A 62789-nucleotide genomic window follows, 5' to 3' on the forward strand; every position below is an offset into this window, starting at 1 on the left:
CGGCGGGGGCGGGGCCGCGGGGGCGAGGGGCGGGGCCGCGGGGGAGGGGGCGGGGCCTCCGTCAGGGAAGGATGGAGGGGTCGGGGGCAGCGGGACGGGAGCTGTGCTGGCGGAGTTTGGCTCCGGGCGAGCTGCTGCGGGAGCGGGGAGCACAGCGAGAGGCAGCAACAGTCACTGAGTCATAGGATCGCAGAATGGTTTGGGTTGGAAGGGACCATGAAGATCATCTCGTTCCACTCCCCTGCCCTGGGCAGGGACACCTTCCACCTCCCACTATCCCAGGTTGCTCAAAGCCCCGTCCAACCTGGCATTGGACATTTACAGGGACGTGGCAGCCACAGCGTCTCTGGGCAACCTGTGCCAGGGCCTCACCACCCTCACAATAAAGAATTTTTTCTTAACATCCAACCTAAACCTACTCTTAGTTTAAAGCCATTCCCCCTTGTCCTATCACTACAGTTCCTGATGAAAAACCCCTCTCCACAGCTTCCTTGTAGTCCCCCTTCAGACACTGGAAAGCTGCTCGCTAAGTCCTTAGTGACTTAGAGAATGCAAGTGATAGGTGTACAAAAACATCTCCTTGTGTTCTCCAGAGACTCCATTTGGGATCAGGAGTGTTGCCAAGCAAAAGGCCAGCAAGCTACTCTCCTGACCATAGTGTTTGCTGCTGGAAAGCTCAGAATTGCCTCACCTTCTCCCATAATGCTGCTGGATGGTAACCCTGAAGTTTCTTCACAGTTCTGTCTTTCATGTGGCGACAGCTTTGATTTGGTAACTGCTGTTCTTCTGCCATTCTGCCTGTATTGTTTCCTGTAAACACACCTTTAATTACTGAACCCCCAACATTCAGCAAATTTTTGGCTGCAGGTAATCTTAGGGCAAATAATGCCTTAGTTAAACCCAGTCAACCCTAATGAAGTTGTAGGAATTCCAGCAATGCAACTGAGGGCAGAACTTGATGCAAAACTAATTATGAAGCCATAGGTAGACTTCCAGACAAGACTGCAACCAGCTCCTCATCACAGCTCTGTAACTTCAGCTGACAAGTGTCCTTGGCTTGAACAATGCCACTTTGAACCCTAAAGGAAAGGTTGAACAACTTTTGAGACCACACCACACCATTAGAGAGTTGCTTGCTTTTAAAGCTCTTTTTTATCTGGATATTTTTTTACATTGGCTTATCAAAGTCAGTGCAGCATCTATCTTGGAGTGAAAGATATCCTGGTTGAGTAACTCTCTAACAGATTTTGCTATGGGTAGTTTCAGGTTCAATTCTGTTCTCTTCACATCATTAGCAGCAACTGAAGCAAATTCAGGTTCAGGGAACCAACTCATCTCTACACTCAAGCTGACAAGAAAATCGGTATCTCATTTGCAGAAGAAAGCATTTTTTGTGTATATTTTTCCTACTTCTATCCTTGAAAATGACCTCTTGCATAAGCCAATGCCAGTCTCGACTTATCTTTACAAAACTTTGGGACTTTACAAAACACACCTCCACTGAGAAGACATATTCACAAACATTTCCTTTTAAAGTATACTTATGGAATGGTTCCTTTCAAAACAGTGTTCTAAATATTTACCCTATTTACTAATCTGACATTTGATAATTATCCTGAACATAATTTGGTGTGGCAATATATGTTTTCAGCATCTAAGAGCAGTATAAAGAATGAACAGTTACCAGTTCAGACAGAGCAGGTTTATATCCACTTCATAATCATTTTGCATTGATATTACAGATTAGAAAGAGAGAACAATATCCATTAAGCAACAGTATTTCGTATTCAGAAATTTTACAGCTTGATTTTATCTCAAAAGAAAACACGTACCCACCACCATCTGAGCTCAAAACAATTCACTCTGAACATTTGTCATAAATCGTAACAGAATCTGTTACAAAGCAGAACACAGAACTTGGGTAGAGGAGGAACTAAGCTCCATTAAGTTTTAATTGCTTGTGACAATGTTGAGTCACTATTTGTAGCTCTGCAGACAGTTACTGGTGAACTTAAGTTGAGCGTGTGAGAGCTGCAGCACACATGTAGTGAGTACCCACACAGGTGTATTTAAGGCAGGATTTCTGCAGCTGTTTCAACCAGCATCGCCTGCCAAAGTGAACTGTAGCATCCATGACCCCTTCTCCAAGTGCAGTGCTACAGGCGGGGATGCATCTGTGTGCTTCCAGCTGTGAAGTGCAGTGAGCTCACCTGCTGCATCAACACTTTTTACTTCCTCTTACTTTCTGCATTCTGCAGTTTAGAAAAGTTACTTTCAGGATTTATACTTTTTCTATACTGAAAATGTTCTGTGTAGGATAGATCTGCATATTCATGCCACAATAACAGCCTCACAAAATTAAAATCATTCTAAAACGAGAGGCGAGGCGCATATTTGTCAAGCAGTAAATACTGAAAATGTTTTGTGGTAAAAATCATTCATTTAAATATTTTTAAAGCCAACTTTCCCCCTCAAGACAGCTTGATACCAGCGACACACGGTGTATTTCCAAAGTTCACTGACTACTCTGGTCCCTGCTAATGCACAACAAATCCTACAGAGCTGGAGTAGAAAGTGACATCTGCCGAGTACAGGCAGTTCCTGAGTTGGTGGCTGTTCCTGCAGGCTGGCATCCCATTCCAAAGGCCAGGACGTGCAGATGGAAGCTGCTTGGCAGCTGACCATCTGGAGTGGCTTGTGGGTACTACTCCAGCCTCTGAGAGGGATAAAGGGATTTGAGCAGCAATAAGTCATGTTTGCTGAGGCCGATGAAGCCCTATAAAAAATCTTTTTCAGAGTGGAGCATACCTGCACCCTATTCTTGCTGTTTTCCCATGGTGTGAATTGGAAATTTCCCCAAGAAGGTTACCAAAATAAAAATCCCTAGAGGGTAGAACAATGCTCTACCATGTTGTCCTACTCCATCTCCACTTCCAAAAGCACCCAGGAGCCACCAACCACTTTCCAAGAACATCAGCAAGGAAAGCCTTCCCATTTCCAGGATATATTCTGAAAGGAAAGACAGTCTGGTAGCCTCTCTCCCTGTCCAGAGATGCAAACACCAAGATACCTTTGGTGCCCAGCATGAAAAATGGAAATTCCAGCTTCCAGCCCCATGCTTTAGGGCAGATAAATGGATATTACCTTCCTCACCACAGTGCTGGTCTGTTCAGAGCCAGCTGAAGCTCACAGAGCCATGGCCATGCCTGCCTAGACAGCTGCAGGCAGCCCTCAAAAGCAAATTACACCAAAATATATATTAAAGCTTTGTGGAAAAGATATTTGAAATGTCTCTCTTTGCAGAGTCAGTGCCTTTGCATTACAAAAGTACCAGATATCAGAGTTGTTTCCAGTGCTTGGAAGAGGAAATAACTTCCTGTTATACGCTGGCACACAAAAGCGTTTTAAATTACAATTGTAACACAGATAAACCTTGCATATGCAAGTCCTGTTTTTCAACCTTTTTTCACCTTCCACAGCCATTTTCACAAATGTAAAACTGAGGGTAAAACACCAACCTAAAGATTAATTTTTCTTGATGCCACTTCAAATGTCTCATCTCTTTTTGCCCTCTTAATGCTTTGTCTCTCTTTGCCCTCCATACAGTCACCCGCCACAGAAATGGCAATTACTGGGGCAGCAAGGAATCACAGTTTGGACAGCCTGCCCTCCTCTACTAGGTAAATCCAGAGCAGAACAGGGAAGAAATTAGCATAAACATCATTGCCACTCTCAGAGAAATATTTCCAATGTAAATGGAGCATCTCACTGGAGACACATAGTTAAAATATTAAAATATGTAGGAAGGGGGAATTGTTTTGGCCACTGAGCATTAAAATTCATCGGGGGGGAAAAGGCAGAAAACATTTAGGCTACAACTGATCCAAATCTTAGGAGTTCGGGAAGACAAATGAAATGTGAAAGGAGTGGAAGGAAAGATGGGGAAATCAGAGAAGATGACTGCAGGGAGTACAGTCCATTACTAGCATTCAGGCAGAAAGGAGGCCATCCAGAGCAAGCAGAGATTTAAATGCCTCAAGGATTTGGAGTGGTTCTAAAATTTAACCTAACAACTACAAAGACAGTATCTGACCTAAATACATCCTTACATTGTCCGGTGCAACAATAACCTCTATAGTTTGAGACCATGAAGGACTGATATAAAAGCAGCACTGACATTTTAATGCTATTTTTAAACCTCATACATTATCAGATTGCTGATTGAGTTATTCTTTTCAAGACATACCAACAGATCTTAGATTCTGTATCATGCCAGCTTTGCATAAACAAGTGAAGTGAGGATCAGACAGTCCAGAGGTCCATCACTCAGGGTATAAGTTCTCATGGTAGACACAAAAAATGTTTTACCCACTTTGTCTTGCAAAGTATGACTGCGATATTTATATTTGCAACAAGGACTCTCTCATCTTCAGTTGACTAAATTGTTTTGGAAGCCTTCCTTGGGAACATAAGCAGTGAAAAATAACAACCTTTACCAGCTGCAATCTGCCAGTCCCAGCCCCAAGTCTTCCCTCACCTCAAAGGATTTCACTCAGAGAAAATAAATAGCAGTGGAACTTGTCATTTCCTCTGAAGTAATTTTGGATTTTATCGTGTTTTTCCTCCAGCTAAACTCAGTGGAGCAGAATTTTAGATTTGGAGGAATAGCTATTTTAAAAATAGATTTCTTCATGCTATAAAATGTAACAATAAAGTATCACTATCAAAAGATTAGAGATTGCTTTTCCTCAGTTGCAGTAGAGAGCCATTTGGGAGCTGGGGCAGCTTGCAGGTTATACCTGGGAACTCGGTGCAGGTCTCAGTCAAGCCATTTCTTTGGTAATTCAGATATTCTCCCACAACAGCTCTCATTTTTAAGTAATACAGAAATTTTTCTGTAAGTCTTTCCTTGCTAGCTCTCTTTCAGATTTATATTTATAAAAAGGAGTGGGTCAACTTAGTATTTTAGTTGTACGATTTCTCTACTTTGCTTTTTCTTGATTTCTTATAGACATTTTGAGACAGTCCAGAGAGGGGTGGGAATTTGAGTCATAGATTTTCAGAAAGTACAAAGTCTCAGTTATTTGTCTTTTTTAATGCCAGATTTGTATCTTTGTTGTGTGTTTCCTAAAGTTTGACTTTTTTCTAACTTTTACAATCTTGGGAAAAAATAGCCAGATGTAATTCTTTTTTACTGCTGGTCAATAAGTGAAGTAGTGCAAGTCAGGAAATGCTTCCATCAAATGTCAGAGGAAAAAAGCAAAATACTATACTTGGTTTCAACTCTACACACTTCCAAAATGCACTACAATAAGGTTTTTAATATCATTCCCATCAATCTCTTTCCTTTTTTTTTTTTTCTAATGTCTGTACAGCAGAATGTACCAGCATTGAGCTTTGATGTGCCAGCATGGGGATGCTTTATGAATCATGAAATAATTATGTTCTCATTTACCATATACAAGTTCCAACAGCCAACAGAAATACTGGGTTAATCAATGTCTTCTGCAAGTTCTCACTGCTCTTCAAGCTTGGGCAATAACTGGAAAAACACATTTTGTACAGAATTACCAGTCACCACAGAACACTTCCACCACTGTCTCCAGGCTAAACAATTTGTCGTTGCACACTTGTGCTTTTGTTCCCCACTGGCAAATGGTACAAACTCCTCTCATATGTCTCTTAGGGCAGCTTTCAGAACATGACAGGAATTTTAAAAAAATAATAATAGTTCTCAACTTGAGTAAAATTACCTTACTTTTAGCTCCTAAAACTGGTGATACAGGTCTCTCTTATCACAAAGAGGAAACGAGGAGTTCAGCGCTGCCAGGAATGCAGCAGGATAAAGAAGATCACTTTCATCTTCCTTCCTGTTCCCACAGGTGGTGATGAACAAGGATCAAGTGCCTGTGGAGGAAACTGTTTCAGCCAACACAGTTCAACCAGGATGCAGGAAAAGTGGCCAGTGCCAGATGGAGACCTTGTCTATATAATTCCCCCTGGAGCAATAGGGAGACCAGTGGCTTCTGATGAGGCAAAACAGCCTGGCAGTACAGCACTGTACTCCTCATTTGCTCACTGCACATGGCTTGATACCTGGCAATTTCTTTCCCTAGAGAAGAAAGCAATGCATCTTTGTTTCCTTAAAATTAGTGGTAAGGATAGAAAATGCAGAGCTTGAACAACCTCTGTATGTCTTAATAAGTTAACATTTTTCACTGTAGTATCAAAACAAGATATAAACTTGTGTCACGTATTATTTTTCCTATCACAAAAAAACCCCCAAAAACTAAACAAAAGGCCAGATTTTGCCTGCATTTTGCAAACACTCATGTTGATCTCTGGAGCACTGCTCATGTGAAAATTGTAAGATGTGACCAAAGTTGGGTATGACACAACCTAGCCATGTCCTGGCCAAAAAGCTGTGTCTGACATCCGCAAACATCACAAAAGTGAAAGCAACTGTGGGCTCTCATTCTCCAGAATGTAAGCTGCTAAATGGGCTTTCTGCAGCAATCAATAGTTTTTAAGGCAATCAGTCTTTAGGTTCACTCCCAATTAAAGATCACAACGAATATAAAATAAATCATTGATCACTGTCAGGAAATACATTAACAAATCCATCTCTGAGCAAGAGCAGTTCAATCATTCCAAGTAGAGCAAATTTAGTAACTGTCAGTGATGTGGAATGACTCCATTCATCAGCTGAGCTTACCCAGTAGTAAAGCATCTTAGTACCCTCTGAGCTACTTATAAAGAGAACAACATGGGATGACCCAGTGGCCATTTCCCAAAACAATGCTTCAAAAAGAAGTTTCACATTGCCACAGGGTAAAATGTAGTGCCTCATCATGATATTCCTGAAAGCAAGGGAATCTGCCCTGAGGCAGATTTAGGCACCTCTACTAAGGCTAACCAGCACTGCAGGAGCAACAGTGAAGGGTTTATGTGCTAAGTTATTTCTGCAGAGATAAACAAATTGTTGTGAAATGTGCTTGCACTGCTGAGATGCTGCAGTGTGCTCAGCATCAGCAGAACCCAGTGACACCAGCTATCTCATTACAGGGTATTTTACTGCAGAAGCTGTATGGGTATAAATCCTGAGTTTTGAGCTGTGACTGCACTATAATTCCATGCCTTTATCTTTCTGTGCAGCACAAGGATATTAACTGTGGAGGAAAAACAAAGAAGCCATTCAGTCCAATACTTTAGCAACAGGGGAACATTTCAGCTATTGCATACCAAATAGGTAACACCAAGATCTGTTAGAACAGAGGGGGTAGAGGAAAATTTTGGAGATCCCCACTGATCCTGAGCAAATGGCATAAGGAAGGTAAAATTCACAAACAAAAATGCAACACAACACACAATAGATGAGAAACAAGATGATCTCTTTTAAAGGTTCACAGCCTAGCTCCTGATGGATGGCTATGCAAGGTCTGCCCAAGGATGTCCATGCTGGCCACAGAGATTTACTCTCTTTGTGAGCTTTCTTTCATTTAGGGAGGCACATCTGACTGTAAACAACAGCAATCAGAGTGTAGTATCATGATTTCACTAGTTCTAGTCCATCTCCTTTATGGTGTAAGGCCATGTAGAAGTTACATGAACAAAAGCTCCTGCGTATACAAGTTCTGTATCCCTCAACAGATCATCCTAAATCTTGTGTGTGAGAAAAAGAGCACAGCAAAGAGTATCAATACTGACAGAAACCTGGATCACCACCAGCCCTCCTTGCTTGCCCCAATGCCTGTAAAACCCTGTTTGTTATTGCCAGGAAGGGAGGGATGAGGAGGGGGTGGAAGAGTTACTATTTTAATATTAAAACTTGATTCTTTGTGTTTTGGCAGAAGTTCTCAGCAACATGTAATCCTCCCTTCAATGAGACCAAAAGGATTAGCATAAAGTGGGGCTTGTAAATAACAGGTCATCAGTATTGACAGGGAAATTATAGGTGTTTGGAGGCACAATAAATACTGGAGGTGAACTCAGCCAATTGCTTTTGAAACTCCTTATTTACTGCTGGGCCCAGCTGCAGGTTGTGATCACCCTTGAAAAATGGGATGAGAATCCCACAGAACATCTGTCCATAGGGTAGAGAGGCAGAGCCATACACCAAACAGAGAAATGCAGTATTGAAGGTAATAGAATAATACAGAGGGTCTGCATTAGGGAAGCAGCGCTTCATTTGGCTCAACACATCATGGAAAATAATTTCCATGAAACTATACAGCAACTGTTTTCAAAATATCCTTGAAAGGCTCCTGGAAATAGTTGTGAGTGCCTGACAAGCCAGCACAGCAAGTGTTCCTCTTTGTGCCAGCAAAACCAGAGGCACAGGAGTGTCTTTTCTCCATCGTTTTTTTGTCTGGGCTCTGTGACAGTGGTTTTTATGTGATAACTGGAGCCTGCCCAGCCAGGAATTTGTGGAGCTTTATGAGGCAGATACTCCATTTTCTTTCAGATATCTGCTCTCTAGCAATTCCTTCAGTGCCAGGGAGAGATCCTTAGGGAAACTCTAATCCAGGTGATCGGGCAGAGAGGGGAAAAGAAAACCAGTTCTACATTTCTCTTCAGGAGCAGAGGTTGCAATGTGCAGCCCCCACGGGCTGTGCCTTGCAGGCAGTCCTGTCTAATCCACAATTAAAGATGCACCTAATGGTCCTTTGCCGTTTCATAGCCAAGCAGGATCACTTGATGTCAGGGTGCCTTCCAAAGGACACTGAACACCCTCTGCCTCCACTCCACACCTTGGCACACTTGCCACTATCTGACAGAGGGACTCTTGCAGTTCCTTTCCATCTGCACACCCTGGGCATGCCAATGGCAGTCAATTTTCCTTGCATGGGCAGATGTGCACCCAGGGTGGGAACTGCCGCTTCAGTGCACAGTTTCCATACTGCTGGAATGCTCAGAGCCACGCTGGGCCATGAAGGGATGCCTGAATAATTTGTTCCTTCTTTTTTTTTTCCTTTTTTTTTTTTTTTTAATTCAGGGAGGAATTTAGAGAATCTTTTTAAATTATTTTTAGTATATGTGTTACATTTTTTATATTCACCTCCTGGCCAGCTCATATGCCCTGGTGGGGGAATGTGCCTTCTCTGTGACTCCTCATGGCAGAGAGTCAGTTTATTAAAAAATGAAATGAGGATTCTTATTAAATGAGAAAAATCATGTCCATCCTGAGAGCTGCTCTTTCTCAAGGCTGAGCTGCTTAGCCCTGTCTTCAGTCTCCTTGCATGAGTTGTTCTTACGTGGTACCCCAGAGGCAGGTCCCAAAGAGCACGGGCTTTTCAGAAGGGACAAAGACATTGAAGCACTTCCAGTGATTATTTTTTTCATTAACAGACTTGGTGTTAAAAGTGCACATTTCTGACTGCAGAAACTTTCCCCGGTCCCGCCACATTATCACTGAGGATGTCTGTGAAAAAATTACTGCTCCTGCCTCACTGCATCCTTCCTACTTGCCTGTGGTGCTGCTGATGCTCAGAAATGCAGCAGGTGTCCTGGATGCTGCCTGCTTTTTCTTATGCAGCTCCTGAAGGGTGATGAGGAATCACACTTCAATACAGTGCATCTGAATTTTAATTGAATTGCAGCCTCTAGCTAAGTGGAAAGACATTAAAATGAAACTTCAGAGTTTCACTTTTTAGTTGATGTTCCACCATACCTCTGAAATAACTGATCAACCCTCTCCATTGCCTCTGTCTTCACCCATGGCTCTGTGAGACCCTGCCAGCAGCCTGGCACAGCTTCCCAGGCAGTCACAGAGACAAGGACCTTGTCCCAGTGACACTTGTTCAAACCTCTGCCTGATGCTGACAGTGCTGGACCACATGTATTTTCTATCCAAACTATATTTTAATGAGAATAGCTGTAAGGGCAACGTTTTATTGGTAACTCTTGTCCTTGGAGCATCTCTGACATCTTGCTGATACATGAGAGGTGCTGGAGGTGGCTGCTGTGGGAGTCAGCAGAGGACCTGGTCCCTCCTCAGCAGCAATTTAATACAATCTCCTTCTGCTCCAGCAACTGCTTCCACTGGTCCAGGCGTGATTTAGTTCTCACCATGAGTGCTGTTGCTTTCAGTTACTCTGTATGTAACATGAACATGGAAAATGTGCAGAGGAGGGTTCTAAAAGTTGCTGTTTTATTTGGAACAACAAAAGAACAAGATAGAAACACAATCAGAAACACAAAGCAGCTATAAACAGACACACCCTTGAAAGAGTGGAGATCCAATAAATATTTTAATATACTGACCTCTGAAATCAAAATGCTAAAAATAGCCTCTAGCTTTTGTTTTTCAGAAAAGAGAGTATCCTGTTGCCAGAAGATTCCTCTGGTATTTGAGAGTAGAGGTCAGCACCACACTTCCTAGCTGATGTGAACCTGCTGTTTGCCAGGAGCAACAGGAGACTTTGGCTTCTGCAAAAGCTAGTTCCCACAAGGTGTAATTGCAGTCTCCACTCCACGTCTGTCCCTGCTCCATCCCAGTCCCCATGATCTACAGTGGGATCCACAGCTCCCTGCTGGAGGAGGAGGAGGAGGAAGGGCTCTGGTAGCTCTGCTCAAGGCCTGGGAGGAACTGTCACATTTCCCTGTGGAAAAAGTCAAGTTTTTTTCACAAAGCTCTGAAACCATCTGCAGAGCAGGAATGTCCCCCTCTGACCAGCCCTTGTTTATGTGACTTGCCCGTGTGAAATTGTGAGTGTGGGTGCAACATCACGGTGCAGCACAGCTGCCCATGTCATATCCTGTGCAATCCTTGGCTGCTGCTCCATGGGGACTGACCTTTCTTTTTCCAGACAGTTTAACTGCCCATCACCATTAGTTAACCCAGTGGACTTCGTTTGCATTTGAAGACTGCATCTGCTGTTTCAGACTTGAAGTGTGGGTTGTATGTGCAAAACTGAGTTGGTCCTTCCAGCTCTATCAATGTCACAGAAAAAGCCCTGTCTTCATGAAACTTGTCCCACCTTCCATTCTCAAACCACCATAGCTCCAGCAATGCTAAATATTTTTTAGCCATTTTTCTGGTTTTCTTGTTTTTTTCAGGGACATTCCTGCTTTAAAGAAAGCCATGACAGTACAATCAATTTTATATTAAAGGGCAAAACTTTCTCAATATGTCTTGCTTTAGCATTGGAAGAGGAACCATTTTTCCACTTTGGCTCTGGGGATACTATCCAGCAAAATCCACAAAAATATTTCATAATTAATTTTTTATATTTTATGAGTTAATTTAGCATGTGTGGAAGAGATGAACAAACAAGGGTCTACACACCAATTCTTTGAAATGCCTGTGATTTAGAATATAAATATCATTGTGCAAAAGATAAATAATAAAAGATAAAAAATAATGCTCCTAAGAAATGAAATGCCACCGAGGATTCTTACATCATGGTAGCACCAGCTGGCTCCATTCCTTGAGGAAGTGGGGAAGGATTTAAGCCCTCCTGCCACTTCCAGCCAGTGGCATTAGGGTAGAAATTGTTCAGCCTGCTGGGACAGAGTTGGGAGGCTGGCCTGAGCTCATTCCTGCACCTCTTGGGTCCTCAGGGAGTCGTGGTGAGCTGCAATGGCAGGACAAGATGGGGATGTGGTCCTGGCTCACACCAGTTCCATGCACAGGGCACAGAGCATCTCAAAGGTCAGGGTGGGAACACCATGAGGGGAAACGGTGACGAGCCAAGTGAGCCCCAGCTCCTCCTGTGAGGCCCAAGATAAAAGAGGCTGAATTTTATAAATCTTTAATAACAGTAGAGCACTGTTTAATTGCAGCAATTAATATTGAATGTAACAAATGCATGAAGCAAAAATGCAAAGGCACTGGTCACCTTAGGGCAAACTGGAACACTTGTGCTAATTGTCCCAAAGGGCTCCCAGCACCTGCTCCATTCAGTGGGACCAGATGATAAAAAGCACTGAATATCAGAAAAGAGATGTTGAAATGCCAGGCAAGGAAATATGGAGAGAGAAAATGGAGGTTGAATATTTGCATGCAGAGGTGATGCCCAGTGTAGAGCAGACACCTGCCTCTACCAGTGACCTCCTTCGAAGGGAGATGTAGGTCTGAGTTCATCATCTGGGATGATTTACACTGAGATCTGGTTACCTGCCACTGCTGGCTAATCATCAAGAACAGACTACACTGAGGCCTCCACCAGGGAGAATGCTAATTCTTGTTGCTGCTACTTCTGTAGTAGCCTCGGCCTGTAAAAAGACACTTAAAAATTCTTTCTACAAAGCTTTTTACTTTCTATGCCACAGCTTCACCTTTTGGGGAAATGCCCTCAAATAGGAATTCCTTGCAGTTTTTTTAAAGAAAATGGGAGGTAAAAGGGCAGTCCAACAAATAGGACAGTTGTGGCCAACCGAAGCAGGGAGAAGGCTATGGAGGTAGATGCAGTCAGAAACACAATATAGTTTGTCATCCTTGAGACTCTGATCTGGAATATGCCTTGACTTCACTGAAACAGGTTGCTGCTCCCTCTGTCCTGCTCATCTCAGGCATGGCTAAGCCAGTAGCCACAGGCATCAACGTGCTGCCTTGCTGCAGCCATCCAGCAGCACTGAGTCGCATTTATACTGCCTTTTTGTATTAATTTTAAGTGCTTCATGTGACTCCTCACATCTGTTCAAAGCATTTGCCCCACTTTGAGGAGGATGGGGCATCACTGGAGCTGGGCTCTGCTGCTTTGGGCATCTGTGTGGGGCTCACGGGACTCTCAGCCTGGGACTGAGATTCATTGGAACGTACAGGGGCCATCACAGAATGTAATTGTGTTTACAAGCACGAATGAAACTCATCAGTTTTGCTCACTATTTCAAGGGCTTTTTGCTTGTTTAATGCTCCATAGCTATTGTCTCTGCTGCAGAAGAGACAACGCTGTTGCTCTGTTCTCAGTCACAGCTATTTATATCTGGTAATAACACTCCTCAGGATACAAGGAAAGGTATGAAACCAATAGTGTAAAATTAGGACAAAGACATAACCTTCAGGGCCTTTCTGCTCGAAAGCTGTCACTAACGTTAGCACCTCACTTTTGTTTTCTCTGCTGGATTCCTCCCTTGCAATCCCTCAGCCAGATGGTCTTTAATTCTGTTTATTTAAGTTTAATTCAAAGCAAAAGGAGTCCATGTCTTTGGGGACATCCGTCCCACATTCAGCAACAGACATGCTGACATCTCTGAGAGCCCAGTGACAACAAACCGTTTAAGAGGCTCTAAATACTGGGGAAATCAGAGCCAGCACCGGTCAGATCACACCCTTTATTGCAGCTCTCCCTGTGTGGCCACTGTGGGTTGGATATGTCTGAGCCTACTTGCTGGGGAGGGATTCCCATGGGAGCAAAGGGAAAAGAGGCCGATGGAAATCCAGACACATCTGAGCACTTGGCAGGTACTTATTGTGCCTTTTTAAATGTTTCCTCTAAGTTTGAAATCACAGCTTGTCTTCTAAGGAGTTTGTTGAGATACTGCTTTGCTGCCCCTTGGATGTTTTTCTCTTAACAATTCCCTAAGGAGAAACTGCCTGACAAAAATAAGTACTTAGTAATTCTTTAGAAATCAGATGTAGATGCTACTCCCTTAAAAATCCACTGCCAAAATAGATGTATTTGTAGCATATATACAGTTCCTTGTGCCAACTTGTATTCAGATGATTTTCTAATTGTTTCCCTTGTTATAAGCCCGTCAGCTAGAGTTTCAGAAACAACATTTGAGGTCCCACTCCTTCAAAAAAGAAGTCTGCACTTAAAAGTGACTCATGTAACCAGATGTGCCCCAGTGTGTTACACACACTGTGCTATTTTTAGTCCTCTCACTTTTCTTCAGTGATTAAAGCTTTTATGATGTAACCCAGCACTTTGAAAGGGCTTCTCCACAGCTGAGTGCTCCATCCCACATTAATGTCTCCCTGATTGCAGGGAGATGCTGCCCCAAACACTCTGGGCAGATGGTTTTGTTTTGAGCACAACCACCACACCGCCTTCTATGGCATTTATTTTGAGAGGTGTCTCCTCTGGATAGGGACTAGCTTTCTGGAATGGCTTTCCAGGTCTTCTTGGGCCTGAAGGAAGCCAGTTCAGGTCAGGGGAACTACAGAGATGTTCACAGACTGCCCTTGTTTTGTGCCTGCTTGTCAGTTGTGCCCCCAGCATCACTCACTGGCCAAACAGCTCTGCAGCTGCTGGGAAAGTGAAGTGCAGATCTTTCTCTTCCTCTTTTTCCTACGTTTTTTCCTTCAGAATAAATGCAAAGGATGACTGAAATTAAACATGGTTTAAAAAAAAAGAATTAATTACCTGATAAGGGTATGAGAAAAATGTCCATTAAAAATTCCACAGTTCTGTGTGCGATTTTCAGAAAGATACATTAAAAAAGAAACCAAATAGCTGTCAATATTTCAAACCTCAGTGGTTGTGACCAAGAACACGGAGGACAGCTGTGCCTGTGTGTGTTCCAGTTCATTCCCTGTGCCCACAAGCAGCATGCCTGAGGCTGGCTCCTGGATCCATCTGCACCTACCTGGTTTCTCCCAGCGCTCAGAGCTGCTGCCTCAGCACCCACAGCAGGAGGGGGTGCACTGGATCTAGATAACAAATATGCCTCGTTCAACAAACATTTGGCTAGAAATGCAGACAGCATAATCAAGATACTCATCTGCTTCAGAAAAGGCTTCTGAGGAGTTAAGTTACACCCTTGCTACGTCACATATCCAGTTATAATTCATCTACCTCCCCCTGGGAATTAGCATAGAAGCTAATCACTATGTAAACTGCAGAATGTGTGGGAAATTGTCTTTTATCAGCTCCAGTGTTACCCCTGGGAATGGGAGGGTTCAGGCACCAGTATGCAAGGTCCTCCCTGCAGCAATGCCTCCTGCATGCCGGGTGTGTGGGGCTTGGGGAAAGCAGCTCGACCCAGGGGTTTTCCTGCTCCAAGCCCCATGGGGTGAGCACCACAGCCCCCTGACATGGCTGTGATCTAAGGCTGTGGGTGGGGAAAAAAGGTGCTAAGGCTGCTGGTGGTACATGAGAGCCTTCTGGCCAGTGGCACAGGGACGTACAAGGGGACCAAACTGGGAGGAAGGCTCCATCCCCCAGGGCTGACCCACTGCTGGTGCACTCTGGGATACACACACACACACAGACACACACAGACACAGACACAGACACAGACACAGACACACACACACCCCCTTCAATTCCCACCCAGAAGGGCAGGTTAATTCACCCTGAGCATCACCAGAGCATCTGTAATCCCCACAGCAAGGGCTGGAGTAAGATGTTGTTCTGTAGATAAAGATGAGTCACTGCCCTCCAGATCAGCAGTTTTCAAGCTACCAGGAAGACAGGATGGGGTTTTTTTCAATAATGTTGAGCTTTTTTGCTTGATTTTAACGTGTGCAATTGTGAGAACACAAAATGAATCTACACATATGTGAGCAGGTGGTGCAGCTTCGCTCTGAGTGAGCCCTGGGAAACCATTGTGTCTGTGCATTGCCAGCAGGACTTTCTAGTTGAACTCTCTTAGAAGATAATATGGTATCTACTAACTCAGTGTTTTCCACTGAAACATTTTGGTTGTGCTGAAACGCTTCTCTCCCACCAAAAATGAAATCTTTTGAGCCAGCTCCTTGAGATCTGATGTCTGTCACTCTGCAGTATCAAGTTGAAAACTTTTTCATCCTCCCTTTGATTAATCCACCATCGTGTCAAGAGAAGGATGGTCCTGACCCCAGCCAGAGGCTATCTTCCACGAGGAGGATGCAGGCAGGAGGCCCTGAACTGCCTCTCCATGAGCAAGAGCAGGTACGTGACACACTAAGCAATCACCCACCCAAATGTGTGGCACAAGGATATGCTTTCAGAGTGGCTGATGGCTGAGGAGGTGCCTGACATCCCAGGAGAGGCTGGAAGTTGATTTGAGATGCTTCCCTGTGCACTGTGGCAAGGCAGGCAGTCCCAGAGCAGTGCTGACATGTTTTGGCATTTCCCAGTTTACTCTTTCTTTCTCTTTAATTTTACATTTAACAAAGGCATGACACGTGCACAGTGACCTGCCCCAGGACACAGTAAGGTATCAAGCTGTTGGCCTCTCCCCAGGCCTCTCCCCATCCCTGCTGACCTTTGCTAAGCAAAGTGCTGCCCAAGTTTCATGTCTTGAGGCAGCTCTCAGCTCCCATGAGGCTGCTCAGGCTGAAATTACAAAGTGGGGCTTGAGCTTTGCTGATGGACAATGTGCCCCAGAGTAGGTGGCAGCAGGGATGGATGGGTGTCAGCTCACCAGGATATTTGGAAGGACGTTTGGCAGAGGGCATGGGTGCATTTGTACACTGATACGTTTTAGAAAGTCTGTGGGTCACGGTCCTTGATTTCTGAAGTCACTCTGCAGAGTTGCCTTTGTCTTTTCTACAGCCAGATGTAATTTGTGGTTTCTTATTGCTAGGGTTGACCCACAGCAAACAAGCAGCAAAAGTCACATTAGCATTTTCCCACAATAGTCTCCTTTTGAGCTAGGACTGTGGTGTTATCTGCATTGGAGCAGCAGCCAGTCCCTGAGCCAGAGCCCTGATGTTCCCTTTGATAAGGGCCGTGGTGCTGTACCAGGAATGCCTGTGCCTGGCACAGCACATCATGACACTGCTGCACTGGAGAGACCTGGGTTGGGCAGCCAGTGCTATCCCAGGGCACTTCAGATTAGTGGGCTCAAAGCAAATACTGCCATAGTTTCACATTCCTGACTGACCTTGTGTCAGTTTACATCAGCATAAAAAATTGGATGAGCCCTCAGGATGAAACAAGATGGTTCTTCTTGAGATATAATGAACTACAACAGGCAGAAACTCCTGGCTGAGGAGTAAATCAAATGCAAGTGGCTGAAATAACACTGGAGCCTTGAATTTCAATATGCTGAGGGTCAGATGCATCCAACAAGAGTACCAACGCTGTGTTTCCTAACAAGCTGCTCTTCCCAGCACCTGAGCTAAACTCTTTGAAACACTGATTGAGCTAAGCTTTCTTCTGCACCATGGCTCTGGGAACAGCCAACCCCTGTGAAAGTCTCTGACTTGGCCATCATCTACACAGAGGTGAACAATCATTTCTGCCTGGAGTGTGTGCACAGGTCGGTGCGCTGTGAAGGGGTTTTGGATGGGCTTTAAGCCTCACTGAGCTGCCTTTATTCAGTCCTTGACTAATGGGAAGTAATTTGAGCATTGATGTAACTCCCAGGTTCAGCAGAACTGCTGCCACAGGCAGGTCTGGATCTGGCCCGACCCTCATTATCAGGAATAAGAACAGATTGTCACAGTTGCCATCAGAAGTCCCCACCTGGCCCTGCCACAGCACCCAAAGGTTTCCATCCTGTATAAATAATAAACACAAAAGCCAGACTTGAATTTTCCCCTCAGAGACTAGACGAAACTGTGTTCAAATGAATTAAATCTGCTTGCTCTTTTTTGGTGATGAACTTGAGGCTGATGAAAGTGAACTATTTTTAGTGCTAGCTAGAGGCACAAGTGAATGGCTGGCAAAGCATGGAGCGTATTTCCCTGCCCTGCCAGTGCATCCAGCCGGGACCTGCACCACCCAGGCACAAAGGATGCCAAGAGCCTCAATGCCATGCTCTGCCTCACCCCCTTTATTTAGAGTATGTTCTGCAATACCTGTTTCACACAGCGAGGCTCCTTTCAGCTCAGCCCCCCCTTGGGTAGGTGAGTGCCTGTCTTGCTTTGCCTGTGCCAGGGGTTAACACTGCTGTGTTCAGCAGTGGGGTGCTGGTGTGTGAGGCCAATGACTTTGCCCCCCAGGGAACACAGCTTTTCTTCATTGGAACAGCTCAATGGAAAACACCCCTGGTGCAGCTGGTTTGTGCTGGGAGGCAGCACGTTTACAGCATTGCCACAGACTGGAGAAGGGGAGAAATCACCTGCCTTTGGTTCAGGGTCATCCTCGGTAGCACAAGCACCTAAATTGGCTTCTGTTGTACGTCCTGCACCTCGCATCATGGAGGGGGGAGATTTTAGTACTGGATCATCTTCTATTTCCTCCAACTGCTCTGAGGGCTGCTGACAATTTCAGCTTTACTTATTGTAATCTGTCCTTTACTGTGCTCATTTGTCTTGTTATTTAAAGGCTACAGTCTGACATTTGGTCTTTGCTGGATCATACATTGCTTGTGAGCATAAAGGTCCTGTCTGCTTAAATAAAGTTTTATCCCAGATGCTATTTACAAGTTTCTCTTCCCTCTTCACCAAAATGTCAATATTTGCTTATCCTCCAAGCTGGCAGGACACATCACACTCACTGCTGGATAGCACTGCAAACTGCATGTGCTCAATAACCAGTGTTCCTGAGCCCCCAGAAGAGTCTCGTGCCCTGTGGAGCACCCCCCTGCACATCCAGCAATGGGTCCCCAGGAAGGGTCTGGCTTCTTTGTTTCAAAGTTCACACTAGTAGTTACATGTTGCATTTTTTGTACACAGATATTATCTCTTAAAGTGTTTTCTTCTGTTCCTTGACATATTTCTTTTTGTTGCATGCATGGAGCTTCTCTGCATGGGACATATACTCAAAACAGAACAGGCAAGTCTTTCTTTATGGCCTTGGTAGAGGCAGCTGCTTATTTTTCTGTTGTAAAAACAGATGATGGGTTAAAATCAGCAAGGCAGGAAGATCCTGTCTTGTGTTTGCAAGCACCGAATGAGCGAGACCCAGTTTCCACTGCACCAAACTGCACTTATTTCCCCACAGCAGTGAGTTTTTCCAAGTCATTACCACAGAAGCAATAGTGCTTTTCTGTTATCCTAGAATTCCCTTTTACTCCTGTCTAAGGGAAGGGGTAGCAAAATGTTGTTTGCTCTGCTTTAAGACACTGTGAGAGGAGATAAGCACCAAACAGCAACCTAAGCAACACAGCAAGCTCTTTCCAATACACTGGTCTGCACCAGACCTTTGCTTTGTGCAATAAAATCAGAGTCCTTCCCAGAGATCTTACAAAACAAGATTTTCTTAATTCCATGGTATTCAGGATACAGAGCTAAACTAGCAGGACTTAATCTATTTAAATTGCCCTGTGATATATATTCAAGAAAACAGAGGTACACTCATAAGAGTTAATCCATTTTAAATTGATTTTGCTTCTCAGCCTTTGTGAAATATCTGTGCAGGAGAGCCTGTGGGCTTTCTGCATTTCTCAATCAGGAAAGAGACCAGCCAAGCCAAACCACACACAGGGCAGACCTCGGCTTCCTTTACAGCAGACATGATGCATCCAGTATTTCAAGTGATACCCAAGAACCAAACTGTTGGAAAGGAGCTGGGAAAAGCCACTAGAGTCTTTTTTCTTGCAGAGGACGTCAAAGTAACCCCCGAGAACTGCTGCAAAGACAAGTAAGTGGAAAGGTCCCAAAAGAGTGAGCATGCTTAAGCTCAGCTCTCACGTGGAGGCTGTGGCACCAATGCAGCGTGCTGCTTAGCAGCAAAACCAAGGTCATTTCAGCCAGACAAAACACTTTTCCCATATTTTTTACATTTGTAGCCATGCCCCTCTGCTTTTCTCACCGCAACCCACTCAATTTACTGGTTCAGCGAGCTGTCCTTGCTCTGGGGAGTGTCTTGCAGCTGCTGCGCATCAAGAGCTCCGGGCTCTGCAGACATCCTGGGCACAGTGCACCCAGGGGAGCCCTTCGCTGCCGGGTGACATCAGCCCGGGCAGTGCCGGGTGACACCGTCCCGCAGCCCCGTCTCTGCCGGGTGACATCAGCCCGGGCAGTGCCGGGTGACACCGTCCCGCAGCCCCGTCTCTGCCGGGTGACATCAGCCCGCAGCCCGGGCAGTGCCGGCTGCGCACGGCGGGGCCCCAGCGCCACCCTCTGGGGACGCGGCCGGAGCTGTGCGGCCCCGGTTGCCTTCCCGGCGTCTCCTTCCTCCCACCAGATCGGCTTTTGATTCCCTGTCCAGCGCCCCTCAGCTCTGTTTTGGGGTTCAGCCCGTGCGGAGCATCAGGGACTGTGGATGTGCCGGATGGGGCTCCGCTCTCCCGGCAGCGCTGGCTCCCAGCTCGCCACTTGCCCTACGGGAAACACCCAGGTTTTCCAGAGCATAGCCAAGCCGGGCTGCTCGTGTTCTGCCACCTTGCTGCTGCCAACACACACCAAGTGTGCCAGTGTGCCCGTGAGCCCGGGCACTGGCCATCACTCTCAGTCGTTTCTACTTCTGACGCTGCTGGGCAGAATAACAGCCTGTCCTGACTCGGTCCAGCCCCAGCTAGAGCAACACTGTCCATCACGTATACAGCACTTAGTCTGGAGCAACTTTACTGACTGCTATGCAGTCCTGTGTGATCAGCAAAATACTGTAAACAGGTTATATCCTTCTTTTTATGGAGTGAGACCGTGACCGTTAACAAGTGCAAGGTTGGTTTCCTTTCTACTCCAGGAGCTGTGCCAGCAATACGGGACTTTGGTTTGCACCCTGATTTCCCAGTCTGGATAAGCAGGGCTACGTGAGAGTGGGATGCAGACACTTTTCCAGAATATGGTGCTGAAAGCAGCTGGCATAAAGTGCTTCAGTGTAACTCAGAGCACCCCTGCGACATGCACCCAGGCCCTGCGGTGGGACTACTACACCTGGGCAGGGACTGTAAATTTGGGTGGACTCTCCCAGCTCATGTACTGTGCTTCCACAAGCAGCTCCTGCTCCCCCCAGCTGTGGGATTAAGCCACTGCGCTTTTGTGCTGCCTTTTCAGCTGTGGAAAGAGGATATTCATTGGTCATTGCAGAGCCAGCTGTTAAAAAAAGGTGTATTTAAAAGATTCTTAAATATCTTGTTCTTCCAGGTGAAGAATCTTAACCTTTTTCAGGCTTTTTCTAAAAAACTCTGTAATTTTATTTGGCATGATCTCTTCACCTAAAATGGGTTGGTTGGTTGGTTGATTTGTTTCCTGATCAGCTCCAGCTCAGGGGAATTACCTTCAGGAGGAAGGACATTGCTGTAGAGGAAAGCTTCAAGGAGAAGCGAGACATTTTGTAGCACAGGCCTATCCAAGTGCTGCTCATACCAACAGGTATTCTGAGAACAAATTACAGTATAACTTTAGTAACATGTTGCGGATGTGAGCACTTTATATTTGCTTATAAAAGAGTTCTCTTGTTATTTATTGTCTCTCAGGATCAGCTGAGGAAGGAAAAGGGAAATTGTACTCACTGGCATGTCATGAAGCTGGCTGAGATGCTGAGGAGGAAATGAAGCAGAGGCCGGCTGAGAACAGCACCCTGCAGCCGAACCCCACAGGGTGGTTTTGGCCCGTTGTGAGGAGCGAGGCAGCTTTGGCTCAGCATACCTCAGATGAAAGTTTAAAATCAAATCACAGCAGGGATCATTTTTACTGTTTCCTCCCATAACCACCAACTCCTGCCCCGTCACAAGCTCAGACGGAGGATCCCACTGCAGAGCTGAAGACAGTGACAGGCTCACAGTTGCCTCAGACCAATGGTGACCAATATGCCATGATCTCCCCAAAAGTCAGCAATGATGTATCCCTCCCCCCTCTGGTGAAGATCACTGCTGTTCTGCATGCTGGGACACACAGAAAGGAGGGTCAAGCACGCTGCCTTCCAGCTGAAGAGGGAATTTCCGTCCTGTACTAAATATGGGAGAAGATATAAGTAACCCTCTTGTTCTTCCTGGGGTCATCTGGAGCACAGAAAATTCTGGAGGAGGCTTTTCCTTAGCCTCTGCTCCTGACTGCTTCCCTCCCACTGCTGGCAGAGCCAAAGCCAGCGCAGTGGGCAGGGCTGGCCTTTAATACCCCACTGCTTCTTCCAAATGCTTACCTGAGTGGATGCCCTGACTCTGGGCTGGCTCTGTGCAGAGGACACGATGCACAGTCACAACCAGAGATTTATGTGGGATTTCTTTCCCCATAGTTTGCCAGAACTCTGACCCTGCAGTGTAGTAGAATCATTGGCAGGGCAGTGATCGCTGTGGGTGTGAGCTCCTAAATCACTTACAGCAAGAAATAGAGAGGAGATTGCACAGCTTCAGCTGCCTTGCTGCGAGCCTCGGCCAGTCCCACCAAATCAAGCACCATAGGATGTCTGGGATGAGCATATCACATCCATGCAGAGTCCAGGCATCCTCCCCCAATTCCAGGCCACTAGGGCATGGGGGCATAGCAGGAGCTGCTTCCTTCCAGGAGAACACTGGCTCTAAAATAAGTTACATCTCCATTTTTTCTTGGTTCCAGCCTCTAAAAGTTCAAACTGATTCTGTTTTCCTGGTGTTAGTAATGCACACAGATTGGGAGCCTAACCTGTAATTCTGGCTTTGCTGCTGCTATAAAGCATTCACGCTGGGTTCTTCCAAACCAGGAGCAGAAACCTTTAATTTAATTCCACTAGAGGAGTTTAATCTAGGACTATGACATTTCAATTACTTAGTAATACATATTTAACACCCCCAAAATTAAACAAAGAGAAGGAAAAATGTTGTATATAAGCAACTACAAGGATTTTATTTAAAGCCAGTTAAATCTGTAAATTTAGAACAAAGATCTAAACAAAGATCTTATAAGTAACCTCTTCTGGCTGTTAGGCCACATAATTTAGGGATCTCTGTTCAAAATGTAATGTATGAGATTTCCATTTCTCCTTAATTTGAATTTTTGGCTGATAAGAGACAGAAAGTCTAAAATACTGAAAATTTCCCTGAGATGGACAAACCGTTTCTGCAGGACACTGGTCCTGTTCTGGAGCACACAGATGTCTCTCATCCACAGGGGTTCAGTTTGGTGAGACAGGAACCCACTCAGGTTGGTTCCCATCGCTGCCAAGGGCCAGGTGTGCTGGTTTTCAGCCTAACCTTCCATAAAATAATGGGAGAAACAACACTCTGGTAGTTCTGTTTATCAAGAAAGAACATAGGCTCACTGCTCCCTGCTTTGTCTTTGTCTTCTGGTATCTATAGGTCCTCTCTTAATCTACAGTGGGGCTGTGAGTTCCCTCGGGCAGGGTGTTTCTCATTGTCCCATACTGGTGCAGATGCTGGTCCAGCTTGTTCCAGAGCTTGGGAATTCTCTGCTGCAGTACGTGAAGTGCTCCATGATTTGGCTTTCTTGAATAACTTTGTCACTAAGGAATATATTCAATTTTCTATTCTTTAACATTGCTGCTTTCTGCATCTCCATAGATGGTTGTTTATTGCCCACGGCCAGAGAGAGTTTCATTCCTCAGCACAATAAATCAGGCTCTTTTTAGCACAGCCTCAAGAATTCCCGGAGCAGTTTCAGCTCCTCCAGAGCCACAGTGTGACTCAACACAGTGAACAGAAAACCAGACTTTCCCAGTAAATCCCTGTTTCTACACAGAAGTTATTGTTGGATATGGTTTGGCTTCACTTCCATGGGGGTCAGTCCTGAGGATCTTCAGCCTCTGGATTATCCACTCAGAGCAGGGCATTGCAGGGGGAGCCGAGAGACAGTCCTGGTTCTGGAGAGCCCACAGTGTGCCAGGTGGGCTGAAGTGGTGAGTGAGCAGGGGAGAGATGATGAACAGCAAAGGAATAAAGGAATAAGTCCTGCCAGGCTGCAGGAATTTGGAAGCAGACCTGTGGAGGCAGCTGTTCAGGGGAGTGAGGAGCTTCCTAGCTTGGGCTTACACACAGACACTGGCCCACCACAAGCAGGATGCAACTGGGTTTCTGCACTTCCCAAATATTTCTGGGATTATTATTATTATTACTTTTTAATCAATGCAGGAAGTTATTGGATGCGAGAATGAAAGTGTAAGTGTCAGCAAAGGAGCTGCTTTGTTGTTTCTGACACAGGGCACAGCAGGGACCCAGAGCTGCTGGATAAGGCACAACGATATCAACATTAGAGTCCTGGAGCTGCTTTTAAAAATGACTACTGATGCCTCTATTAGCTTCCACAGCAGATATCAACACCTGGAGAAGGAAAGAGATTTACACCCACTAATAATGAATTCTCTGCTAGCAATGGACATTAAGTCACATACTGTTAGTGTTGCCTAACAATAAAACATATAGGCCACATAATGCCCTTTGAAAGCTCTGATGCCCCTGACACTGAGACAGGCAGGCTGCTCTCCTGGCTGCCAGAGCATACAACCATAGTAATGTGGTCCTCAGCAGTCCTTAGAGGAAAAGTAAATACTGAACCTCATTAAATATAATAACACATAATAACCTAATATTCATTTACTTAATGCTTATGCTATGAATAGCAGATATTGACCCAAATGTGGGAATAGCCTTATCCAATGTTCTATCACCTAACATTAATCCTTATCAGCTTTGTGGTCATGCTCAGAGATCTCCCTCGGGTATGTTTCCCGGACACTATTAAACAAATAAATTGCTTCTGCTGCCTACAATTAAAGAAATATACTCAGCAGCAAAGGGCACAGATGGAAGTGAACATCAGGAAATTGCTGCACCCTGAGTTATCCTGCAGATAGAGCACAATGGCAGAATAAGACACACTCCCTGCTGGCAAGGAAAAAGCAGAAAAGAGAATGAGATGAAACAATGATGAGCTGCAGTGCAGTCTCTGGGGTGACCTGGGGTTACCACATAAAATACTTCTCTGATTTGGGAGGGCTCATTTGACCCCAGCACCTCTGCTTTCCACTGCTATTATTCCAGCTTTTACTGCCACCCTACATAGACACCTCTCTGTTACCACTTGGTTTTCTGTGCCCGTCTCTGTCCTCTGTCAACACCACTTCTTGCACCAGGAACAGAGCAGGTAGTTCAATGAGTAGGGTTTTTGGGTTTTTTTGGGGGGGTTGGTTTTTTTTGGGGGGGAGGGGTAGATTCTTTCCACAAAAGCTCAGAAGGCCCATTTCAGGCTGTTCTCCCACATCTGGTCAGGCAGGTTCACAAATATTTACCATATGTTCTTCCTGGACACTAAAGAGAAGAGCAATGGATTATTTAATTTTCTCTGGGACCCAGAGTCCTTCGAGAGAAATGGCAGCAGAACAAGGCACTAGGAGTAAATAGTAATTATCATCAAAAGCACATATATATATATAAACTAGGGTTAAACTAATTCTAAGGTTGAGGCAGAAAACCATGAAAGCAAGAGAATTCAAAGCTGGGGCTGCCATGGCAACCCTGACTCATGCTGAGGTTGTTGGGCATCGCAGCATCTCCCTGGGACCTCCCAGCAAGTGCTGATGTTTACTCTGCATTTTATGGGCATTCTGTGGTAATGGAGCTGCTGGAGAAAGCATCTGGTGCATTTGTGGAAGAGGATGCAAGTTTTGAGGGAAGATCTGGAAACCCAATCCTAGAGGGTACAAATATAGGCACCAGTAAATCTGGGCTCACAAGTGAGGTCACAAATGAACTCCTGAGGCCACAGCCCGAGCAAGCCATGGGACCATGAGAAGCTAGTCAGGAAAGCAAAAGTTTCAGTAGGGAAACTTGGAATTCTGAAAATCCCAAATCAGAGCCAGCTCCAGCATTGATCCTCTCTACAGGGCTACAATTTCCAGCTCCTGCTCTGCCCAGCAGGTATCTCTGTGCAACAAAACAGATTCACTTTTCTCCAGGTAAAATTTCTTACAGTCATATAAGTCCTTTCATGCAACTGAGTCCCATTTGCAATGGTTCTGTGGAGGAATTGAGTCTAAACTAGAGACCAACAGCTGATAAAATCTCAGTTAAAAACAGTTTGACCTGCTGGCTGTAGCCCAAGAGAGCCTGGGTTCTCCCTGTACTATATCAGAGAGGCAGCACCCAGGCAAGCAGCTATGGGTCACTGAATACAGGCGTGATGACCAGGAGCTGGAGAAGAAGTTTACTTAGCACTGACTGGCTTCATGTTAATGGTATATATAAAGTTACAACTTCCAGACACCACAGTACTTTGTGGTGTTATTATATCTTTAGAAATCTGACTGAGTTTGCAACAAGGAAAATGTATGCAATGTAATTCCTCTACTGCAATCTTACTAGCTTATCTTCTTCTCCTTCCCTTTCAATATAAGTGTTCTCTAGAATCATGTTAGCAAAAGCTACGTATTTGTTTCTCATTCAACACTTAGATTAGTTTTGGATTTTTTTTTAATCTTCACAAGTGGCAAATTACCTTTCCAAATCTGACAAAATTCACTTCAAAGCAAGCTGCTCATGATTCTTCCTTACAAGAACAGCCAATGCACCCTCTTTCAATGTCCATGCCAGCATGCACTGCTTTGATCCTGACTTCTGGTGAGCTGCAATGAAGAACAAGGGAAGAGCTCCAGAGGAAAGCATAACTCCCAGCTCTGCTATTGGGGATACACCAGCTCTGGTTCATAAACTAGCAGCATGCTTTTGGGTACAGAGACAGAGCATAGAGAAAACAAAAATGTAACAATTGTATATGAACACATACGCATCCACTGAGCATCTTCAGACAAAAATAAAACATGGAAGTTTGGAGGACAGAGCATTTGCATTGGCAAAGCTGAGACGCAACTCATCTGCACATGCAGGAATTGTCAGCATGCCAAGAAGAGCGATTAAAGAGCACGTCTGTGTAGTTAAATTGGTTTGTTTGTGAGAGAAGATGATGTAGTGCAAGTCAGAGCAGCATGAAAATTCTTTGAATAGAAATCCATGTGCAGTCTGAGTTTCAGGAGGGCATCTCAAGAGACAGACAGGGCTTTCCTTACTCCAGTCGTTCCTTACTCCATTCAGTAGGCACAGAGTCTGCACCTTACCTTTGATTTAGTAGCTGCACTTCATCCTGCTTCATGCTTTGGGTAGCTGCCCATAAAAATAACAAGTTTTTTTCACTTCTAACAAAAAAGTTTGATGCTCTGCTTCTGGAAGCAGGGAAAAAAACCAGGCATTGCCAGTTTTGCTCAGCCCATCCTGGCTCCTCCTTGCCAGGGACCAATTGTCTCTGCTCAGTTCCAGGCACAATGTCCCTGCACCTGTGGGATGGAGGCAGGATCCAGTCTGGGCTTACTCTGTGCTGGGAGTAAAAGGGTACCAACATCCCAGTGGACATTAAACCCTCTCCTTTACAGGAAGGAGCCTCACTGCTGGATTTTCCGAGGGTGAAACTGGCCTTTGCAGAGAAAAAACAAACCAAAAATTTTAGCTGCATAAAGCACATCCCACTGAGCACCTCCAGGGACGGGAAGCACAGCTCTGTAAGGAAGAAGGCTGCAGCCAGACTGACTGTTCCTCTCCTTGTGGCTGCAGGGCTGCACTGGGGCTGCTGAAGGGCCTGGAAAGTTGTACTATGAGAAAGTCTCACCACTCATCTGGATTCATCTATGCCTCAGGTTATCTCCTTCTGGGACATTACTCCTCCAGCTTGTCATGTCAGGAATAAAGGGAAATCTGCCTTTCCTGAACACCTGCTACTTCATCAGGGCTGCAAACCAAAGAAAAACAGCTGTAAAGAAGGATGCTGCAGCCTATCTTCCTCACACAGTTCAGTGAGAGCCTGAACCCTCCAAAATAACCAACTCCACAAAGTCTCTTGAAGTAATAGAATCACAGAATCTTGGAATGGTTTGGGTTGGAGTGGACCATCTAGTTCCAACCCCCCTGCCATTGGCAGGGACATTTCCCACTAGATCAGGTTTCTCAGTGCCCCATTCAACCTGGCCTTGACACTGCCAGGGATGGGGCATCCGCAACTTCCCTGGACAACCTGTTCCTGTGCCTCACCACCTCACAGTAAAGAATTTCTTCCATATATCTAACCTAAATTTCTTCTTTTTCAGTTCAAACCCATTACTCCTTGTCCTGTCACTACATCTCTTCCTGATGAAGAGAACCTTCAGAAAAAAAAATGTCAGAAGACCTTTTCCTCTTAATCACAACAGGAAAAGACTACTAAGTCCATTCAGGGAAAATATTTTCCACATCTATTTTTCACAGTTATATGGGATACTTTCTTTCCTATAGCATGCCTGATGGTGGGCACTTCCCATGCTCCCAGAAAGGAAAGGCACATGTTATAGCACCACATGCTCCCTCTCAGCCTCATAACCTGCATGAATACAAACCTGTTTCATACCTACTGGTGCAAACAGCCCAGGCACAGGTCTTGAAATGTGACTTAGTTATCAGCAGCTGGCAAATGCCACTGTCTCTGTTTCCACACCTGCCACATACAGCCATAGCCAGTATTGCCACGTCTCTCTCCTCTGCCACACCTTCTTGAGGAAACATTTTGCTTGATATATTTTTGTCAGTGTGTTTGCTGTGATCTGATTTGGTATTTATGGCATTTTTATCAGAGCCGTTAGTCAGGTATGGAGCATTTCCCAGCACAGGTTTTCCCCTCCCCTGTGCCTGGAGGTGGGTGTTGAACCACATTCCACCAGTTATCCCTGTGTTTGCATTTCTCAGTGCATTTCTTCACCCTCTTCCAGGACAATTTGAGCTCCCCCACAGCATAGGTTAGATGGGATCCTCCCTTTCTCTCTCCTCAGTTTTCTCTGGTTCCTCTCATTGCTGATAACTCTCCCAAAGCTGCTCAGCCCTCCTCATCCTCCTGTGACCCTCCTGGAACTTCTGCACCATTTTGGGTGGTAGCAATTTGTGGAGGCTCTGTAAGAGCCTGCAGCAATGGGATGTATCAGTGCACTGGGTAATACCAGGGAGTAGCGTATCTGCTGGGCCTCCATCAAGGGGAGAAAGGAAGCAAAAGCAAAAAGAGGTATAAGTGGTGGAAATCACGACCAAAACACACAAACACCTCTAAGCAGGATCTCTGTCCAGCTGCTCAAGCAGCAGTCGGATGGTTGAAGCTGGGGCACAGCTCCTCATGTTCTGCTCAGCCTCTGCTGGACCCAGCATCCTGCTGCTCTCCTCCCTGGCACATGTTCTTGTCATGTCAGCTATACCAGCTGTGTGTCTGTGTACCCACGTGTGTCTGTGTACCCACATGTGTCTGTGTCTGCCCCTGTGCATGTGCACACACACAGGGACAGGCTGCTGAAGCTCACTTCATCGTGTGTGACCACCCTTTGCACAAAGCTGCCTTTGCAAGGTAGTTGCTACCACACCAAACCTCTCAGGAACCTCTCCCTGGGACAGCACAGGGGCTGAGGTGATGCTATGTGACAACTGCAGTGTCAGGTGCCAGGGGAAGCTGCCCGAGTGGCAGTGGTGAGTCAACAGTGGTTGGCAGCACTGGGAAGGAGCAGTTCTCATGAAGAAAATCAGAAGTCATGATTTACATCAATGGCTTGTCAAACGAGTTGGCAAAGATAGATGCTCCTACATGGTGCTCAAGGTATGCAGCCCTTCCTGTTTTCCTGCTTCTCTTAGACCAGCACAGGCTTGATGCTCAGGACTTTAAATCAAAGGGAATCACCCTCTTTTATCTGACCATTGATGTCATTCAGTGCTCCACACAGTTGTCACCTCTGGCCATCTTGGTCTTTCCTACTCTCCAAACTCTGTATCCTAGGGGAGCAAGATCACACAGAGAAGTATCTCCAAGCCCTGAGATGCCATGCAAGAGACCTCAGTGTAATTCTTGGTTCAGCCACATGTTTGGGGTTTGACTTTGACTGTCCTCTCCCCATGGGAAACCTGGGACCAGCAGTTCTTCCAGTACTTCTCCCCCTTGCTTCTCCCTATGCCCAGAGGACATAAAGGACATCACCCACTGGCTATGCTGCAGGAGGGAATCAGCTCCAAGTTCTCTCTAAAAATACTTTTTGCCCCTTGTTTTTTTAATGCAATTATAAAGGACAATTTTGCTTTAAAACCTCATGTCCCTAGGTGACCAGATTAATCAGGAGACTGGTGATATTTTGCAGAGGCTGCAAATCTACCCTGTATCTGTCTGTAGTGAGTATATTAAGATTTAGTGGGAGCAAGACCTATCTGCCAACATCAGCAGTGCTAGCAAATGAGCTGGGAAACAAGAGAGGGGCTCCTGTGCCTTCTGGGCCTCTGAACCACAAAAGAAGAAGGAGCACACTCACTTAAGAAGACACAACACTTAATGCTTCAAGTCAGCCTTGCAGTGGTAAAAGGTCAGGAAACTTTCACATATCAGTGGTGATTTTGGTAGGATGGTCCTGCTGACACCACAGAGTGCTTGGGACAAGTTGACATGCGAGCTCTGATTCATGGGAGTCCTTGGGGGAAGCCCATGTCTAAGCCAGAGAAGATAAAAACTCTCATCACCTGGTCAGGAGCAGAACAGGCAATGGGCTCAGCCACAGGGTACTGGGGAAGCACTGGGACCAGTCTGTGCTCACTGGGGTGTGAAATGCATAGACTAAGTGTTGGGAAGTACGTAGAAGCCAAAAAGCAATTCAAGTAATTCAACTGTGTATGATTTTATGATAGAAAATTCTGGCAAATGTACTATCTGCTATGCCAAAGAGTCTGCCGTTCACAAGCATTTTTACCCATGATCTCTTTTTCTTTCTCACATAGGTTTGGCTTTGGGAAAACTGACCCAGAGATGATATTGAAAGTAAGTCTGAAGATTCAACAGCTCCTTACAGAGCTGGCCGTTGCAGTCCCTCCAAGCCAATGCATGCCACTTCCATGGCAAGGTGAGATGAGCCCTTACTGGTGCTCTCTGCCATCCTGGTGCTTATCCCTGCCTGCAGCCTGGGAAAGGGCTGTGCCAACCCTGGGGAGAAAACACCTGGGTCACTTGTAAACACTAATTATATCCTTTATCTTCCATCTTGGGAAACTTTGTCCCTGTTACACCTCATTGTTGTCTTGCTGATGTCTACAAGCAGCAGAGATAACAGCAGTCAGCCTGGCAGTGCTCTGCACAGTCCCAGCAACACCCTGCAGAGGCAAGAGCCAGCATAATCCTGCCAGCAACAACTCCTTGTTCAGGTTCTGTCTTGGCCAGTGGGGTCCCTGATGCCTGGATAACACCTCTGTAGCCACAGTTACGTTTGTCTCCATGGACAAATCAGGCTGGGCTGTGTCACAGTGGAGCTGTGTTTAAAATCCTGACCTAGGAGCCCTGTCAACCTCTGAGAAGCCGCTCCGATGCAAAAAGCGAGGGGATTTGGAGTGGGAAGGTCAAGATCACTGCAGTTAAGCTGACTTTCAATCATCATGTAAAACCTGACTAAATGCAGAATTGGGTTTTTATTTGAATGTTCCTTAATTCTGCAACTATGTAATTTCCTCTTCCTAATAAAACATGAAGTCGTGCAGCTGCTGTCAGTTAGTGACAAACTGATAAACAATTCAAAATGCTTTTCAATAGCATTTTTTCCCAGTTTCCAGAGCCATCTGCCTTCCCGGCTAAGGTTACATCATTGTTGACTTTAATAATTTAGAGACCATCCTACTTACTCTAATGCAATTGTCATGTTTGGCTGTCAGTTAGAGCAGGAAGGGTGAGCAATGAATAAGTCAGTAATTTTCTGTACTACTTATTTGGTCAAATTCTTCAACACTGAGAGCTTAAGGAGTATGCTGGGCTCATGCTTATTTATTTCTAAGGGGAATCAGAAGAATTGCTCATGCATTTCCAATTTGTCTCCTTCCTCTTGTCACAGCAGTTCTGCTGGTTCAGCCGAGAAGCACCATGATTTTTTAAGGGAACAGGAGGACCTGGCCCCATCTCACCTGTGTGTTGAAGGACAGGTGTGTGTGTGTGTGCATGCCTGCATGTGCACAATCACCTCTATGTTGACCATTTGACAAGAGTAGCTGTCTCAGAAATATTAAGCTTGTACTCGTTTTACAAAAATAAATGCATAGACAGAGAACTCCAGTTTGTGTTGCTGCTTTAGGTAGCTCTGTGCTTGTTAGAAGTCAGAAAAGACTCAGAAAAAACTCATAAAAAGAGATGCAACCCAGTTAAGGGTGCCAAAGAGCCAGGGGGACAGGAGGTCAGTACAGAGAATGTGGAGGGAAACCTAAACTTATGCTCAGCCTGCCAGCATCACACATATTGATGCAGGATTAAGTGCTTTGGCTCAGGAACAGGCAATTATTGCCGAGAGAATATTAAAAGCAATGCAGGTTTCAAGGGAAGCCTTTTTCCTCTGGGAGTTACTGTTGATCACTTGTAATTAGATAGGAGATGAAAACTGATGGGAAGATCAGATGAAAATTTATGGAAGGAAAATATAAGGAAAAACAAATAAGGAATTTGTTTCCTTAAACAAAACAAATAAGGAATTGATTTAAGTCCTGCTGCTGGTTTCAAACATTCATTACAGAAGTTAATGAGAAAAAATAGTTTAAAAATTTCTTGCCAATTCATCTAATAGACTATCTTAATTCTCTATTACCTGATTTTATCACGGAATCCCAAAATCTTGGAAAAGAGTCTTGGAAAAGACCTTTGAGATCATCGAGTCCAACCTGTGACCCAGCACCACCATGACAACTAGACTATGGCACCGAGTGCCATGTCCAGTCTTTCCTTAAACACTTCCAGGGACAGTGACTTCACCACCTCTCCGAGCAGCCCATACCAATGTCTAATCACCCTTTCCGTGAACGAACTTCTGTTCTTGATTCCCTCTACAGCCAGGTAGGGACACACCAGCTCTCTCCTTTCCTTTTTCCCACTGTGTATCCGCTCCTCTCCATTCCCCCGGCATTCTGGTGGTGTTTGACAGAGGGGACAAACACTGGCACGTGGCTACCATGTCTGCAGAGCACCTGGGAGTCACAGCCAGTGTGTTTTGGCTGGGCAGCGAGAGACAAGAACCTGAGGGTTCTTGGGCTCCACCAGCAGGACCAGGGAAGTGATTCTCCCCTTGTACTTGGCACTAGTGAGGCCAAACCTCGAGTGCTGTGTCCAGTTCTGGGCCCCTCAGTTTGGGAAGGACATTGAGGTACTGCAGCAGGTCCAGAGAAGGGCAACGGAGCTGGGGAAGGGGTTGGAGCACAAGTGTGATGAGGAGCAGCCAAGAGAGTTGGGGGTGTTCAGCCTGGAGGAGGCTCAAGGGGCACCTCATCGCTCCCTACAACTCCCTGATGGAAGGGTGTGCCCAGGTGGGGGTCAGGCTCTTCTCACAGACAACCAGCGGCAGGACAAGAGGGCATAGTGGCAAAAGGGAGGTTTAGGTTGCACATTAGGAGGCATTTCTTCTCAGAAAGGATGATTTGACATGGAGATGGGCTGCCCAGGGAGGCGGCAGAGTCACCGTCCCTGGAAGTGTTTAAGGCAAGACAGGACGTGGCACTCAGTGCCATGGTCTAGCTGACACGGTGGTGTTGGGTCAAAGGTTGGCCTCGATGATCTCAGAGGTCGTTTCCAGCCTCACTGAGTCTTTGCGTCAGCCAGTCTGTGATTTTGTGAGGGGCCGAGCGACGCCCGCTCCCCACCCCGCACCCGCCTCCCGCCGCCGCCAGGGGGCGCCGCAGGGGGGGCCGCCCCTCCCTCCCCGCCGCTCTCGCAGCTCCGCCCTGGCGGGGGCGGGGCCGGGCCGCTCTCGCGATACGCGCGCGGTGCGCGGAGGCGGCGGCCCGGCCCGGCCCGGCCATGGCGTCCGACAGCGACACCGAGGAGTTCTACGATGCCCCCGAGGACGTGCACCCCGCGGGCGGCTCCCCCGCGCCGTGAGTCCGCCCGCCCCTGCCCGCCCGCCCTCAGCGCGGCTCCGCGCTCCTCGGGGAGCCCCGGGGAGGGGGGGGGGAGCGGGGTCGGCGCCGCGGCCGAGGCCCCCCCTGACGGCGCGGGGTGCGGGGGGTGCGGGAACCCAGCGGGGCTCGGGGGGGGCCCCGGGATGGGGGGGACGGCGGTGACCGTGCGGTGATGAGATCAGACCTGTGTGATCATACGTTCCTGTGTGCGGTGTTAGGGAGAGGCGTGCGGAGATGGAGTCGGGACCGGCAGAAGTAATCCCTGAAACGCTATAAAAGTAACAGATTTTCCGAGAAGGGAGAAGAGAGCGAGCTTTGTCAGCAACAGGCAGCTGTTGCTGCACGTAGAGCAACTTCTGGTGTGCTCTGTCGTCTGTTTTTAATGATGCCTCTAATACTTTCGCTGTTTCTCGTGGGGATTGGGCTAGATGATCTCCAGAGGTCCCTTCCGACCCCTGGCAATTCTGCGATTCTCTGTCGTTTTGATGCTTCTTGCATTTAGCCAGCGTATGGTTCTGCGTAGTGCAGTTTTAACAGGTTTTTTTAATGTAGATCCCGGTATTGCTGCCTCAGAACTAACCATGGCACTGTGTTGTTGGTGTCAGCCAAATGTACTCCCTCTTTTTGTAAAAAGCTCTTTTTGGCTGCGTGCTGGAAAAGGTTATGACTTGTATCAGTTCTGGTTTTTGTGTAGCCTGGACCAAACCTCTGCATTCTTTCCCTTGGTGGGATGAGGTTTCACGTAGCTTGTTCAAAGACCAGTGAGATATGGATTGTGAGATCAATGCATTTGAAGCTTTAATAATTGACTAAGGAGTTTGTTTTAATCTGTGTGTCAGTGGTCACTGGATGCCTGGAACAAAGGAAAGGTTAGATCTTTTCTCCTCACTTGCACATCCTGTATCAAAGCTTTTCTGAATTTATCTTCTTCCATAGCCTGGTGAAAAGCACGTCTTGATGTACAGTTCTGCAGGTGTGATAAGCCAGATTAACAGTGCTTTTGCTGAAATGAGGTTTTTCTCCAACTGCTTACCTTCCTCTGGGGCTAGTGATCATCAAACTCTTCTGTGAGTTGCTTTAACTCAAAGTAACTGAAAACAGATGAAAACTAGAAAAAGTAAAAACTATTCAATAAGTGAAAGCAGCTGGAACCTGTCAGGGTAGGGACAGGAGAGCGTGAAGGTGTGGGATTTATGTGGCTTGAGGCTGCAGGTGGAAAGGGGGAAACAGATATTTTGGTAGAACTGAGCCATTAAATCTGCCCAACTGCACATCAACCTTTAACTTGGTACAGATAATGCCACGTGTCCTGACTTTGCAGGTTTCCCTCACCTGTATTTAAGCAGACCTTGATATAGACAGAGTCACTCACTAGATATTAAAGTGAGGAATGCTTTTAATTTGTCCATTACTCTTCCTTAAGTTTTAGCAATACATCATAGACTCGAGTTAATAGAGTTCTGTGAGCCTGAGTCAAATAAGAAGGTGATCTCAGAGGGCTTAGTTTGCAATACAGACTGATCTGTAATTCAGTCTGCTACCGGATCTGTGTTGACAGTATGGATAGTATTTTCTCTTAAGTAGGCTTTGAGATTTCTAAAGAGCTGATTTCACATTTACACTGGACACTTCTTGGCAGCAGGCTCGTAGATTGGATTTTTTTGTATGTGTAATGGCGTTGACTTGTGACCACAAAAAAAAAAATCAAAACCTTCTTGAGGCAGGAAGGGCAACTGAAAACAAGTGCCTGTTGCCCTCTGCAGTTTGAGACATTTCCTTGTGCAGTTAATGTTCTGATGATCAGTAAAAGCAGTTGGGAATCCTTTTTGGCAGTACATGCTATAGGCAGTTTTTAGCAAAACAGTGTAGATATATTTGCCCTCATTAAAAATGTGGGGTTTGTATCTTCCTCCTCCCTGTCCTGAGTTCTGTGTGGGGAAGTTTAATAACTGCTGATAAAGTGGTGCCAAGTGTTCATGTCGACTTGCAGACGTCTTTGCTGTTTATTAATTGCCTGGTGTGTAAGAGTGGAATTTTCAAGTTGGATGTAAGCTCCCAGTTCCCACTGTAAGTCAAGAGATACTGATGCTTAAGTCCCTCTCTCAAGGAAAGCACCGTATCTCCATCCTCAAGTACATAGAATTAATTAGAAAAAAATTACAGAACTTGTTACAAAGTGTTTCTTTCAGATGATAGCGGTCCGAGGTGGCGCTCCTGGGTTGATGACTCCTCTAAGGTGAAGTGTGTCAAACCAGATGTTTGGAGAGTACTGAACTTCCCCAGGCCAGGCCTGTGTGCTTCACTTCTGCTCTAGATCTCGCCTTCTACATGTAATTCTGCTTTTGACAGGATGTATGGAGAGTGTACTCTGGACTTAGTTATCCAACAGATGGAGAGGGGGAGAGGTACTGTGCCAGAAGATGCCCTTATTTCACCTCTGTCACTCTGCTTTAGAAACATATAACCATCGAAGGTTTTAGAAAAAGAGCTGAAATTCGAGGCATGAGCAGTGCTGTGCAGGATCATGTCAGTTTTAAGAGAAAGAAAATATGAAGTAAGACACACCTGGTTGAATGCAGACATGTGACAGGCCCTCTATATTTTATTTATAAGAAAAGTGATATGTCTGCTCTGAAATCAGCTGCAAACCTAATAGATATCATTTGCCTAACAGTAGGGACCGAGTTTGTTCCTGGTATACTTGTATCCTAAAAATTGTTATGGGAAACCAAACAAAAGAGATGATGCGGATAATGATGCAGATAAAGGTCCTCTGGGACCTTAATTTCAATTCTTGAATTATAACTTTAGTAGTCCTGTCTTTTTGAAGTTGCCTTAATCCGTTTCCTGAAGAATCTAGTTTTCCTCTGTGTAGGAAGCTAGGTAAGGTTAAGTTGTGCCCTGTTGACATGTGGTAGATATTTAGTACAACTTCTGTGTATGTGTGTGTATTTTAGCCAACAGGCAAAGCTGATCTTGGCAGCAAACAGGTGGAGTGTAGAGTGTTCGTTGTTGCAGCGCTGCAGACACGTTTTTGTGCTCTGAGTTTGCTGAAGCTCCCAAATGCTTTCCCAGGGCAGCCCAGACAGTGCATTGCAGCAGTGAATCTGTGGGTTTGGAGGTGTGGACTGCCAGGGAGAGCTGTAGCAAGAGTAATTACAGCTTCCAGGCCAGCCACGGGTTAGAGGGAGGAACATCATGTGCAGGACAGCGGTAAATGCAGTTCCTGGGCTGGTAGTTGAACCTGTGTGTTCTGTGCAGGGCACAGCTGCTACACATGAACTGTAAACCTCTTCCCTTCTGCCTGTTAGCACACCTGCTGTATAACAATGGACATCCTCCCAGGAAGGCAAGTGCTGTCAGTATGGGATTTGCCCAAGGCCAGTCATTCACATTGTTTTTTGTTTGAAGGGCTAAATGTTTTGTTTTCTGTCCCAAAACTTAACAACAGTGTGTTGAAAACGTGAAGCTTAGTTCAAATAGGTGCTGGGCTGAAGCTGCCTCAGTCAGAATGGGAGCTTCCTGTAGTCTGGTCACTATGAGGATGAATTGGACAGTGAGATAAATAAAAAAGCAGCTCTTCATGAGTTTATTTGACTTTGAGACTAATCAGACATCTGTTTGTGCAGGTTTAACCTTTGTAGATAAACCTTGAACTCCTCCTCTGTTAAACAGGTGTAAAACTGGTATCATGTAAGATAACTTAGAAGTAGACTGAAATACAGTCTAGAAGATCTGTTTCTATCAATTTTTAAATCCCACTATTTAGTGAACAATCTTACTAGATTAATTTTTTGCCTTATGCTTTCTGTGGCACATGTCAGTTTTCATGTTCTGCCTGATAACCCTGTAAAGTACAGGCCTTTCAAAGCAAAATCAATATTTGATCGTTGGATTGACCTTCATGTAAATCCTTTCAGACCCTTTTGCCACTAGATATACTTCTTAAAAATGCAAGGATTTCAGATACTGCATCCATATAACTAGTGGCCTTAAAGTAAAACTGGGGAGTGGAGAAGGCTGGTAAGTTCAGGTGGTTGGGAAGGCAAGACCATTCCAGAGTCACATTGAACTACAAAAGACTTCAGTTACCAAACTGGCCCTGGGACTGACTTTGTCCAAATGCAGTAGCACATGAGCAGCAACTCTTCTCAACTAAGGGAACGATGGTGCCTTCAGACACATAGCTCAAGTCATCTCACTGAACTTATCTGGCTGTATTATAGACTGATCTGAAAGTTGTGTTTTTGCCAAACAGTTGTGTAAGCTTTGCAATGTTTTAAAACCATGTAATTTCCATTTTAACTTGTGTACGTGTGCTCTGTCAAGCTGTCAGCACGATGTTACATTCTACACCTGCTGGCTCTGTAACCCTTATCACTCAAGCAGCTTTTTCTCAAGGTTGTTGGGTAAAGACTGAGAGTGGGAAATAACATCTGGTTTTGTTTGAGTGAAGATTTCCTGCAAAACTAATTAGCTGAAGAAGTCTAAAAGAGTAGCAGTGTCTTTTGAGCCTCCTATTATGCATAACCAGTGCAGGAATGAGTTGCCTGTGCCAGAACTGACAGAATAATTGGTGCAAAGCATCACAGAAGAAAACTAAAGTATCTGTTTGCAGTTGAGGGATTTGCATTTTATTTAGGTGGTAAAGTCTAAGCAGTGCCTGTACAATAGGACCCTTGCTGTAGCCTAGGCATTTATATGGCAATTATAAATATATTTCATTGTTAGAGTCATCTTATGGATTTAATGAACTGTGACACATTTCTACCACTACTTCTAAGGAAATCCAGGAGTTGATAGTGGAACTGAAAAAGTTTCGGTAACCAGAAATTCCACAGGGGCAGTGGCCTTTCCCAGCAATGTATTTTGAGAGACAAAAAATGTTGTTGTTTTTCATGTCAAAACATTGATTTTGCTCATTTTTGCATGTTGGCATTAGTGCCTTCTAGGAGGATCGTGCCTCAAAACTGTGTTACAGATATTTTGCACCTTAAGTGTCAATATCTGGACAGAAGCATCTTGGTTTAAGGTGTTAAATTAGTTACAAGGATACAGTGTCTATGTACCACTGTACTTTCTTGTTTATTTAGCTCTGCTGTAAAAAGGTAATCTTTGCTTTTTGTGATTAAATGCTTTCAGACGGTAAAGAGAACTGAAATTCCTAAAAATTAAATGGAAATAGTTTTATTTTTCAGAAAGTATTGTCCCTTCAAACATCATTTTGGAGGCAGGAGGGGCAAATGAGTCTGAGATCTCTGTATTTGTCTGTATTGCTTGGTACAAGGTGATACTCAGAGATGTGGAGTGTCACTGGCCTTGGTAGCCAGTTGGGATGCCTGTGAGATCCAAGGAGTTCCTTGGGCAGTAGGCTTTTAGGGAATTTATCTTTGTCTCTGCTTGTGGCCGACAAACTAATAGAATCCTAGCGTGGAAGGAACCTGGAAAAATCATTTGGCTCAACCTTTGCTTTATGTATCAGCAAGATTCCATAGTCAGAGTAGGCAGTGTGACTCAATATTTAAACATCTTCTGGAACTCTGAAAGCCTTGTGGAAGATGTAAGTTCAGGATGTAATAGGAGTTGGCCATCCACTAATTGAATTGACTTGATGAGAAGTAATTATTTGATACCATTCCCCTAAGGTAGCTTGTTCTTTCATTAATTAGTGAAACGAGAGGTGGAGTGTGAGGGGTTGCTAATGCAAATTCACTGTTTCACAGTGCATATTTTGGAAAGTAGTGCAAAACTAGTTCCTTCCTGTTACAGTATGTTTTATTTCTATTTATAGCAAATGTCCTGATTAGAAACAAGACTAGGTTTGCTAGAGAGTCTGAGGAGCAGAATGGCTGTGATAGTGCTGACTTTCTGAGAGTTTGGGTTTCTTTAATGTCCACCCAGTGCTTGGTGTATATGGTAATTTTAAATTCTCTGTAATGCATAAGGGTTTTAAGTGTGTACTTGTAATAGCATCCATTTATTAGAGAAGGGTGATAGAAAAGTGATTTCTAGAAGATTCTGCAGACAAACTCTCAGGGTTTGTCTGGTTTGTGAGGTTTGTAGAAGCTCAATGGATCTATACATTGTGTGCAGTTGGCCACTTTAATTGTAAACAAGTGGTATGAGAAACATTCCCTTTGTTGCTTGTCTAGAGCATCAAGTATGAATTCCCTGTAAAGGAAGGCTGTGTTGTGGACTGTTTAAATAAAACTTAGTGTCTCTGAGCTCTACCTAAGTCTGTCTTCTCTTTCTACCAGGTCACCAACAAAAGTTGGAACCAGTGTATTAAAGGTGAGTTTCTTCATGAAATCAGTCAAGTGCATGTTGGTGAACACAATGTTGAGTATTCCACCCAAAGCAGATGTGCTGCAGTAGCCCTGACATCTCCATACAAAAGAAATTATAGGCTTTCCTCATTGCAGGTAGCAATTGTGCTTGTCTCTTGAAATTCCAGCCTTACTTTTATTTAGGGTAAGTTACAGTGTCATGAACCTCACATTATTCTGAAATGTGTATGTGCAATTTAACTAATCTGTACTTGATTACTAAACTAACTACCCTCTTTCAACTGATTTGTGAGCATTAAGCAAGTCTCTGCAGCACTTGGGTTTTGGTCTTGATTTATATGAAATAGTTGATTTTGCTCTCTTCCGTCTCCAAAATAAGAAGAATCTTAATGTTTGTGGTTCAGAAGCCTCCCTCTAGGTTATGTGAAGATAAAACACTATATTTAGCTTAATGAGACAGCATTGCCACTTCCCACACAGGTAATTGTTATGCTGCATCTGTGCATAGTGACAGGGTGGCTGAATCCAGCACACATTGAATAGGTGAGGAGTTGGAACCTTGTGCAATTAACACTCATTTCCTGGTCTCAGAGGGGCCAAAGGTGATGCTGTACAATACTTTGACGTAAAGAAGGCTTGTCGTTTTGCCCAGAAAGTGTTGGGAAATCCATAGCTGGTGTTCCTGATTTGTCAGCAGCACTTTGCTCTGAATCAATAGTATTTTTACAGTGGTACCATATCTTGCTATAGCTCTTGTGGCACAGAGCCTTACCCCCTATTTTGTGTTCTGTTTAATGTCCCTTTAATGGTTAAGTATCACATGTGTAAGCCTTTCAAGAAATGTTGTTTTATCATTCTCACTAAACTCAGTGCAATCAATGAACTTCAAAACTAACTTCAATGCCTTCATGAATTATTAGCTATGAAGTTCTCTGTGTTGCTTGTAGGTTTTTTATTTTTTTATGTACCTTCCTAAATCACTTGTTCAGAGCTAAGTTTCTGGAGGTGGAAAAAGTAGTGGCTTCTCTGCTTCGTGTTGTATCAGTTCAGTGAATGTGTGACTAATGGTATGGTTTGTCTTGGAATGGATAAGAAATATTTCCTGAGTCCAAAGTTTAACAGGTGTGTGAGTTTAATGTCAACAGAATTAGAAATTAATATAATGGGCTTCTGTAGGCACTGATTACACTTAAGTATTTAAGTCATCGTCTCTTTGAAGATGGATTTTAGTGATAAAGCAAAGTAGAGCTTGCATTTAGATTAGAAGAACTTTGTGGAAGGAGGAGGAGGGAGTGGAGAGGGAGAAAGCATTTTTCTATAATTGCAGCTGTCTCTGCATGATGTGCCATTTCTTCAGGTCAGAACTCTCCAAGATGGGTGTCTGCAGGAGTTATGTGGGGGTTTTTCAAACGTAATATGTTAGGATGCTCTAAAGATTCTGTTTGACTGAGTATCTAGAAGAAGTCTGAAGAGAAATTTCTCAGGTATCTGTACTAGACAGTCACACAAAATCTTGTCAAGGTTCAAAAGAATATGGGCAAATGTTTGAAAATACCCTGTTGTAGTTGGCTCTGCTTTGAGGCCACGGGATTTTCCACAGGTCTCTTCCATTGTCAGGGGTTTCACCAGATTCCCCTTCAGATGTTGCTGATATATATGCTTATGGGCAATGGGATGTTGTGGCCTTTCAATACTTCAAGGGGGTTTATAAGAAAGATGGGGACAAGCTTTTTAGCAGGGCTGAAGGTGTACAATAAAGTTCTTACTACACCGTATCAGCTTAGGTTAAAGCAGTATCCTGTTGTATGAACTACTTGCATTTCTGAACCTAAGATTTTTCAGGAATTGATTAATATGTTCACTTACAAATGGAATATTTTCAGTTCAGTTTGTTTAGATTTTGGAAGGATCTGCATGAAGATGGCTAAAATAGACAGTGTGCACTAGGAATAATTGTAGGCTGTAAGATTCCATCTTAGAACCTCAAAAGCATATTTGAGACTACTTGATAGATCTGCCTGACTTAGCCTGGAAATTTCTAGTTACTATTACATTTTGCTCTAATACAGTTCTTACATCCTGTTCCACAAGCTGATAAAGGAAAAAAATGCTTTAATATGGAATCCTTGCTGTAGATTATTAAATGTGTATGTTCCTCTAAACTTCATGCTACCTTCAATTTGATTTTAGCTGAGGCCAAAACATCTTAAAAATAACTGCCTTTTTTGTTTCATAGTGTGCAGGCTTTCTGTGTTTGGTGGTATGAAATACTTCTCATGTACTGTGCATTACTGTTTAAGCATGTGACAGCAGTAATGTGTGAAAATGTAGCAGAATATTTGTCCTTTATGCTATTTAATTTGTAGTAGCTATATTTTTTGCTAGATCATCTTCCTGAAGAACTACACTAATATCATCTTATGACTTTTTTTCTGTAGGATATGGATAGCAAACTCATCAAATCTGGAAATGAAGTTTTTGTACAAGAAATGAAACAAGATGATTCAAAAGAGGTTAGTTAAATCTTGCTTTGAGCTTCCAGCATCAATCTAGAAATGTTAAATAATTGAATGATCAGTATTCATCCTGAAACTACCATAGGTTAGAATTTGTTGTTAATATTAGTAAGAGTGTTCATCTAAAGGCATAAACCAAATTAAGTATTCTAAAAACATATTTAGGATGCACCAGTATTGAATTATTCGTGTAATTTACATGATCATATTTAGCAGTGCATGACAGCTAAAGAGTGAACAGCTTTAGTTTCTGAGCTTTATCTTAAAGTACATTAAAGAGGACTGGAAATTAGTGGCTGTGTTTTATCTTTTGCATATGCCCATTTCTGCATCAAGGTTCTGGTCTCCAGAATTCAGAAACAAAATGTATTTTGAATATAAAGCAACTCTTCATTGGAAGATTTCTTGTGGGTGTTGTATGGGCTGACTGGTAAGTGTACCCAGGAAGTGCCTGCTGGTGCCTGGTAGAACGGTTTTGTTTTGTTTCTCTAGATCATTGACAGTATTATAGAAGAAAGCCAGAAGGCACAACAACTAGAGGATGATTCTTTAGCTTCTAGAGGAAAAGAACTGACTGTTCCAACTTCAGATGCAAATGCTTGGATTCCTGGAGCAGGTATCATTAGTGATGTCCCAGAAGTATTAGCTGCTAAAATACCATTACCAGAAGACACTAGAGAACCAGAGTATCAGAGTACGTGTAAGGACACTGAACTGGAGTCTGGGAAGCTTTTGTTTACTTCTGAGCAACAGGAAACTCATAAAGTAACAAAAGTAACAAATGCAACTGACCACAAAATGAATGAGACTGAAGCACAGGGAGAAACATCCAAAACCGAGGACATAACAGACAAGAAGGAGGCAAATACTTTAGAAAAAGCGGCTTCGGACTTATCTACCAAAGACCTTTCTCCAACAGAAGAAATGCCCCCAGCAAAGCCCCCAAGGCAGCTCACTGTAGAACCTGACATAGTTGCAAGCACAAAGAAGCCTGTCCCAGCTCGGCCCCCACCTCCAACAAACGTTCCTCCCCCGAGACCTCCACCCCCTGCTCGGCCGGCGCCGCCGCCACGGAAGAAGAAGAGCGAACTGGATTTCGACGTGCAGAAACCTGTCTTAGAAGGCAAGTATTCTATTTTAGATGGGTTTAGTTATCTACATGGTTGCTATTTTTGTTTTTAGTGAAGGATCATCCAGTCTTCTGATTTTAGTTTAGTTGATGTGTAAAAAAATCCTTCAACAATCTTAGCTTCTTGCAATGAATTAATACCCTTTTGCATTAGAAATGTTCCTAATGCATAGACTTTCTTGTAAACTAACACTTCCTACTAAAATAGCTGCTACTGTAGCAGGGAGGAATTGACTCATCAATACATAAACTAAAAAAAAGTTACTTCAAATAAAATGTGCATGGTCTGTATTTGCATGGAAAGGCAAGTCAAGATGTGGACGGAGGTCTCATGAAAATGAGTAGTCCTGGGCTACTAAGGATATGACTATTAAAAAAAAAAGTTAATAAAACTTAAAGGCCAAAGTGCGAAATTGTGCCTGAATATCCAACTGATCTATGAAATACGTAATTGAAACTTAGATTTGGTGGCAGTTATCTTTAAAAATATCAAATTTGTCGGAAATGGCATTCAAAATGTAACTCTGATCTAAGGATTCAATGCTGGTCTGTGGCAAGTGTCATGCTCTTCTTTCTCATAAATCCCTTTTCAGTTTCTCGAGACACCTTCACAGCTGGTGGTCTTTTAACCTCAAGTACAGTGACAGAGGGTGTGCCCAAAGATTCTCAGCCTTCTTTGGATTTGGCCAGTGCAACTAGTGGAGATAAAATCGTCACTGCACAGGTATTGGGAAATGGTTCTAAGTTTGATAACTGTAACATTTTCTATTATTTCAGTGTTACAGTAGAGATAATGTATTGTGTGTCTGCAAAATTTCAGGAAAATGGCAAAGCAGCTGATGGCCAAACAACAAATGAAGTACTTGGACCACAAAGGCCCAGGTCTAATTCTGGAAGAGAGCTCACAGATGAGGTATTAATGGCTGTGGTCTGTGCATGGTGCATTGCTTTGCATAGTGACAAACACAAGCTCGTGGTGTTTAAGGTCTGTTACAGCTCATGCTTTGAAGGGCCAGTGACTCAGGGACCACAAAGTGCTTTAGGTGTGCAAAGCCACTGTGCCAGCACCCCTAGCAGTGTGGGTATGCAAACACTTCCCAGGATTTCCATGTGAGGGAACACCAGCAAACCTGACATTTTGTCATGTGTGTAGAAGGGGAAGGAGTCGGCAATAGAAGAATAATCTTCCTAGTGCTAAAATAGTTGTTTCAGTTAATACTTCCATTAGTCCTGATGATTTCAGGCTTCTGTAAGTTTTTGTTTGTATCCATCAGTGTATAGCTTTTTTAACCATAGCTGAAGCTATGCAAGTGTTCATGAGATACTCCAAGTAAACCTTTTCCTTTGTAGTGCTAGTTAGGTCTAAATGCTTTTTGTCTGTATGTAAAGTTTGTCTTTGACTAAATCTAAATTATGGCAGTTAGAATATCTGAAAGGGGAAGACTGATGTCTTTTAATTACATAATGTTTGTTGTTAGCATGAAAGGTGTCAGGCAGTGGCTGATATCTCTACAGCTGCATTTTTGATTTCTGAAATTGAAGCTTGTGATGACATCTAATTGTTCATCTGTGTATACTGGTTGATAGTGTTTGCACTAATGTGCCAATTTACAGTTTGCAAAATAGCTATATAGTGAGCTACAGAATTTCCCATGAAGATAAATAATATGTGTGTTCAGATGATTTCTCTTTTGCTCTAGGTTTTGAAGTCTAATTGAGTTCTCTTGATTTCACATTTTTTTCCATAGGAAATTCTAGCAAGTGTAATGATAAAAAACCTTGATACAGGTGAAGAAATACCCCTGAGTCTGGCAGAAGAAAAGTTACCAACAGGCATTAATCCCCTAACTTTGCATATCATGAGGAGAACTAAAGAATACGTCAGGTATGAATCATGATGCTGTTGCTCTTGTAGTTTTTACATACGTGGAGGCTGCTCTTATGCAAGTAAAGGGAGCCCCAGTCCATCAGTCTGACTAATCTGAGTGCTAATTCCCAGCCCTTGGTGTGCCAGATGTTGAAATTTCTACACTGCATTAAACACAGTTTATGTTCAAGTACTGTATGTTGTTCATGCCACCGCCTCCTGTAGCTTTTTCAGTGTTTCATTTAGTAGACTTTGGTCCTCTGAAGATCTGTTGTCATCAGCACAGCTGACTACCCTGAGGTTTACCTGTTCTTAATAGAGCTTTAGACCCTTCTGATGTATAAAACTTGAGTCTGTTTGTAAATACTGATAGAAAAAGACAGTTTCTTAATGATCAGGAAATAGGGTCAGTCTAGATGTTTGTTTCAAAGGCCTGTATGAATTTGTATATTAGACAATGTTTAGGCTTTTTGCATTGCTGTATTACCATTGAAAAGCTCACTTTTCTAGAACTGAACTCTTCTGTGTACAGACTTCTGTTACAGAACTGACCACTGTTAGTTTATTTGATCTGTGGAAAGTAAGATATGAGAACAAAGTGGCATGTTACCAGTTCCCAATAATATCATGTATTTTGTCTGCTCTTAGATTTCAAAGCATCGCAATAAGCTTTAGTTTGAAATTTGTGGATGGGAGTAATATATCTTGGGCACCTAAAGAGCGTGTGCAGCTTTATTATCAAGATGCCTAAGAACTAAAAGATCTGTTTATTATGTGAATAACATAGTGTCCATGTTTTTCTAATGTGTTATATAGATGAAAAAGATGGATCCTAAAATGGAGATCCTACTTTACTAATGTTTAATTCAATTTAGATTATTTATGATTTCATATTAAACAATCACTTCTGTATTTCCTAGTAATGATGCAGCACAGTCTGATGATGAAGACAAAATGCAGACACAGCAAACTGATACTGATGGAGGGAGGTTAAAACAAAAGACGTAAGATGCTGTTTCGTGGTTTTTACTTTCCCTAGAAAGAAAATGCAGGTTTTGTTTTTCTAAGCTGAAGCTTTGACTACTGAACAAGTTACCCTTTAAGTAATCACTTTACAAGTGATACCTGATTTTACATAATCCTGTACCTCTGCAGTTGAACTGAACATTACATGACTGCTGTCAAATTAAATGCTTATTTTAAGAAGCAGTAATGAAAAGAGATAAGATTGCATTTCAAATCAAAACTATTGATTCATAATAGCAAAAAATGAGAATTTACCATGGTAATGTGTTGAAAAATTGCCCTTTCTTTTTAAGGACTCAGCTGAAAAAGTTCCTTGGCAAATCTGTGAAGAAAGCAAAGCACCTTGCTGAAGAATACGGTGAACGTGCTGTAAATAAAGTTAAGAGTGTTCGAGACGAAGGTAAGCAACATTTATTTGTTTCTTTTCTTTTTAAAAGGATAGTCTGTTTATCCTTGTGCTTTTAGGAATCAAAGCTGGAAGAGGAACATATACTGCTGCATTCTACTACTGTTCTGCAGTTGATGATATGGCTTTTTAGAGTTAAAGCTCGCAGCTTGGTAGGCATTTTGAGGTTACCAGGTTACAAGGATAAATTCTTGTAGTAGTTGAGAGACCCTATCAGCTAAACCAGTTGAATACTCTAATTTTTTGTTGTGCTGTTAGAAAGCTGTCTGGATATCAAAATGTAAAGTTTTTCTTTGAAAGTTATACCACCAAAGGTAGAAGTGGGGATTGTCTTCATTACTTTAATAAATTAGATTGTGTTCTGGGCAACCAGTGCCACCATTAAAATTCTCATATAGCTTGAACTCCAACTACAACTGAATTCTCCCCTTCTTGTTTCATCAGTGTTTCTTTCAGACAGACATCTAGTACTGCAGCAAGCTGGTCTAACCACAGCCTGAGATAAGTGCCATGGAACTGCTGCACTTCAGCATCTTGTGTTGCCACTGGCTGTTGGCCACAGCTCTTTTGCAATTCTTATGCTTCATGGGCACGTCACCAGGCCACTGCAGTGTATTCAGTCAGAAGAAAGCCACAGAATAATTTTCATCACACATTAAACTGACAGAAATCACTTAGTGCAGGATCTGCTGAACGCAAGAGCGATGCAAAGAAAGGGGCAGAACAAAAATTGGTAGCAATTCTTATTTTCAGTGTTCAGTGTTTGGATTCATTGCAGCCTAAAACTGATGTAGATGTATTTTTAGATCTTGATGCAACAGTACTCTTGTTTTGCTCTAAGATCTTAAAATTGCCTATAGAAATTTGCTAATTCAAGACTAATCTGCTACCAAAAAGTATTGGCAAACGCTTACTAACAGATTAAGTGGGTGCTGCAATATGTACTGCTGAACTTGTGTTCCTCTTAGTCTTCCATACAGATCAAGATGATCCCTCTTCCAGTGATGATGAAGGGATGCCCTATACAAGACCAGTGAAGTTCAAAGCAGCTCATGGCTTCAAGGGACCCTACGATTTTGAACAAATTAAAGTTGTTCAGGATCTCAGTGGAGAGCATATGGTAGGTCTCTAATTCCATCTGTGGTTTTGCTAAATCTGTTCAGCATGAGATTCAACTTTTAGTTTTCATCTACTTGGCAACTGCCAGAAATGACTGTCAGGTTTATTCTTCCTGAAGAACAGCTTCATTCTGGGAAATAATAGTCTGGCAAGAAAATGAAAATTTTGACTGGTTTGACCAGATCTTCAGGAGGGAAAAAAGTATGTAAATACTCAGGCATCAGGAATTCTCCAGAGCTTTCCTTTGGAGAGTTATGGCTTTGAGTGGTGCTTCGTTTCTTGTTTCCTGCAATTACAAATTCAGGCTGAAAGAGGCTATTTTCCACTACCTGAACTGAGCACAAAGCAGCAAGCTTGACCTACTCAGCAGCAAATAAAGTAGTCTGTCTATCAGAGAGTCGAACACAAGTATTGAAAGAAATACTTGATAGGTTCTGGAGGCAAAAGTAGGGAGAGGTTAATGGAGTATGTGGATCAGAATGATAAGGAGGGGAGAAACCAGGATATATTTGCAGAGGTGCCTGTGGAGAACGAGGCAGAAAAGCTACTTATTCATCACTGTTGGAGGTGTGCGTGCTTCCCTGTGGAGTTTGATACCATGACTTCCCTGATCATTCTGCTGACAGCAACTGTCTGACAATTGAAGCAGTCCCACATCTTTAAGTGTTAGGCCAAGGGCAATGACCTGCAGCAGTCATTGACTGGAGAGTTCAAGCTTGTCATGCAAGCTTGAAGTTTTCAGTCCTACTGGTAATTTGTGTATGTTAGTTCCCATAATGCCAATATATGACTTTTTAAACCAACCAAAATTGGTGGAGCTTGGTGGAGTCACTTGCCTAGTAGCTGTTTATTCAATAGCAGGATGCTAACTTCAAATGCACCTACAAATACTTGTCAGTTCTACAAAATAAACAGGAGGTACTGAGTCCCTCAGAATCATTGGCTGGCTGTTACCAACTGTGCTAGTTTTATATGGAGTTCTGTGGTAGTGCTGACCTCCTGTAACTCCTCTCCTACAGTCCTCTTCCCTGTGAGCACTTTCTTTCAAGCTGTTTTTGCACATGTTGCACAGTCTACCAGTCTCAACAATTACTTATCAGTGTTTTGATCTACAGTTTATTTTGCTTGTGGTATCCTGTGTGTGTCCTAAGTCTTGTCAGTTGACATTACAGGAAAGGCTTTTTGGTAAGGAAAAAAAGCACTTTATGTAACTTAAACAATCATCCCTTTTTATTGGCAGGGTGCTGTGTGGACAATGAAATTTTCTCACTGTGGTCGATTACTGGCATCTGCAGGACAGGACAATGTAGTGAGAATATGGGTTTTGAAGAATGCTTTTGACTATTTCAATAACATGCGCATGAAGTACAACACAGAAGGTATCTCTTTATGCATCACTCTAAAACACTACAAATTCTAGTTATTTGGGAACTTAATGTTGACCATGGTGTTTCTGTCTCTGTTCCAGGCCGTGTCTCTCCCTCTCCATCTCAAGAGAGTCTGAATTCTTCCAAGTCTGACACCGATGCAGGGGTAGGTACACGAGGCATTGGAAGGGAAGGGGCTGGGGGCGTCGCTTTGTTCTGTACTGCCAGATCTTCATTGTTGCTTTATCCAAACACACATTAAGGAGTTCTTGGGTGGTGTCCTTGAGGCAGAAACTGTCATATCAGTAGACATCTTCAGTCAAATACTGTTAATCCCATGTGTATGGGGTGCAAGAAGGAAAGTCTCTCACTGAACCCAGTGCATTTCAAAATCTGCATAGCTGTGCTGTGGCCTCCTGCCAGAGGAGATGGCTGAGTGAAAAGTTAGAGGGAAAAGACCTACACTGTTGAATTTCCTGTCTTAGTGTTTTATGTCTGAGCATTACTTGTGGTTAAAATCTGACTCGATGATGTCTTTTCCAAGAAGGCCAAACTGAACAATGAGATGCTCAAAAGCAGAATAAAACCTGACACATTTAAATTTTTCACATAACTGTAGAATAAATGGAACATGACTAACGAAATGTACTCAGATATTCTAACTTGTGTAGTTTTCAGATACTGTAGTAAACCTTACCATTAAAATTAATGTATTTAAGGTAGTTTTTTTCTATTTTTGGTTTCCAGTAGTGTAAGAAACAGATGACAAAATCAGGGTTTAAGCGAAGATCTTAGCAGTAGCATTATTTAGTGTGCATTGCTTTGGTGGAGGGGGGAAGCTGGGAAGCCAGCAATCCTCCTTTAACTCAGGTAAGTTAGTAGGCTTGCCTAACCACACACATCAGGAATGCTGTTTTGAGTGCTGGTGGGGGTTTTTTGGGGTTTGTTTTTTTGTTTCGGGAGAGGTTTTGTATAGGAACTTCTAGGAGCGTTTTTTTTTTAACTTTGCACCTTTTATTTTAAAATGGTCTTTTACTAGGAAGTTATTATTCTTTACATGCCCTACAAACATGGAAACTTGAACTCACAGTTTATATTCTGAAGTGGAATGCAGTTTTTAAGGTTGAAGTACTTTGTTCCAAAATCTTGTCTTTGGATGTTTTCTTTAATTCTTGTCAAGCTGATCCCATTGAATAAGAGCTATAAGAATGGAAAACTCAGAACTTCTTAATTTTGCAGTGTCAGGGTGATGTTTCACAATCCATTGTACTTGAAATTTACTTTGGTTGTTTATTTATGCAATATTGTTTATTTTAAAGTAGTAAGAGTTGTTATTTATTGTTCCTTTTTTCCAGCTAATATTTGGTAATGTTTCTGTACATTTCTCTGATAGATTTGCAGTGGAGTTGATGAAGACCCAGATGATAAAAATGCCCCATTTCGTCAACGACCATTTTGCAAATACAAAGGCCATACAGCAGATCTTCTTGATCTTTCCTGGTCTAAAGTAAGGCACTTTAATACAGTCTGCACAGTTCTCCTGTGTTTTCCTTGTTTTCCCTTATCAGTTGCCACTGGAACCATACATTTAAACAGCATGATGCAGTCACTGAAGTTAAGAGAAAAGTTTTGTAAAGGCAACACACATTCCAGCTGAAATAGTTGGAATAAAATGAGCAACCTTCCTGGGCTTGTCTAATTAAAAGTTGTCTTAAAAAATATCAAGCTAGTAACAATTACAGTTGTGTATTCAATAGTGAAGGTGAACTGTTTAGAGTGGGAGGACTTTCCATTGAGCTGTGTGGTTTCTCTTTAATGATGTTACTGCTTTTCTTGTCTTCAGTGTATTTCACTGGTTTTATGCAAAGTGTGCATGTTCTGAAGTTTCTGAATATATACATGTATCTTAAAATGAGAGAATTACCTTGTGCTTAACTTTGAAAATGTTTCACATAGAACTTATTCACTTTATTTTCCACATGGCAATGCTGTTATAAGGACACAGACTGGAGAAAGGATCTTAGGCATCTCTGAAACCTGTCGTGCTGTTTCTTCTCTGAATACTTTAACTGCATTCCAAGTATCCATTTTTATTAAGATTCTTCCAGAAAATTTTCAGTGACTGAGGGTCAAGGTACTGGTCTTAAGGAAAGCACCAATCAATAATGATAATTTGGATTAACCTTTTAATCTAAAAGGATTAAATGTTGAGTTTCATGGCAACAGAGAAATTGGTAAGGCTTTACCAATCAGTTTTCAGTTACTTTTGTGTCTGTTAATAACCATGGAATTCTCTTCTTTCACAGAATTACTTCTTGCTTTCTTCTTCTATGGATAAAACTGTCCGATTATGGCACATATCAAGAAGAGAATGTCTTTGCTGTTTCCAGCATATAGACTTTGTCACTGCTATAGCTTTCCATCCAAGGGTAAGTGTAACTGCCCTCTTACTTCTACAGAGGCAGAATTTAAGATTATAACAGTCCTCTTCCTGTATTTTCAAATTTTAAAAAATATAATTGAATAATAGAGTTCATGCATTTAAAAAAAATGGATACTATTCCAGAACTATGTGTTCATCTTCACTGAGCTTCACCAAGAGTGTCCATGTGGTCTAACTGTTTGTGATGTGGAAAGTGAATTGTCTGTTGGCTGTAATATCACAGCTGTTGTAGTTTAGAGTGACTTTATGAAAAATTAGAATTTCCAGTGAGGGATGTTGCAATGAAATATTAGTGGAATAATGAAATGGAACAGATTGTCCAGAGACCACAGAATCCTTGGGGTGTTTAAAACTTGACAGGATGTAATCCACTACATCCTGACCAAACTTTTGAAGCTGTCCTTGCTATGAGCAGGAGAGGTGGATCAGAGACCTCCAGAGGTCCTTTCCAACCTATCTTATTTTCTATAAATTTTAAAAAACATTGTAATAAAGCTTCCTAATATTAATAAAACTCAAGTGGAGGAAAAGCATTTGTCCATGTCCCCTGAACTAGTAGATGTATTGGAAACTCTGAAAGGAGCTTCCAGCTCCTGACAAGGTTAGTGTTTTTCCAGCTTGAGAGGGTAGAAAGTACCTGTGCTGACAGTGAGCAATTTTCTAACCTGAGATATAACGTAAGTGTGTAATCTTGTCAAAAATCTGTAAGAATTTGAGCTCCATTTGCCAGTAATTTCTTTAAATATTATAATCAGCTCATGGGAGAGTTCTTATTTGGGAGGTTCAGGAGAGAAGCTGTTTGGAAATGGAGTGGGAAGGTTTTAAGGAAGTCAGGGACATACTCATAGCACAAGCAGAGATTAAACATATGTGTCCTCTCAGGATGACAGGTACTTCTTAAGTGGTTCATTGGATGGAAAACTCCGACTCTGGAACATTCCTGACAAAAAAGTGGCATTATGGAATGAAGTAGATGGGCAGACAAAATTGATTACAGCTGCCAACTTCTGTCAGAATGGCAAATATGCAGTGATAGGCACCTACGATGGGAGATGCATCTTCTATGACACAGAGGTAAAAAGTTTTTGAGACTGTGGTTTGGGGGTTTTTTTGATGTTAAACAATAAACAGATTTAGAAGTCATAGCTATTTAAATATCAAGAAACGTACCTATTAGAGCTTGAAGCAAACTTAAGCTTTTACACCATTATTTCAAATCAGGACATGTTTTAATGTCTTTTCAGCACTTGAAGTACCACACACAAATACACGTGCGTTCTACCAGAGGTCGAAACAGAGTTGGAAGAAAAATTACTGGCATTGAACCCTTGCCTGGAGAAAATAAGGTACTGTCTTTTGGTGCACCTTTGGCTCAGTACTGAAGTTTGGTATTTAATGCTCAGTAAGTCTGTGCTAAGTCTTTTAACACTACTAAGATCAGCCCTACTCTTTGCTGATTTAGACTATAAATAGTAGTAGAATAGAATATATATATTTTAATTGACATTATGTTCTGATTAATGTACAGGGGAGAAAATGGTTACAGATGGCTTTCAGTGAAAACCTCTTTGGCATAAATAACTGCTCATTTCAATTTAATACTCATTTCAAAATGTATTTCATACAAAAGCTGAAAAAATGCTGAAAGCTCAGAAGCTGTTATCCAAACAAGTGCACTTGATTCTCCAGAATCAGTCCTCTTGTTTCAGTCTAAACTGAAGTCTTATGTTGCAAAAGGGTCAAATTCTCCCCAGGCAAAGAAGATGCTGTTGAATATTAAAGTCACAATCTAAAGCTGGAGAGTGTCTCACTTGTATATGAAATTTCAGGGGTGATGTGGGGTCAACAACTGGCTCTATTAGAATAGCAGATCACCAGCTGTTATCCCCTGTATCACACAGTGACACAGAAATTACTTAATTCCAAAGACATGCAGAAGATTCAGGAATCAATAGTGCCTATGGGTTTCCATCAGGTACTCTGAGTTGTAACTATGTAATAAATCAGAGCTTAGTGTAAACTCCTGAAAATAAATAGGAAGTTCTGTAATCTGATGGTGTTTCCAAGAGTTGTCACAACTTTGTTGCACAGATGATTAGATAAGTAGGGGTCACTATTTACCTGCTGCTCTTCTGCACCCTTTTCCTAGTGTCACCTTGAGACTTCTGGCTAGCCTGCAGTCTGCTTCTGAGGTTCCATAGAAGGGCTAATCAGCTGAGTGTCCTTAAGCATTTTGAGAACTCTTTCTGTTCCTTATAAGCACTTCCAAGCTTCTGACCTGAAAAATGTGAAACAAAAGCAAACTCACATCAACCAAGAAAAGCCCAGTTTGTTTATATAGCAGATAATGGCCTCTGATCTGTGCTTCATGATTGATCTGTTCTGCTATATTATTGTGGAATGTGTTCCAAAATATCCATTCCAAATGGTTGTGTGTTCTTTGGGCCCACGTTTTACTTCAGTAAAGAGCAGCTGTTCTGGTTCAGACCAGTCAGAGTGATCTTGACAGTGAAGTTGTTCTGTCCGTTGAGAGAGAAAAATGTCATTGTCCTGAATCTTATTCTACCTCTTTGGGCCTATTCTTTGTCTATGACACTTTTTTTAAGCGAAAGAACTGCAATATTGACTGTTGGAATTAACTCTGCTGCTCCTTTTTGGGCATGGTAATTGTTTTCACTTTTAAATTTATTTATTTCTTTTCTAGATACTAGTGACATCAAATGATTCCAGAATCAGGTTGTATGACCTAAGAGATCTGTCTCTGTCTATGAAGTACAAAGGTTATGTCAACAGCAGCAGCCAAATCAAAGCCAGCTTTAGGTAAGACAGTATTTTAACAACGGGCTTGTTGGATTTGGGAAATGCCGTGGCTGATGTACAGAGGCTTTTGTTTAAATAATCTACTTTGGTATGAAACTGAGCTTCTGAAATGTCACTTGGCTCAGAATACAAACTAAGGGCTCTGGTCAAGAGTGATGAAGCTGCCTGTGAGCTGGGAGCTTCTGTGAATGAGTGAATCCTGATGAATGGTATGATGTGTGTCCATTAATATTCCTGAAAGTGCAGGAACTGTGCTAGAACTGCTGGAGCTGGAACTCTGCATCTTTCCTCCATGATAAATAGGTTTAATTTCCTTAATTTGTCAGGTATTGTTGTCAGGTATATGTTGGTCACCCAGCTGTAAAAAGTAAATACCTGAATTGGATTTGCAGGTGCTGTCTGTCAGTGTCCATTATGCAGTCATCTGAGTACAATCTTGTTGAATGCTTTTCATCTTCCCTAGCCTGTGCTTGTATTGTAAACAATTCCTGTTACACAGGCTCAGGTGTTCACACAGGTTCTGGGCTCAAACAGATGAAAATTGCACTTAAAGATGATGCCATTTTCTTGTTGCTTAGTACAGCTGTTAGACCCACACTCCTCTCTCAGAAGCTGCAGGAGAACTATCCATGAGAACCAGTTCTCTTCCAGAAGGAGAGCATCAGGAAGCTTGCACACATAGTCATTTAAGGGCTGTGTATTTTTTTGAACTGTAGTGACTAAAATAAAGGATCATTTTGAATTGTGAACTCAACCTGAATGCACTTGTAAAGCTGCAAGTCATCTGCAGAGCTACTGTAATGGATGCTTGAACAGCTAAGAAAAGTAATGTTTTTCCTCCTCTGAATCTTTAGCCATGACTTTACCTACATTGTAAGTGGTTCAGAAGATAAATATGTCTATATTTGGAGTACGTACCACGACCTGAGCAAGTTTACATCTGTAAGAAGAGACCGAAATGACTTCTGGGAAGGCATTAAAGGTAAAAAACAGCTTTTGATCTTTGTTTTATTGGAGTTTATATGATTTGCAAATTGGAACATTGTTTTATTTGCTATGCATTTAGTGTGAACATATTCTCAGCAAGAGGCATTGTAAATGGTGGACTATCAGAAATCCCTGTTCACAGGAGTCTCTCTTCAGATGCATGATTGGGATGGCAAGAGACAGAGTAGCTTAGAGTTTGTCCAACTTCAGTAAGAGTTTCTGAATGAATGTAACATTTTGCTGGCAGAACTTGACTGTAGAAGTGTAGAAATCAAAATAATTATCAACCCTTAGATCCTTTATGAAAAAGTGACTTTGAAAATAAATGCAAGTTTTTTCTCTTTCATGGTGGGATAAAAAAAAAGGGGAAAAAAAAAAAAGGCAGCTCTTTTATCTCCACCACAGTCACCCAGTTTTTGGGAAATGTGGGGCCATGTTTATATCAAATGTGGTTTGGACCTACTGCCAGTTAGTTTTGGGCACTTACAACAACTTCTGAAATCTCCAAGCTTATAGAACAATGACAATTGCTCCTTGAATACTGAGCTTACCAGATGCCAGTAGCACTGAGATTCTTGGATATTTACTACAACTTCTGCCTGCTATTCTTGTAAAATTAACAATTCCTTGAAACAAGGTAATCAAAATTCAACTGTCTTTCTGAAGCGCACAATGCAGTCGTCACCTCTGCGATTTTTGCTCCAAATCCTGGTTTGATGGTGTCACTGGAAACTTCTGAAAAGCAAGAAGCTGAAAGTAAGGGAGAAGATTCTGAGACGTCAGACACGATACCCTCTGGTAGGTGTTGATGATGAGCTCTGCAGCTGTTGCATTCTGAGAGAATGTGAGGTGAGGGGCAGAGCTGTTGTCCTGTGTACTTTAGGATTATTCATTTTACACTGGAGCTGTTAGGAGTTAGAGCTCTATCAGAAATCAATAAAAATGTTCCTTTTCCTACAAATGCAGATGTTTCTTTAAGTACTCACTAGATAACAGAGATATGGTAGAGGAAGAGGGATATCACAGTGATATCTTATATTTTAATAACAGCTTGATTTTTATCTATTTTTTCTAACAGTTTATTCTCTTTCCTTTTCAGGAGCTCTGAAGACAGATCACACAGAAGTGCTTTTATCAGCTGACTTTACTGGAGCAATTAAAGTCTTCATTAACAAAAAGAAATATGTATCTTAGTTGTTTTGCAACTGACAGCATAAAGCTATGGTACTGTGGGATTAGAATTCCATAAATAATGCAGGCAAAAGCAAAGTATCTAATATAATAATGTTACAGGCTGATTTATTTTTAAATCTTTATTTTAAGGCTACTCAAATATTGGATCCTCGGAAAGCAGTGTGCCTGTTAACACCTGGGCTTGTAGGACAGAAAGGAATGTGTAAGAATAATCCTGCCAAACATTAGACTCTAAACTTTCTGCAAACAGTTGTTTTGCAACGTTATTGTGAAACTGCACAGGTTTCTGCACGAAAACGTACTCACACATGTGTGTGCCTTTTGGCTACATGCACAGATTGGAACATCCATCAAAAGGATTTTAGTGGTGCTTGTGGCCACTAGATGTCAGGAATGGGGATGGGAAGGGAAGGCTGGAAAAATGCTGAATAATCTAGTCAGGTCTTTGCACAAAATTCCATTTGGGAAAGATCTTGAATTTGTAGTAGCTATTGTTCAAAATTTTAAGTTATGCAAGTTTTTGGTGGGTCAGCAACCATGTGTAAATGTTTTTATAAATTTCTCGACTTCAGGACGTGAAAATTTTTTTGTTGTCTCTTAATTGTTGTGAACTTTAGATTCCTTTCTTATATATAATTTTTTTGCACACTGGAGCACAATACTTGTGTAAAGAATTCTCTCATTCCTTGTTCATGGGCACCAGGATATATTCACCTTCCAGATGAAATTAAGCTGCATTAGAAAGTTCTTATATTTTACAACTATGTAAAATAAACTGTTTACATTTTTTAAGCATTGTAGCTTAAAGTTTTAAGTTCTTCTCGTTTGTTTAGTGCCACTGAATTTTGAAAGTCTTTGTAAATATTCATATAAAACACCTATGAAGTAACATTCTGGGCATCATAACCCAAGAAATGTTATTGATGGTCAAATGTTTCAGAGAACAGATGTATCATTAAACTTGGTCACACACTTGGAAATTGTTGCTTCTTTCCCATTTTGATTTATTAATTTGCATTTTGTCTAAGTAGTTCTGACCTGTTTTGAGATCATTGATCCTGCATGAACTTATTACCTTCCGAGTTCTACTTTTCCTGGTCTTGTTACAGCCTTTTTTCTGAAGTAATGGGGAGTGGAGTACTGCAACTGGATATTAAGCAGAATTAAGAGTAGTTATATGGTAGTTTAGTATGAGGAGGAGACTTGAAAAGTGTGTACAGAATCCTCTCCTTCCCATTAGTGTGAGAATGGAGACATGGAAAGGCAGGAAATGAGTCTCACTCTTTTAATTCTTTCCTGCTCAGGTAAATTTGACTATGACTTTGTGTAGAATTGTCTTAGACAAGAAAGACAGTTGCAAGGGGTTTATCATCAAACAAAATAAATACAAAAATGGTACACACTACGTAAAACTATCTTCAATTGACACACTCAGGTAAGTTTGACTCAGAGCTGAAAATACCTGCATGGATGAGACAAGATAAACTCTCTAAAGGTCTTTTTGTTGCTTTGAGCTCCACTGAATTGACAGAAGTGAGGAGGTGGCACAAGAAGACATTTGGTTTGTGACTCCAAAAATGAGTTTCTGTAATAGATGCAATATATGTGTAGAAGGTTGTAGTTGACTGTGATAGCTATGAGCTGATCTCAGACACTTCCAGAGTTTGCTTAGATGTTCTACTTATTTATTGGCTAATACCAGTTAAGAAGCTGCTTTGTGCAGTACAAACACCATCACCTTGCTCACAGGTACCTTAATTCCAGTGTCCTGGCACATATGGCCTTCCTGGCTCTGGAATGAGAAATCCAGTCTGGAAGAAGAGGCTTATGGGCTTACCACTGGGGTTTTTTGGATATGCTTATTTAGGCATGCTGCTGTTCCATTCCTGCTTTTCCCATATTATAGTTAAAATAGCAATTGCAAAAATTAGTAATGGGTAACAGGAGGAAGGAGCAGTTATTAGCTGGTAAGAAATGCACAGAAGAGGATGGGTGCAAGCCCAGCTTTCAGAGTGACTGAAGACCTGGCTCCTGCCAACCTGCAGTGTTTAACATTTGGGATTAAGTGGGTTTCAGGAGGGATTCCTGCAACATTAATGGCCTGCATTTTGGCAGGTTGCTTTACACATTCTGTGCAAACAGTCTCCTCTGTAACCTCTTAATGATCTGAATAGTCTGGGGTTTTATTTAAAGATGTAAACATGACTGCATTTGGAGACATAAGTTGAAATGTAGTTTTGCATTGTAGCTGCCAGAAGCTCCATTAAGTCATGTTGGACCTGTCAAGTACTAAGGTGATCATAAAAAGAGGTTATTGTTTTCATGATCCAGGCAGTAAACAAAGGTGATCTTGAGGAAGATGTTTGATTTCCATTTATCTCAATATTTAGCTTTTTAGCACTCCTCTGCAGTGATCTGGTATTCTCAATGCTTCTTCCCCAGTGAACTGTGCTGCACGTTTTTAATGGTTCAGAAACCAGTGCCTCTTTCCTTCTCCTTCCAAGAGTTGCATCAGTTAAGTGCTATTCCAGTCTGAGTGGTGCTCTGTCCAGTCTAATCGTGTCCTCTGCTGGGTTTGAGGGCTGGGCTGGTACCTTGCACAGCTGTGTTCTGCTTTTGTTAGAGCCTCCAGCTTCTCCTTGCAGGTAAGTGTTAAGTTGCAGGTAAATGTCAATTATTCTGCTGAGCCTGTTTGGTTCAGTCAAGTGCCTTCACTGTACCTCAGTTAGTGCCACTGCAGTGATGTTCTGGGAGCACAAGCAAAGCATGGGTGGAGGTCTGTTGAAATAAAACACTTTCCTTTGTACTGAAGGCTTCCTCTCTGGACTGCTTTTTTTTTTTTTTTTTTTTTTTAAGGGGCTACTTAACAACTTCTGTTAAAGAACAAAAGGTCGACATCCATGTAATCAAAATCCTGCTTACAGAAAGTGACTGAGAATTCCCAGGGGGCAAAATGAGGAATTGCCATTGCAGAGGAACCTTGGTGCAGGAAGTGTCTGAATTAACCCAGTCACTTCCCAAGAATCAATAAAATGAGCTGACTGGAGTGTCATAGATCTTCAGCACCTCATTTCTGCTGTGGCTGGCTCCTGGCAGCTGCTTCTGGCAGTGAGGAGCTGTGGGTGGAAACAAAGCTGTGTCTCTGCTACCTTTGTCTCTTCCAGTGCTGGGCACCAAGCCCAGTGCACGTGCAGGGGGACAAAAACAGCAGTTCAAGTAGATGAATAATGCTAAAATTTGATCTTTAAATACTGCTTGTTTTCTCAAGTTAAAAAGGGCAGGGAATCTTTGTTTCTGTTGGTTGGTGAGATTTTTTTGTTGGTTTGTTTTTTTTTTTTAACTGAAAGCAGTGCTGAACTCGGCCACTGGCATGAGGATAACACTTGAATATAAGAGCATTAGCTGTAGACATGGCAGAATCGATTTTATCGGTCACAGAAAGCCACTGTGTCCTTTTTTTGCCTGTCATTAGCAATTTGCTGAGCACATGTTCAGGAAAATGTTGGAAAACGGTCACTCTTCAAATTATCTGAAGTGAACCTGTGAGTGTGAGGAATGCTAAGCTGCAGTCTTCTGAGGCAAACTTGTCAGCTGCTTCTGGCTGGAATATCATCAATGCAAATTTATTTGTATTTTGTCCATGTCTGTTTTCTGTGTGCTTTCTCTAGTTATATATAGTATAGATACTTTTGTTTGTTTGAGAACTGCTTATAAGCACACTGCTTCATTTTGTGAGTGTGGGAACAAACTGGAAGGCTGTAGGGAACTGTTGACTAGTTATGAGGACGTGGTACTGGAGTTGTGATTCTGGGTTCTTTATGCTAATACCTATAGCTGCTACTTTTGTTTTCCTAGTATTTTGCTAATAGTGTTGGGCTCCTGCCAAGATGTAGCAGAGGCTTTTCAGTTCACGTGGTTAGAAATTGGTCGGTTTTTTCCTGTGTGTGCTTTAGTGACAGTGCTTCAGGCTTCTGTGTGGAATTCTGCTCAGACCGTAATGTTAAGCAAATGGAGCACGAAAAATGAGTGAAGCCAAGTGCTACATACAGAACAACACACATAAGGCCATTCAGAAAGGGACATGAGTACTCATTTAAGCCTGTGGGTAAATTTGTCTTTAACTGCAGTAAGTGATGAACACATGCTTAGGAGCTGTACCAGTAAGTTTGTTCTTCCGGTAACTGTAACTCCTTTGATTTTTAGAGGGTTCATGAATAAATTTAAACCTGTCCTTTAGTACCCTCCTGAATAAAGGCTGATACTGTAGCATGGTGATTAAGAGAACAGCTTGTTAGAGAATCACACCTTACTCAAGGTCCTCTGGAGCTCTAGTCCAATCCCCACTGCTCACCCAGGTCAGAAAAAGTTGCACAGGGCTTTTAGTGTCTCCAGGGATGGATACTCCAGTTTCCCTAGGTAACCTGTCCCATTTGACCAGCCTCACAGAGTGTTTCCTCATGCCTTGCATTCTTTTTCCAGTTACTTCTTCTGGTTGTATATCTAAGTGTCCCAATGTCATTTTGATCTTTGTTAGAACTACTGGGATTTGCTTAGGTCAGTTTTATGTCTGTGGTCTTCAACAGACTCTGCTTTTATGGAACTGACTGCTTTGTTTTGCTGTCTGGAAACAGACATTCAAGAGCAGTAACACTGTTAAGAAATTTTGAAAAGGTGAGAGGTTATTTTATTGGCCTGATTTAAGTGCAGCACTTGACTCTGTAGAGCATATTGTGAAATAGATTTATTTGAGCGATGGCGATCCCCTCATATTGTTTTCCAGTTGGCCTCACATGTCTATACACAAGGAAACAAACATCAGGGAGGTTTTACCACTTTTTTTTTTTCTGCCTTTTCGCAGACTAGTCCTGCCTGAAAAATACTGGGCTGAGACCAGTCAGCAATGGCATTTTGACCTCAAGGGGGATGTCCAGCAGCAGTGTGTATCCTCCTCTTAATTGCTGCGTTCTTTGTCCGAGCTAGAGAGATGCTCATGGGAGTTGTGTGAGATCTTAGTAATCCTCTCGTGTATGGCAGTTACTGTAAGTGATCTTTAAAGCCTTCAAGCAGAGGAATATAAAAAGGGGAGTGCTCAAAAGCTGGCTTTTGCTTCATTACAGTACAGCTCTACTGCTTAAACCAAACCCTGTGCTTTCCTACCATCACTGCCATCTGCTTTGGTGTGATCCAGGGTGCAGGAGAGAGGAGCAACAGCTCAGGAGTCTCATCAGTGTGCAGTGCTGGGTTCCCCACTAGAGAGAGACAAGGATATACTGGAGAGAGTCCAGCAAAAGGCTGCTGAGCTGATGAAGAGCTTGGAGCATCTGACAAATTGGAAGAGCCTGAGAGAGCTGGGGCTGTTCAGCCTGGAGAAGAGACAGCTCAGGGGGATCTTACCCATGTGTATAAATTCCTGATGGGGTAAAGAAGACTGATAGAGACTTCTTGGTGGTATCCAGTGGAAGCACAAGAGGCAGTGGGCACAAGTGAAATGTAGGAAATTCATATGTTTAAATAAATATTTTAAAAGTGTTGTTGTTTTTTTTTTTCTGTCAGAGTGGTGAAACACTAGAACGGACCCAAACATCTGCCCCTTAAAGTGTTCCAAATTTAACAAAGTTGCTCTTGCGCCAGGGAAAGTGTGTCTTTGCTGTGTTGTGCTCCCTAGGGAGGGAGCGTGCACGGGCAGTGAGACAGTCGAGGCAGTGTTGTTGCTGCTCTGTGTGACCCCGTTGGTGACGTGCTGGTGCAGCAGCTTTGCAGCAGCTGTCGGCACTCTCCTTTTCTACAGCGAGTGCAGTGGGTTCCTGCAGCCCTCACCCGCGATCCAGGGTGAGTCAGCAGAGGGCAGCCCTTCAACGCCAGGACTTTGCAGCCCTGGACTAAGGACCAGTTTCCTGCTGCACAGCTGGAGCATCCTCCCTTCCCAGGCCTGAGAACCCAACAAGTGGCTGCTGACTGACAGTCCCGTTGGCACCTCTAGGGATGGGTGACACTCAACACTCATCCGTGGACAAGTGGCACAGAGGGAAGGGCAGCTGTAGCT

General features: G+C 43.0%; 1 protein-coding gene across 2 annotated transcripts; it reads left to right on the forward strand.

Moving 5' to 3' along the window:
* Positions 1 to 33442: 33442 nt before the first annotated feature.
* On the forward strand, positions 33443 to 57726 carry WDR44 (WD repeat domain 44). Of its 2 annotated transcripts, none has more exons than XM_027645381.1 (20): positions 33443 to 33561; positions 39843 to 39876; positions 42311 to 42385; positions 42881 to 43511; positions 44111 to 44241; positions 44338 to 44430; positions 45266 to 45402; positions 46305 to 46388; positions 46704 to 46810; positions 47785 to 47936; positions 49176 to 49314; positions 49404 to 49468; positions 50696 to 50809; positions 51609 to 51731; positions 52628 to 52819; positions 52990 to 53091; positions 54450 to 54565; positions 55420 to 55547; positions 56219 to 56350; positions 56652 to 57726. In XM_027645381.1, exons 1-20 carry the CDS (start codon positions 33485 to 33487, stop codon positions 56744 to 56746), a joined length of 2727 nt encoding a protein of 908 aa, XP_027501182.1. In that variant the 5' UTR covers positions 33443 to 33484; the 3' UTR covers positions 56747 to 57726. The 2 variants fall into 2 exon arrangements, with proteins under 2 accessions (XP_027501182.1, XP_027501183.1); XM_027645382.1 differs by lacking the exon at positions 33443 to 33561 and adding an exon at positions 33794 to 33863.
* The last annotated feature ends 5063 nt before the right edge of the window (positions 57727 to 62789 follow it).

This window comes from Corapipo altera, unplaced genomic scaffold (assembly GCF_003945725.1).
Source record: "Corapipo altera isolate COAL_440 unplaced genomic scaffold, ASM394572v1 65, whole genome shotgun sequence".
NCBI lineage: Eukaryota > Metazoa > Chordata > Aves > Passeriformes > Pipridae > Corapipo > Corapipo altera.

Coding starts and splice junctions, on each gene's coding strand:
- WDR44 (XM_027645381.1), top strand. CDS start 33,485: ATGGCGTCCGACAGCGACACCGAGGAGTTCTACGATGCCCCCGAGGAC. Junction 46,389..46,703: donor GGGAGGTTAAAACAAAAGAC/GTAAGATGCTGT, acceptor TTTCTTTTTAAG/GACTCAGCTGAAAAAGTTCC. Junction 49,315..49,403: donor CATGAAGTACAACACAGAAG/GTATCTCTTTAT, acceptor TCTCTGTTCCAG/GCCGTGTCTCTCCCTCTCCA.